Raw genomic sequence first — 57,910 nt, 5'->3', positions numbered from 1 at the left:
CCCCAAACTATGTATAGGTGTGTGAGTATGCATGATATATAGATAGCAGCTACAGGAAAATAGTCACGAAGACTCACAAAATACAATATGAATTTCAACTAAATTCTAGGTGAGTAGCCAGACCTTCCATCCATTTTAATCCATTTACTTCATTTCAATTACAAAAGTGAAATTTAAAAATTAATTGCTTTTAGCCAAATATATTTAGCACAGCATTTCATTTAAATTATACACAAAGCTGCAGCCTTTCAGCACTCAGGTGGCATTGCTGCCTGGAAAAGACCTTAAAACCATTTTGCTCCAATCCCAGTGAAATCTCAGATCACACGCTGCAATTCAGCCCTCATTTTTTCTAGTCGTATAGCCATATCTTTGTGCAATTTTAGCAGAACTGAACTGACAAATTCATAAAATGCCAACTCAAAACACTAAGCTACCAGCGCCTCCAGGACAACTTTTGCCAGAATAACGTACACACTTCTGCAGACAAACTCACAAGTTGAAAATAGTACCAACTATGCTGTCAAAGCTGGCAATAATATATCTTTGTTGAAAATGTTTCATGATTTTTTTTTTAATAAAGCTGTCAGTGTACGCTGAGCATTGCCTCGATTAACTTGTAACTACTTTCTATTCTTGAATTCTGTCATTTTTAACGAGTAAGAATCCAAATATTTGGTTTCCCATCAGAAACCTTCCTAATAGCTACTAAAACACGGAATACCTTAAATGAATCAAGATACTAGGATCCCATAAGGCTGCAAACTGTTTAAGTGGTATTGATTTGAACATGACACAAGTGCTCAGAGCAGAGCAGTTAACACAATTGCCTTTGACCAATAAGCTGTAACATTAGAGCAATATATTTGCAATACTGTCTCACGAAATTTCAGTTATGACCTCTTCTGGAGCTGTGCAATAATAAACAGTAAATCAGTTAGTGCCTGAGGGCTTACTCATTGACTTTCTCAACTTTTTGAAAACTCTGCTCAGGCTCCTCAGGGTTTGTACTTTTTGAGTTCCTTGAAATGTTTTATGTTTACTCTAAAAAATCTTAACCACACATGAGATAAGGACTTCACTTGGCAGGCCACAGTTCTCCCCGAGCCCCACATTGCATCTGAATGTTAAAGTCTCGTGTGGCAGGGGCTTCACTCCAGGAGCAGGGAATCCACTTTGAGGTAAGGCTAATTGGTTTAAAATGGAGCACTGTAACAAAAAATAATTTCCCCCAGGGATCAATAAAGTATTCTGAGTCTGATTCTGATTCTGATCAGGCTGACACTGGCGCCATCACATGGTGATGTTAGGAATGACATCGTAAAAAGTCTGTTGAAGCAACATACACTATAGCCTTCATCAACAGGATGAGGATATTATGCTAAATATTTTTTAACAAAGCATTTGAGTCCAGGGCACAGCTTTCTGATAAGACATTTAAGGCCGTTCATACATACTATTAATAAGTAATAAATCATTTCCTAATGTTTTCAGAAGTGTAACTTTATTATCTTTATGAGAGTAAACGAATGGACTGTTTAATCACGTGTGTAATAAGACAAATCCTGAAAAAACAGAGACTAATATCACTTAAAATGGGGCACTTTATGCTCTATAATAGTACAGCTCAAAGACAAAATTATATTCAATGTAAAAAAATTCTTTGCAAACATTTATTGCTTTAGGTTTGGAAGATTTTTATTAATTTTATGTTGAAATTCACTTAATTCAGATGTAGTGTTTTGATAGAAACATGCCTTTTTGATTGTACTGAGTGATGATACTGCTATTAAATCCACTAATGAATGGGGTTGTGCTTCTAAGTTTCTAATAATCCCTTAGCAGTGAGAATTTTGTTGTTGTACTGAACATATTAAAAAGCTCACTACAAAAACAAGGAGGATTTTCCATTGTAATAATGTTGGCATCAATAGGTTACAACTGAACTATAATGTAACAGTAAATTGTTTAACAACTAATAGCAAATACACCACCTTATAAACTCATTATAGACTGTGATTTGTTCAAATCTAGTATTATGATTGCATTTTCCCCCTACAAAAGAAGAAGCATGTGAAGGCTAGACAAACAGAGTATTAAAATTGATAATAAGCGGTGTATTTTACCAATGGAAACTAATGAGAAGACAATAAAACACCACATGTTGCTGTCAAGAGCCATAAAAGTGTTTGATGTGCCTGACCGTGTGATGATAAAAGATTGAGTAGTGAATTAATTTTTAAAAAGAATGGAGGCGGAAGAGGACAGTATAAATCCTTTATAAAAAAAAGAAATGTATTCTCTGATCTCTTCTTTGATAAATTATTATTATTTATTTTTAGCTTTTTTTCTACCTTTCAGCTTGTCAGAAAGCTGGAACACTACTGGAGGGATTTGTCGTAATCAAATATCTGTGGGACATAAGGTTTTTAACTGTCAGCACACAGCATTGTCATGGAAGAAGTGTTTTCAGATGTTGCTTCTAGTCATAGTTTGGTCTTAGAATGAAGGCCACAAGTAATGAATATTTCTTGGAGTGTTTTTCTCGGTCATGGAGAGCTTAAAAAACAGAGGCATAGTTGTTGGATTCTTTTTTCTTTTCTTTTTTTTTACTAAAATCTAAGAAAGACTTAAACACTTAAAGGACTGCAATCCATATGATTATGGACTGAAATACTTTATTTAATTGTTTTAATCCCAGAACACATTGTCACTTAGTGATGTGGAAAATTATTCAGATATTTATTCAGATTTCAGACAAATGCTGACTCGACCTCAGTAATGAAATGATCTGGGCAGGGCTACTGTGACCTTGCAGAACACATTTTTACTGGGAACTCAAGTATTAACACGCCAGTTATAGCAAAATTTCACACAGTTTCATGTGCCAGTTAAACTGTTCAAAAGAAAAGTTGTCTTGCATCAACGTGGCATATTTGTGTCCAAACAAACAAAACATCATTTTTTAACTGCTTATTAGCTAAAAATTGATTTGAAAGAGTCCTGCAAATCACATTTTCTTAATAAATGCCACTCTTTTTTAGAGGCATACAATTCTAAAAATGCAATATGCAACTTAATGGAAATCATAACTTTTGTTTAAAAAAATAATTTGGACAATATTTTGATTTACAACAAAACTGTAGTTAAATTAAATAGTTAATTATAACTACTACTGTGCCATTTACAGTTAATATCTGTGTGTATGTGTATTAAATATCTGTAAATTTATATGTTAATGGAGTTATACAACCAAATACATGTAACAAATTGTAAGAAAGGATTTATGATAGGGTGGGGCATGAACAAAAAGAAAAAGTGGGTATTATTTACTGAAGGAGCAGGGATTAAAAGAAAGTATAAATAAAAAATAAGTATTATATTTTCTATATATATTGTTGTATTATTTTAAAATGTTCAAAATAAAGTCATACACTATATTACAGTAATGTACAGTCTGGTAAAATTGTATTACGTATTTGTTTGTCTTATCAAATTTTTATACCTGAGGTCATTATTATCTTGTCAACTGTATTTGTCAGCAGCTCCCCTATGATACTATGCACTGGTTAAGCAAAGATTTAATCCCTGCATCATGGTCTATATATGAAATAATTTAATTTTAGTTTTTTTTTCCAAAGAAGTTAAATGGGTTTCTGCTCTTTATTTAAGAAGTTTGTAGTCTGACCGTACAAGAGTACTTCATGCATACACAGACTGGGTAAAGGTTGCACTTGGTTAAGAATTCACCGGGAAGAGATTGTGGAGACCATTATTCTGTATGGCAGTTTGGAGGATATAATGAAGTTTCACCGTGGGCTCTGTATTCATGCCTCATAGTCTAAGACACCTACTGACCGCCAATGTGCAAGACGTAGGAGGTTACCCTGAGGTTAGAACAGAACACAGTTCTATGGTTGTCTGCATCACAACATGTAGTCAGTAAATATTCCTCTAATAGCCAATGTTTCAAGACAGTAGAGGATGAAAGCACTTTTCTGTTCCTGGAATTTTGATGTGTCATCAATAATAGAGAAAAGATTGGTGCAGAAGTGAGAGGGCAATAAAAAGGGGTCAAGCTGCAGGAAGAAGTTCATGATGAGGGCAGGAGTGAGGGGAAGATTAGATGTTGTTTGAGCTCTGAATACAGATGGTTTCATTCTGTGGTGATTTTTGCACACTTCCACAATTTCGACAGCTAAATACAGAAACGCTGTCGCTCCACTGGAGTTACTGAATGCGTACTAGCAGAAGAAAAATGCTGTGAACCAGGGCTAAGTCAGTGGATATATTAATGGCTCATATTGTGAGCAATAATTTGCTTCACTAATTTTATTTACAGTAATACAATAAATACAGATTAGATGGCAGAGTGAAATGTCATTAGTTTAAACCTGTTAATCTTTTCAATCGACCAGAAACAAAACAAAAACACTTTTGCAAGTTCAATGCTTATGCTTAAGCTCAATGTTTTAAAGTGTTAATATCTTCATAGGAAAGACTATAAGTAATTAGTGCATTGCTCCTTCTCCATCACTCCAGGATCTACCACAATTTCTGTGCTGTGCTGATTATATTTGTTGGGAGTGCTGAGCTCAGGGTCTACATGCCAAACTCTAACTGCTGCAAAAAAAGAATGCACAATGTGATGTGAAACTGATTCACAAGGAAAAGCTGCTGAAAAGTCTACTGCCTATTAGAGAAAATTTCCTCAAGAAAATTAACATCGGAACAGCTGGGATCTAAAATAAAGCAAATACAGATGTTTTATTAGTTGCAGTCATATATTGAATACTTAATTCAGTTGTTTCATGATTGAATTAAGATTTAAAAGAAATCATGCCATCATGTTGACACTTCAAAATAGTTATTTCTCTGATAGAGGAAAATATCTGCAAAATATCTGGATACAGTACTTATGAATCAGAGGTAAGTTAATCTTTCTTGGAGGGAAACAATAATAGCATTTACAACAAGAGCCGAGCATTTCAGAGGTACTGTGTGCACTTTTGTACAAAACTGAAAATGGCTGTTTTATGGTAGAAAAAGATTGGTCACTAATAAGGATTTACTATAAATGCAAACCAGATGTATGTATCACCATATCAAGAACTGTAAAACATTGAAATGATTTCTCTTTAGAGTCAAATGTAAATAATATATTATAGATAATTCAGTATATTTTTTTCATAGGAATTACACAGTGTGGAATGATCATATCCCACTAGAAATAAAGAAATATGTACAGTTAGTTTCAACTCTCCAAAAATGCAAAAGTTTTCTGATTATCTGCTTCTGTCATCCAGCAGGCTGTGAAATGCCTACACCGAGTTCAAAGTTGTGACTAGTTTAAAGCAGAGGTGGGACCAAGTCATTGTTTTGCAAGACTCAAGTAAGTCTCAAGTCTTTATCCTCAAGTCTCAAGTCAAGTCTCAAGTAATGTCAGGCAAGTCAGAGTCGAGTCTCAAGTCACTGGTGTAAAAGTCCGAGTCAAGTCACAAGTCTGAAATTTTGAATTTCAAGTCCTTTCGAGTCTTTAAAAAAAACAAAAAACGAAAAAATAATGTTGCAGTTATGCTAAATGTAAATATTAGACCATGTAATTTTAAAATCTGTGTTTTTCTCAACACATGACAAAATAGTGAACTTAGAAAATATACACAAATTGTGAAATTGCACCTCTTTAAAATGCAGCTCAATTAAACCTAGCTCCAAGAATAATTTTCACCGACAGTTCTGAGATAAGCTGCATGTTATTCTTGGATGCGGTTGTAGGACCAGCTTTAAAATCGCATGACAAAAATATCATACATATTATTAAAAAAACTGTATCACCAACGTAGCCTGGACAACATTTGCTAGTTAGATGAAGTCAGCTATCTCATCTTAGCATATTTATATGCATATTTATAATCATACGGTTCTTGGAGTGAGTGCACACACTCATGAAGTTTAGTAACTTCAGGTCACTGCAACAAGCCCAGGTACAGTTTACCGACGGATGGGTACAGGACCTTGAAATGCACCGTGTAGAACGAAAGACCATCGTACGTATCATAAGTTTACCAGTCTCACAAATTGTCGTCATAAATACACATTCCTTAACCGTTTATTAATAGGACCTTTGAGCTCAACGGTAATTAATTAGTAGTGGAAATAATTTCTGGTAGCGTTACAGAAATGTAGCAGTGACAACAATATTGTATGCTGTAATCACCGCGCGGATAGGAGGCGGCTGGCTTGACCGCGGCTCACAAATGACGGCTCACTTTACCGCAGTCTGTAATCGCACTGGGCAATTAGTGATACAAAAAACCTGTTTTATCCTGTGAATAAAAGTATATGTTTTTGTCAATGTACCATAATAACAGAAGCGAAACGCAATATTGTGTCAGGACAATTTACTATTTATGCACAATAAACAAAGGAGCATAGCGTGACAATTTCTGTTCAGCGCCAGACTTGCTTGTAACCTATATCACTAATTATGTTATGAAAATGACGTATTAACTACTAAAAAACACTGACCTTCGTGTAAATGCTTGGAGCAGACTAACCTGTGAGCTGGAGAGTTCTGGGACGTTATATTTGGTCTTTGAATGGCTGCGATCCAGGCCATCCGTCGTGTCTTTGTTACTTCGGAAACATGGCTCGAACAATTTCTCTTCAACGACGTAATCCGATAACAACCGATCTCTTTACCCGTCGGCTTCCCGTGGCTGTCATGCGACCGGCTATTGCAGTTAATAATACAACGGCTTCTTGACATTTTTGTGTTTCTTTTTATCGCTGTATAACTGATTTTAATTGAAAGCCTGCGTGCGCTAGTACCGCTTGCCACGAGTTCCCAGAATCCTTTGCGGTTCTACCCGTGAATGACCTCACATTTTCAATCTCTATATAATATGCATGTTAAATTTTATATTTGGGGTAAAATATCAAGTCTTTTCAAGTAAACCGGTTCAAGTCCAATTCAAGTCCCAAGTCATTGGTGTAAAAGTCCAAGTCAAGTCACAAGTCTTAGAACATTTTTTCAAGTCAAGTCTAAAGTCATAAAATTAATGACTCGAGTCTGACTCAGTCCAAGTCATGTGACTCGAGTCCACACCTCTGGTTTAAAGGCAACAAAAGTTTTATCACCACAGCTAAAAAGAGGCCACGGGTGGTTCATGTAACAACAGGGAACCACACAAATAAATAAAGAGGGAGATTTTTCTTTCTCTTCAGTTACTGGCAGAGTGTTGGGCTGTCCAAGAAGCCTGAAAACCATTCTTTTTTTATCATTCACATTGTCATACATACATTTATACATACATATTACATAGGCTGCTTTTGGACCTCGTAGCTGTGTAGGGAGAAAAAGACATGGTTTGCCAGAAAACAGTCAAATATATGCAATTGGCAGCAGGGAAGGTGCACAGTATTTGTTTTTCAGGAAAAGGTGGTGATCTGCTACTGTCGGCAGTTTGGTGAGGTTACATATCTTTGGTCAGCAGTGGATGCGAAATAACTGACAACATGTGCGATTACATTAACTGCCATAAATCTGAGTTCTGCTGTGTAACCATATATGGTCCATGTTACACAGTCAGCTCGTGCTCTCCTCTTCATAAGTAATCCACAAGCGTCATTGTCGGTAAACAGTACCTGCAAACTGTTCCCACTGAAGCAAAGAAGAGGGATTCTTTGAATAAGACACAGATCAAATCCTTTAAGTGTTTTAGATTCTCCACTTTGATACTGATGCCTCTCACCACAGCTGACATCTGCAGTGAGTGGATTCTTGGCACACACCATTTTTCCCTCATAACAGCTGTCTTCAAATAAACCAACAAAAATGTCCCTTCTTCACTTTCCACAGTTGGCAAAAACAACAAGTGCCTATTTTAGGCAAGGTCCAGCCAGTCTATTCTTCCCAGCTGCCACAGGACCAGAGGGCCTCCAGGGGGTACTGACTCTGGACCACCATGGAGCGGAGTGACCCTGGTAGAGAGCGCTAGCTTTGTCGGCGATAGGTCGACTGTTTGTGGGCCACCCGGGAACATGAAGCACAGCATGTTGTCTTGTAGTAATCATACACGCAGAGGCGAGCCTGGACCACCACATTGCAGTTGAAGTATTTGTCTCTGCAGTTCTCATCTGAATACAAAATAAGAGTTGATAATATAATTCAATAAAGATATGGCAGTGGAGCCACAGAGTTTCAGGGAAACTGGGAGGACATTCCCTTTATTATGCTCACAATGTGTTGATGCTAAAAATCATCAATAAATATTCATTCAGGTCAATCGTATAAAACATTGACTGACCTATCAGAGGTATGCAGGGCTCTGGGTTGCAGTCCTCCTTCTCTTCTGGTTTCAACTGCACATCGCAGCCCTCTCTGGACAGCATGTCATCAGACAGACAGCGCACCTCTCTCACACGGAAACCTCCTTCGCATGTTTTGGAGCACTTGAAGAGCAAGAGTCAGTGACAGTAATCATTCTCATATGCTTGCCCTAAAGTCAGTGAGGATATCACAGCGAATATTCTAAACATTACGATCAAAATTTGATCAACTATTTCAATTAAATTTCTAATAGGGAAAATGGGATAATCTGGTTTTGAGGTGTCAGATGTAAAAAGGTGATGCTAGGCACCAATCCGAGTTTAGTGGGCTGCTTGGGTACTGTCAGTTAAATCTGACCAGTCAGAATCCTGAAAAGAAAGGTTCAAGGGAAATTGTACTATTGATGTCCTTTAATTAGTATTAATTAAACTTTACATTTATTTAATGTCAAAAACACCAGGACACATTTTAGAGGGTTTAAATAAAACTGTTACATATTAAACGGTAACAAAAATGGTACATAGCAAATAAAGATTTATAACCTACTTATTTATAAGTATTTATAAGTAGGTTATAAATCTTATTATAAAATAAGATACCTATAAATATAGGTTATAAATCTTATTTATAACCTATATTTATAACCTACTTATTACCTATTAATCAGGAGACTCATCAGCTAGCTCTCACAGATAGTTAGCTCTCGGAATGGGAAAGGGGCTAAAACCTGCAATCTTTTTAATGAACAGCAGGGAGCGACTCCTCTGCTTTAAAAAGACAGATAGTATAAAAGCCAAGAAAAAATCATTTATAATATATAATATATATAAACTCAAAATCCTGACGAGTTTGCAATCTCACGGGCAAGTTTCAAGAAATTTTAATAAGGCTTGACATTCATTACTATTTAGAGTAAAATAAATGACAAAAATAGGATTGGCTTTAGAGCAGGGCTATGTGTGATTGGCAAGTCGCTGCTATTGGCTATGAAGTCTCCACAGAGACAGATCTACCAGTTGTGATATGCAGTTAAAAAAGTACCTAAGGGTTCAAAACAAAGTGCCCACAAACCAATGAGTGACATCACTGTGCCTACACCACTTTTATGTACAACTCAAACAACCATCTACGATAGATTTAAAGTGATTTCTTATCAGTCGTTTTAAGCACTGTGAGGATTCTAAGCATCTAAACTGTGATAGAGGGTTTTATATCTTACTCACAGCACTCCAGTCAGTGTGGTACCACTTTGCTCCACAGGCCTTGAGGCTACAGCTCTGCTGCCTGAGAGGTTTGTCCAGGGATGAGCACTCATATGGTGGCATGACAGTGAATCCTTCATTTGACTTCATCAAACACACCACTGACCTCTGCTGGGTGCCGGTGCCACACTCTGCAGAGCACTATGTTCAGTTAAACACAAAATCAGGAAAGAAAAACCCATGTGACATATTAATGTAAAGTCCTACATATCTGACAACTTCCCCGTACGTACAATGTAACCTCCAGTTGTGTTCATACCTGGCTCCAGGGTCCTGTGAACCACTCAATTCGATTCTCACACGGACCGTTGTTGCAGACCTGAGAGTCTGCGGGCCGTTCGCTGCCACATCCTTCCAGAGGGAGACTGCTGATTTGGTTGGTCAGGCAGAGAACTCCCCGTGTCCGTACACCCATACCACATTCAGCTGAGCACTGTGGAGCAAAACGTATTAGAGTTTAGGTCAAATTTTTGCACAAAGTAGAAACATAGGGTGAAAAATACATTAAAGAGAACGCACACAAGTCAAATGTGTGCAAAGGTGGTATGAGTTTGTGAGGAGGAAATAGAGAACCTAACTGTGCCCACTTTGAAACTTCATATCTTAGCTGGCTTTGTAGTTCGTATGTTTCAAATCAAGAGGAATCTAGGCCATCCTGCAAAATTAAAGTCATTCACTTTCTTCTTTTAGTCCTATTGTATTGCCGTAAAGTTAAATGGTATCATCACTGTAAAACAAAAAACACGTGCTTCTGTTGGATTCTCATGTCATCCACCGAGGTCTTCCTTTCCCTGCAAGAACTTAATATTTGTTCATGGCTAATCTGTTCTGCTGCTTACAAAAGTCATGCAATGTAACCTGAAAGCAGGAACAGCCTAAAGCACAGCCTATGATCGCGTGGCAACCACTGTCTTTATTGATTTTATTTTCTCATAGTTTTCCTCATAGGCATGAAACTTTCTACCTGACCTTAGTTGTATGTTTCCCTGCCAAAATCATCAAAAGGTATCTATATCAGCTGGCCATCAAGAATAGCTACTTGAGTGATGAAGACAGACCTTCTGTATACAAAGACTAGCTCTGTTATTAGAAATGAATGAAAGTTACTGTGTCTCCTGCTGACACTTACCCTGTTGCCCCACTCAGTGTAGAACCAGCTCTTGGCACAAGCTCCCATATCACAGTTCTCCACATCATTGGGCCGCAGATTCATGTTGCACTCCTCATCAGGAACAAAGTCGCCCACATTGCTGACACAGTGTACCTCTCGTGACCTCTGACCCAGCCCACATGGCACAGAGCACTATGAAGATACATACTACATGGATAGTGTTGTACTATGGAGGTATGTATAGCTAAGGAGACTGTACCATTTTCTTTTCATGAGTGTGCTTATTTGCTCAATTTAGATATAAGATATAAGAGTAGAGAACAGGAGTACAGATTCAAGATAACTTTCATAACTTCAGGGTCAGTTCAGAAAAGTCTTGTAAGTTAAATTAAGTCTGACTGCTGCCACTCACAGAAGTCCACTCTGAGCGAATCTGCCACTCACTGCAGATCTTTAGCTGGCAGGTACTGGCAGTTTCAGGCCGCTCCAGGTGTCGACAGCGGCTCGTGTGGACATTGAGGGTGCGGTTGGCGTAAACCTGGCGACACAAGACCTGCCGATGCTGCATGCCCAGACCGCAGGTTTTGCTGCACTCTGACCATTCTCCAATATCCCAGCTATTAAATAAAATGAAAAGCATTAGTGTCCAAAATGCGACATTCATTTGTTGTATTTTCTGTGATTTGTTCCTTTAGGGACAGAAACTGTACAAAATTAAGAGGATGTAAAAAACTTGGTTCACCTGAAAATCATCAATTTCTATATTTTAAAACAACAGTTTAAAAAAAATTGTATGAATATTTCCACATGGATGGTAAAATTTAAAATACATTCTTCCTCGTCATCTCTCAGTGTGATCTGAAATGCCTGGATAGAAAATTTGCTTAAAGGATCGAACCTTGGGGTGATATTTACAGCTTATATTAAGGCTTCATTGCGTACATGCATACTATTAAGTCAACTTGCATGTAGAATAAAAAACACTTTTTAAATTTAGACGTCTGCAATTTGCACTCTAGAAACAGAGGATAAATTTCTCACAATGCTGGGCAGGGCTGCAAGTTGCAGGCCTCTTCCTGTGGACTTGGTCGGCTGCTGCTGTCACACAAAGAGTCCGATACCTGGACCTGAGTCAGCCGGTTGACACAGTGAAAGATGGAATATCTGAAACCTAAAAAGTAGAAATTTAGGCACTAACTCCTGAAACAAATTTTGATTGTTGTATATACCGCATGGGAAAATCTTTTGTGCAATTAAAAGTTCAGTAAAGTCATATTTTACTCAATGTCATAAAGACCAAATGATTAATGTTTTAGCAATGCAACTTTTGAGTTTTGACTTTAGGTATAGTTTAACATGCACATGGAGACACATAATTTTTACATAATTGATAACTGGATGTAACATAATTTTAATGCCATATAAATGCAGACTTGCATCACAAACAGATATATATACACATCAAAAAAAACCAACTGTAAAACCTCAAGCAAACTTTTTTCACCGTTTTGTTATTTTATTACTCTCTCTGTAACTAAAAAGAAAAAAAAAAAGCTCAACATAAACTTCTTTAACTGACCTTTACCACAGGAAGCACTGCACTCTGTAGCACCAGTCAGTTTCCAGTTGTATTCTCTCTCACGTCTGGGTGGCTGTACGGAGGGTACCTGGTTTTCAGTGGGAGGAGGCGAATATCTTCCACTGCCAGCTGGATTAAAGTTTTCCTGATGATTCTGCTGGTCGTATCCATCCTGTCCATTCACAGCATTCCCTAAGATGTGAAGTGTCATCAATTTGATATACTCTATGGATAGATATAGCTAGCTATATATAGGCCTGCAACGAACACGCACTTATTAATTTATCTAAAAGTTATTTTCTCCACTGGTTGTTTGCTTGGTCGTTTGTACACAGTAGGAGGGGCCAAAAGTGGGTCTTATTTACCTTCCGGCCTGCGGCTTGGTTGCTGAGGGCTCACGAGCTTCTCAGATTGGAGAATGTACTCATAGTGAACACCAGGATTTGGCTGCTGGAAGATCATCTGAGTGAAAGTAGATGAGACTTAGACAACAATTTCAAAACAGAACTGTAAGCCTTTCAACATTTGCACTTTCAAAATTTTACGCCGTTTCTCAGGTCAGCAAAAACAAAACAAACAAACAAAAAAAAACAAAACAAGGAGACCCACCACCGTAACTTTCTTGGGGTTCAAGCTGATTTTTTTACTCACATAAACGTCCAGAATCTCATTTGTGGGGCCTTCAGCGAGAAAGGATTCCCCAGCTGTGCTACTGATTTCATTGGGTCGGCGGTAGGTGAACATGGTCCCTGCACCCTCATACTTTCCTGGCCGGTCAATTGCCCAGTTTCCATTAATGATTGATCGCCCTGATCGGCTTCGCAAAGCTGGTAGACACAGAGAGACTGACAATCAAGACTGACAAACACATGAGAAAAACATGTAACCAAAAAGCTCTTCTATATAATTATTGTTTAATGTAAAACTATTTGGCATAATGGGATCTGTATTCTTTTTAAAAGTGGCTCAAACCCAAAAAGGTAATTACAGTAGCTAACTGAATAAAAGCTCTCACATGCACTTTCAGAGCAATGTCTTTTTCAAATGTGACAATCTGTTTGTGCTGGCAAATCTTTCATGCAAATCCTGTAACAAAATCTCCCAAGAGGTTTTTCCACTGATTTCATGGATTAAATACAAAAGGGCCATTAGAAAGACATTAGAAGTGTAACATTAGACAGGCTTGTAAAAGAGTGTTTGGACAACTAAAAGCACTATTAGAGATGCAGAGCGTAGAACAAAGGCCTATTGAAGGGAAAATCAGGGACGTGATGAGGATATAGTTGATGGCTCCTGCCTGATTCTAGTCTCGTTTGCATTTTAAAACATATGTTGCTCCCTGGAACTGTGTAATCTTTTTATAAATTCAATGCATAACACCTTCAGATCATTCCTCTTTATTTTACCTTTATAAATGTGCCACAGATTTTTAAACTGAAAACATATCCACTTAGAGAACACACGTTTTTTTTCTTGCTATGTGTGAATGAAGAATGAAGAGTTTGTAAATGCTGTATAAGGTGCAGCAAAGTTTTTCATATAAATACTAGTATTTTTTGTCTGTACATAACTCTGTGTACTTGTGTATATAAATGGTCAGTTCAAATTAAAGAAAGCTGAGCATACTTGGCATCTAAGCAGCTGGGGTTTGAAAGACAGCCACTGAATTCGTCGTCTTAATGTTTCCAGTTTTTTATTTTTTTTATTGGGTGGTGAAATTCCGCACTTTAATTAAAAAAGATTGTGAGTCCTGAAGGGTAAGATCCTCTGATGAAAGCATGTTTATGCACTTTCCTCAGGGAAAGCAGTTGCGGGTGGGTGGATGGGGGGTGGTGGGGTGGACTAGGACTGCTCTCCTCTTCCTCTAAACCCAATGCTGAGTCAGGGCAAGGTTCTCATTAAACAATGTCTGACATTCCAACAGCCATTTCTGAATAAATAAGCCTCTACTGTCCCACTGTTGCACCTCAGTAAAAAGTGTGGGTCACTCAAAGGCTCCACTAAACAACATTAAGACACAGTGGGTGGCGATATAGGCATAAGGCCAAAGAAATCCTAAAAAGCAAAATGCTGTTTAATAAAACAAATGTAACAAAACAGCTCCTACCTGCTCAGGCTTATTTAGTGCTAATGTAACAAACATTTCTCACATTCATCATTTAATGATTTCTTTTCATGACTTTCTTTTCACTGGTGTCATACATGTAACACTACGCATGGCAGATGGCGGTTTTCTGACGTATGTTCTGAGCTGCTGAAAGCAGAACTCTGCAGCAAACTGTGACTAATGAAACTGTAAACCAGGATGGAAACTAAAATGCTCTATTTGCTGCGAGACAGCTAAATTAGCAGTTACCAACGACAAGCACTCTTAGAGGCCTCTTATTTAAAGTATATGGCCAACATTCAAGCATTTCTATACTGTTCACACAGTTTTAGCAACTAATACCTAAAACCTCTTTTCTCAAGCAAACTAGCAGATGTCAAAATATTATTATAGTATGACTGATGTGCTGCTAAGAAACGATCTCTGTTATTTTTTTCCCAAACATAATTCATTTAGCTGTCACATATGCAATGAAATATAATGTGATGTGAACGGAAACATTTTTATATTTGGCATCTGCGTTTAAATAAAGAATATGCCCAGCACAGCATGGCAGAGAGTAAAGACTGAGTAGGAGTAAGCACTATGGAGGAAGGTGGGGCTTTTAGATTACAGGTCATTCAGGGCCACTGTAGTCAAAAGAACATTTAAATTACTGTAGAAAGAAATAACACTCTCTTTGGCTCTATTAGGAGAGCACACGTCTCCACAATTCCACAAAGCCACAGGAGGAGATACCAGCTGTAAGACTGTACAGAACATCAGGCTTCGGTGACAACAGGTATGGCCCCGAAAGAACATGAAAGGAAGATGGAGTCGAGGGGAGTTACAACGCGACTTCAGGCACAACTGTGGTCAGGCTAATGCAGCTTAAAACACAGAGTGTATTAGTTGATATAGAGCATAGCTGAGATCCACTGAAGATTATGACTGATCTTGACTGCCTGAACGAATGCTGAACTAATAAAGAGTAACAAAAAAGTGGGGAAAAGGGTGTAATTTTAATTTAGGTGCTTTAAATTACTTGTTAGTGCTCATAATCAAAACAGTGAAATGCTAAAGCAGTTCTGTTGGCTAAAATGCTAAACTTAACTTATACATTCACCCAGCTGCAATACAGCAGCTAGAATAAAATTAAGGAAACCAGCCATGAGCAAGAAGACAAAACTGCACTAACTGGCTATTCTTCGTCAGTACAGCCACAGCACAGTATCCTGTGAGTATGTTTACCACCCACCTAGGTAGTTTCTGCTCTTCACCATCTCAGTAACATTGATCTTGGTGGCTCCTTCTGGGATCTCCACTATCTTGTGATAGCCGATCTTGGATAAACTATGTTTGAACACTCCTGAAACCAGCCTACAGGTTGAGTTGTCACCTCCACACACGCCACACTTGTCCACCACCCTTCCTGATCCGAGATACTCATCGCATCCTAGACTCTGCGGGACAGAGAGAGAAGTAATGAGGTAATGAGATATAGTGATAATCTTTACTTAGTGAAAGAGCAGTAAAGTGTGCTAATCATAAAACATTTTTAGTGAAAAAAATAGGAATAACAGAAATTATGCAGAATAAACACAGATCATATAGATCAAAAAATCTGCTAAATAAACACAATGAAGTCATTTACTTAACTATAACATAAGAAAGGCTAATTAGCATGATCATCGTTACTTTCCAGAAGGCATCGTTTTGGAATGACAGCCTCTGAATTGATGGCAAATTTCCTCTCGACAGTATGAGGTTTCTTCATCACACTGGTGGCAATAAATTACAGGATACTTGGTCACAGTAAAAATAGAACAGTTAACATCAGCAATCCATAAATTGAGTCAAAGCAGCAGTAAAAGTCTGTCGCTGTTAAACAGGTGGCCCAGAAGTCAAAACTGGTTGCAGTGCGCTACCGTACAGTCAGACATGCTAAGCTTTAGCATGTCTGACAAGCTTAAGTCCAGTACAACCACATTTACCAACATAACGGTAGGGAAAGAAATTGTGACACGAAAGAGCCACCTTCAAAACTCTAAATCAGATTACAACTTTCACCAGGCGTTAATGTAAATTCACAGATGCAGCTGATGCATTCCACTTGGTGTAACCCCAGCATACTCCACTCAGCATAAAAAACTGTTAAATATAACCCTCAACGAAGAAGACCAATACTGGTCGATTTCACCATTTCACATATGTTCCTGTAGTGAAATGATCTAAACAAAAATAAAGGAAGTATATAAGAAAAAAATAGGATCATCCCCATGGATTTTGCAGAAATAGATCACCATAAATCAGTTGCAGAACAGTGAAAATACAGAAACACAGTGGAAAATGGAGAAACAGGTGGAGAAGGGTATAAGAAAGTGATGAAAAGAGAGAGAACGGAGAGGTGGAAGAAGAAATAGTGGCCATGGGTGGACTAAGGGAGTGAACTCAAAATGAAATTCTTGCTCTCTCCCACCCATAGCAGGCCAGTCAGCTCTTGGCCAAAGCATCAGCTGGGCCAAAGCAAACATGAAATGCCTTCTTCAACACAGGAAATAAGTGATGGGAGAAAAGAACAGCAAACTAAGAGTGCTGAAATTTTTTTAAATAAAACTCCCAAAAGCTTTGGTGGTCAGCATGGAATTATGTTGGAAACTCTGTATGAAAATCACTAAACATAACAGAATAACATTCAGAGAAGCACCGTTGCACTTTATGATCTCACTTTACAGATCGACGAATACAGAGCAATTCAAAAGCTACAATCTGGCTGTAACGAAATGCATAATATATGGTAAAACGCATCTGAGGACATTTAAACTGGCTACAGCACAGCATATCTACCATGGAAAACAAATTAAAATGGAGTCAAGTAGGGCTGTCTGTTTAAATGACTACCAATGAATGAATATCTCCTCTGCATCTCCATTTTCATCGTAAATCCCTTCAAACTAAAACAACACCATTATAGAAGCGAGGCAGCATTTGCCTGAAAAAGGGAAAAAAGTTCCTCTCATAAAACAGATGCTGACATGGTGAGAGGTTATCTGTGGACGTTTGGATGGGAAAATGTTTAAACCAAAACACGTTAATGTAGGAGTGGAGAATTTATTGACTTCAAATCTGAATAGTTAGTGTAATATATTGTGACTGTGGATGTAAAAACAACCAGGATTTTCATTCTTCTGATATGAGGAAGGGCCAAGAGATTCTACACTCTGTACACATATTAGAAAGGTAAGGAATTTCTCGATATCGATATCTCGATTAAAATCAAGGTTTTTTTGGTCTTGTAAGTTGTACAAAGCACTAACATTGCTCTGCATACTTTTCTGACAAACATGAGTCCATCAAAATGATGTGAAGACGGTGACATTTTAATACATCTTTAACATCTATATATCACTAGCTGCTACAAGTTAAACTCAAACAGAAATCTCAGTGTGGCTGTTAAAAAAAAAGAGACAACTTTTAAACCTCACCCTAGTTTCTGAGAACACGTCAATGTTTTTTTCGCCTTCTCTCTGTGGGTGGTTTGTGCCATCTGTTGAGGAAAACCACCCTGTTTTTAGTGGAACTGTAACAGGATTTTGAAAATGTCGCTAAAGCCCACCTTCATCTGGAAATGGTTACATGTGTCAGGACAGTGGAGTCGACCTTAAGTTAACTCATGAACACTGAAAACAGCATCATCTTAAAGCAGATCCTGATGATATTTTCCCACGCAATGCAGCTGGGTTAAAGTCATCACATTGCAGAGTTTTCTGTAACAAACTGAATTCTACACAGTTTTGCCAAAGGCACTTGTCAGACATTTAGAATTAGACACAGATCCTGAGAAGTGAGCCTGAGAAGTTAGTCTCTTTCTTATTGAACAGCAAGTCTATCCTTAGTGGCCTATATTTCAATGTACTTCTCGCTGCAGCTTTAATATTTGAATACTGAAAAACAGTAGAGCAGAGACCTCAGGACCCACTGCTTAGTATTGTGGTCATGACTGAAAATCCTAAAATGATTTAATATAAATAAATAATAAAACACTAATGACGTCATGTAAATGCAGAGACATTAACCTCTTGAACCCAATAATCTATTGTACTCCTTTGCTTTAATGCTTTATTGCATAGCCAATACATGTCTTCTTCTTACGGCCACTCATATATGACACTGTTTGTTCATTAAAAGTAGTATTATTGTTCATATTCCAGCTTTATAACTTTGCTGTCATCAGATGATTATTTATGTTTTTAATAGGTCAAGACAATATATATAATTCTATTTTAGATTTGTTATTAAGTCGATTTTGTAGTAGAAGTATGTAAAATAGAAACGTTACAGTGTGTAAAATCTCACCACTAGATGTCAGTAGACTGCAGATTGCAGTCACCTAAGTTCTGTTTTCCCCTCTCAATTAAAGTGCATAATCCTAGCTATGGTGGCGTCTGTAGAGCTCTGTTTATCTGTATTGAGGGAAGGCTTTCGATCTGCTGTCAGCTGTCAATGTGTGTTCACGTCTATTTACTTTGGACAGACGGTTCAAATTCTTTAAGGAGTCCAATGCTCTTCAATTACACCTTTACCTTTACCTAGAACGTTTCTACCTATCTAGTCACATACATAAAGAGCCATTAGGCAGAACAATTCAATTAAATTCAGTTTTAATTATATAGTGCCAAATTACAACAACAACTGCCCTGAGGCACTGTATACTGTAAGGTTAACACTCTATTAACAGGGAAAGCTCAGTAGGTAGGGTGGAAGCCCCATGATCAGAAGGTCGGTGGTCCGAATCCACTGAATGGCTACCCTGAGATACCCCTGAGCAAGGTACCGTCCCTACACATTGCTGCCCACTGCTTCACTGAGTGAATGGGTTAAATGCAGAGAGGAAGTATACCTTCTTTCTTTCTATAATAATACAACAGTGATGCCCATCTCAGGCACTGATGGTGGGCAACGTGGCACAAACCAGCACCCCTACCATTGTATTTTTAATGGATTCATTCCAAGTTAATGAGAATGGATCAATTAATGCATCATTTTGTTGGAAGCCATAATTAACAATGTACATTTATGAGTACAATATACTTTTTTATTAAACAAACCCAAAAATGGCTTCCTGTGACTTAAAGTATTTCTTAAACAATTTTTATATTAATTATCTTATAATTATTGACCTAAAAAATTATCAATTTTAAACATCAACCACGTGATAACAGTGACTGTAGACCACCATAATCAGCTGCTTTTTCTAATATTCCAGTTTATCTAAACTCCCGTCAGTATACAGTACTGTATAGAGAGTATACGAGGCCAACAAGGGAGTGTGTCCTGATCTATAGTTTAGAGCAGGACATTACTAGATATATATTATTTTTGGATCTTTTTTGTACACTGTTTTAATTAACCTAACAACCAGATGACTAAAAAACTGGTGACAGACTAGACTTAAAAAGGTATACATCTATGTCTGTAACTGACTAATCCATATATATTTGCAGAATTTGAGAACCAAAATGAACATTTTGTAAAAAAACAAAAAAACAACAAAAAAACAAAACAAAAAAACCCACAGAAGCCATTAGTGTAGATTAAAAATTCTCATTTTTGAACTACAGCAATAAAATTATTTTATGAAGTTAAATGTCAATTTAAAATAATTACAGATAGAACAAATGTCCTGCTATATCCGCCAGTAAGCTGCTAAACATTCTAGTCTACAATTTGGCACCACGGTGATAATTTGCAGTGGATTTATCACCACACAGTGCTGTATCTTTGTTTCAACAACAACTTCCTAGAAATTAGGATGATAACAAGAAAAGAAAACCAGTAAATGGATTTGAATTATCTACAGTTTTGGCACAGAAAACCAAAATACAAAGTGAGCAAATCTGTACACTGTACTGCAGAGACACGTTGTGCACTGTTAATGTAAAATAATGATTATTGAAGTTATAAAGTGTTTAAAAGAGTCAATATGCAAATCTGATGTCACATGTGCTCATATACACTACTCTTTATTGTTATTGTAACTAAAACCTTTATCAAAACATTGCAACTAAATTCTTATAAGTCTCTTAATGAGTTTAACATTATATTAAAAGGATATAAAGGGACAATACAGTAAATGATTAACACAGTGCCCATGATCAGTTTGTTGCAATTTTGCTCTTACAGAGGCCACGCAGCTGTAAGGGCAATACATGTTTAGAGGGAGCGAATGAATAAAATATCAGATTTGCGAAGAATGCAAAGAAATGATATTTTCTTCCTAATAGCAGCTGGCATAATTTTACAATTACCTTGCAATAATATCCATGCTGGAGGCCTGGTTTGTGGCTACACATTATGAATAAAAAGTTAATGCTCTGAATGATATCATCCTGAAATTAACAACAGTGCTAGATGTAGCTCATCTGTACTGTAGTAAATCAAGTTAGAAATGTCATGGGGGTGGGGGTGGGGGTGGGCACGTTTTACAGCATCCAGAGGATGGTCGGTGTACTCCAACCCACCTCTGGCGCTGGTGCCCTACCCTCAATTTTGTTTGTGTCCGTTTGTGTCCGCGTGCGCCTGTTCGTCTGTGTCTATATGTCAGGTTGGGTCTTAGACTCAACCTCTCTGGGTACATCTCAGGCCCTCTAAAGTACGAAGGCCTATCTCCCCTCACCACACTCCCTGCCGGTGGCTGATGCCCTCAGACGTTGGTGTGTTGGTGGTCTTTGTCGTCTGGGGCTGTACCGGCTCACTCCTGGTGGCCGATTGGCGGGGCCGGGCGCCTGTGGCCCGGCTGGGCTCCTTCCGGGGGGTGGGGTGCCCTCAGGCCTCTGGCCTCTGGGCCTGAAGCTCGGTCCTCTCTGGCACAGCTGGCTACCGGCAGAGCCCGCGGGCACGCCACTGCAACCCCCTCTGGTCTCTGCTCCGTAGCTGCGGGATGACCTCTCCTTTGGGGCTCTACTCAGCTCTTCCCAGGAGGGTGGCACGGTTTCCCCCCCCCCCCCCCCCCCCCCTTTGGTGGTCCTCCTCGGGTCCTTGTACTCTGGGGCCTCTGGATATCTGGGGCCTGGATCTCCTCCATACCTGCTTCATACCCTGGTGGACGGGGCTATGGCTCCCCACACTCCCTAGCAGATCGTTACATGGAGAAACCTTTGGAATACAAGCATGCTGATCCACACAGATGTGCACACAGGTGTACACACGGGTGTTCACTGATGCGGACTACACCTTTCTTGGCTGCTGCCTCAAAGCACATTGTGCGCTGTCTATCGTGCGTGCTGCACAATATCGTTTATTATTTAGTATCTACTGTTATCTACTGCTAGCTAGTTTATTGTGATGGTGCTGTTTTTTTTATTATGTTGCTCTTTGTTTGCTTTCTCTTCTGTTTTTTTTCTCCACACAGGTGATCCAGGTGTTTTGTTTGTTTGTGGGTTTTTTTTGGTTTCTTTCTTCCCCCCTTCTCACCGTCTCTTCTCCCCTTTGGTTTTCTTTCTCTCCCTCTCTTTCTTTCATTCTTTCTCCCTGTCCTATCCCCCAGTCATGTCTGTCCCGTTTGTAGCAACCGAAATTAAAATAAATTCATAATTATAATAAAGGTCAATAAAATGGACCAATATGGCAAGGCCATGATGATCCACTTGGTAAAATAAATCCGCTTGGCATCTTTCTTGGCCTTAAGACATCAATTCTGATGGCTAAAGATCCAAACGGGACACAAAAAAAAAGAAAAAAGAAAAAAGAAAAAGAAAAGAAATGTCATGGAAAACAGGCACTCCTTGGCAGAGGAACCTCTCAAAGCAGAAAAACACTGTAACTGCTGCAGAAACTAAATCTTTTGTGAGGTTTCGCCAGGCAGGGTTATTTGTGTTTTTGCACTTTGAAAGTTTGCCACATATTAACAGGGATAACAGCTCTTTGTGACACATGTCTGGAGCCTGACAACACATTTAAAGCAATTTAATCCTTGGTTGAAATGATGCTTACTTCTCAACATCATGATTTACTCACATGAAATAAATTCTTGACATTAACAGGCTTATAGAAGGCAGTGGCCTACATCTTATTTCTTACAAACTACCCGAACTACAAAGCTCCAAGCTTGGGAAAACAAAGGCACCAGTTTCTGCACATTGTCAGATGGTGTTTAGGGTGCTGAGACAGAATCATCTGCAGCTGACAGACACATCCAGTCCTGGGGTGACAGACTGACTTACAGCAGCACATGCTTGCGGCTAGACCACCGAGCTACACTGCAACGTAGCATCCAGATGTGGGCAGCTGCACTATACCAACTAGGATCTAGGAGACTACATGAGGTCCATTGATGTGTTTTCAGTTTTAGGCTCAACATAACACAGTGATTTACATGTTATGCATTGCCAATATAAATTTGCATATTTCAGCTTCAAAGACTTGTTTATTTGTTATGTCCAGATATAAGTAAATTCTGTCCAACTGTCTTACACAGATAGCATGGACACAGCTACTGCAAGTATGATATTTATGTCATTCCTATAGCTTTCTTCTTTCTGTTTAATGATATGAATGCAGTAAAGCATTTTGACTTCAACAGTACATAAAAGGGTCGGCAGAAAGCACAGACAGCTGGCAGCAAGTTATAAGAAAAGAAAGCGAAAAAACCTTAAAGTGAGTAAAACTGCAGTTCCTTGAAATAGCAGTTGAGACTGGTTTCAAAAGCTAGCATTAAAATAATGATATGACAAATAATTTGTCACACTGTGTAGTCAGGCGGTACAAGACCCCTGTGCTCTGTTTTAGTGAGTAAAATTCTAGTGTTTTATTTGTTTTATTTGTACGATACACACGCCTGTAGGACGCACCCACAGTTGATATATGTACTGTGTTATTGTTTTAAGCTATAGTGTTAGCTGATAACGGAGAACTCCACTTGAAAATATGCTTCCTCCAGGCTTGAAAAAAACCCCATAAAACAAATAAAAAGAAATCAGAGCATCAAACAATGACGGTCATAAGCCAGAGGGTGACATAGTGGCTGTATCACATTGTTCTGCGGTTGGTTTTTTTTTATGGCAATTTGAGTTTAAAATGACAACTCTCAGGTCTGACTTTCTTACCCTGAATAACTCACATCTTGCTGGGCCAAACTCTGCAGAGAAAAAAAAATGTAATGGAGGCGGTTATGAATAAAAGGAAGTTTTCTCAGTCTGGAGAGGCTGCGGTGGTTAAGCCCCCCCAAGTCTTAATCCACATGAATCCACACTGGATCCCCACCATAACCTTTTAACCTGTGTTTTGGCAGTTTTTCCCTCAGAAAAGCAAAATAACAATACTGTGAGCCATGAACTGCTGTCTCCTTTTCTCTATTTTCATTATACCAAATATACCAAAGCAATATTACTAACACTTGTGTAAACAAAACTGACACAAAAGTGGAGGTTTTAACTCTTTAACTGACAATGAATTAGACATCGTGCTTTCCACCAAGACGCTTCTCACAATAAAACTACTCTTACATAAAACTGCATCCTGTGATGGAATTAGTCCAGTACTGTAAAACATATTTATGAGCATAAGGTTAAAGGAGCCTGTTTGGTGCACATGTTGGGCATTTCTACAGATTCACACATAGAAAGGTTGTAAAATTCTTTGGAAAATGGCCAATGAAGTGATCATGACTTGGTCAGCTGTGACGCTCAAGTTCATCTGGAAATTCAATACAGCCCCGACTTGGCTTCCAGGTTGAGAATACAGAGGCAGTATCATCCCAACGACAAAGAATTTACAGTGGAAGTAATTTCAAGACGTGATGTTGTGTCTGGAAATGACATTATGGATATTGTACAAACATTTCTAGGACCAAAAAACAAAAAATCTGTAAAGATTGATATCAAATATGGTTGGAGGTTTGGTTTGGATTTAAATAAAATACACAAAGCGCACATCAGACCATAGTAGCATCTGTCCCCCACATGTTAAGATGCTATGGAACTTTAATTGGCTTTAATGAGGAAAGGCCTGCGACACTGCTTTTATCTCAGTCAGCACTTCAAACACATCTGTATCTGTGGAGTTAACATTACTATTGAGCTCTCGCATGACAATCTTAAACATAAACTGACATGACCGAATGATTTAGTCTTTCCTGTGTAAACAATTTAGTTTAACAACAGAGAAAGAAAATCCTCCTTCACTGTTTTGCAGATCACATTAACCTTTATGCTAATTTCTATATTTAATAATAGACTTTTCTGGAAGTAAATCAACAATATGACCAAAACTTGCAGATTTATTTTAGTTTTGGAAATCTGGTTTATAAAAAAAGAGATGACTTTTCTCTAAGCCAGTCCTCTAAACAATGTTTGCCTTGTTTTTATTTTTGAGTTTGTCCACATGTCTGTGTCCTTGGGGTTGTAGTATTTCAGACAAGAATTTAAAGAGACTGAAGGATAGTCTTTTCTGTGTCCTTTAAAACCCCAAAACAAAAAGCTGTTATTGTTCAGCTTATTACCAGCAGAGCCTTAGTTAAGGAGGACAAGGAATATTAATTGCATTAAAATATAAAGCAGCAAGTTACAGTTTAAAAAAAAAGACCCACTCTGATACCTCATACACTGTTTACTATTTCTCCCTGCGGTGACAGCTAGTGCTGGATGATAGCATATTCATTAAATACCAAAGTTACAAAAGGCTGCGTAAACAGACTTCCAGCAAACACTCTTTATCACACAGCTTTGCACAAAAACAAAAACCTGCAAAGGTCACCTTATAAGGGAAAGCTAGAGTCTTTTAACACAATATAATGTGTCCAGCTATCAAGCTTATGCAGTATTTAAGAGTTCGTTTACAAGTTTCTCCTTTAAAAAAAACAAAAAACACGTCTTTAAGCTTAATTAAACATTAAGTGTACATGGTAGAAAAGAAACAAACTGAGATTGTCCACTGACTCTAACCCTAATTATTTCAAGATAACAATGATATTCAGTTCTGTTCAATTCAATTATATTTATATAAGCACCAAAACACAACAGTTGCCTCAAGGTATTTTATATTGTAAGGTAAAGACCCTACAGAGAAAACTCCAACAATTAGCCCCTAAGAGCAAACACTTGGCAACAGTGGGAAGGAAAAACTCCTTTTTAACAGGAAGAAACCAGGCTCAGGGAGAGGCAGCCATCTGCCATGACAAGTTGGGGTTGACGACTCGTGCAATCAATGTGTTTTCATTATAGTTACACCAGTCACCTAGAAAGTGCATGTTCTTAGCAATTGGTCAGTTGCCACTATATATACACACACACACACCGCAGGTAATTTCAGCTACATTTATACTTTTAATTTAGCCAAGCACATTTTGGCTAAATATATAGCTAAATGATTTAAATCTGCCATCACAAATGAAACATATTGTAATGACCTGGCTGGGGTTGTTAGCCAGGTGCATTCTGGGTATTGTGTTGTCTCTGTGTTTTCTATTGTTCTGCTAGTTCATATGTGTTGATTTGCATGTTGTGTTAGTGTTATGTTAATGTAAGCCACAGTGAAGTTGATGTGTGTTCGGTGGAGGGGGGTGAATTGGTATAGTTGGCTGACACCGCGACTCTATGTGGTGGGAGCGTGATAGGGGTTCGGTGTCAGCAGTGTTACGTTGTGTAAAAGAATACGGCAAATAAATGACTGGTGTGAACCACTACTGCCTCCTGCTGGATCATTGGGGATTATCAGTCTGCTGCTGAGACGCTCGGGGTCGTGCGGTGTATGAGGCACGAGCGCTCTCCACTCGCTGTGAAGTGTAGCGATAGCCGCTAGCGCCCCGCTAGCCGTTTTAGCTAGTGAGCAGTTTAGCCAGTTTAGCTCCACTAACCCACGGTCGTTACAATTGGTGTCAGAAGTGGGATGCATGAGTGTCTAGCAGACACTATGGAGCCGACCATAGGCGAATTAGAGCGCGTAATCCGAGACAACAGCTCGCTTCTGGAAAGCATGGCTGCCGAGACCCAGCGGAGAAGACCCGAGCTGGGGCGGCCAGAGGGCCACAGCGCGCCCCGGAACAGCCACCCCCTGCTCTCCCTGCGACGGGAGGGGATTCCTGGGGCCGCACCACAGCTTCCTGGCAGGACGGCTGCTAAGCTACAGCACTACACTGGGGCGACGCAGCTGGAGCCGTATCTGGCCCAAGTCACGCTGGCTGCCACTCACAACGGGTGGGGCCAAGAAGAGACTGCCACCCACCTGGCGCTTGCACTGGAGGGCCCAGCGCTCCAGGTTCTGCTGGACCTGCCCCCAGAGGAGCAGCGCGACCTCCGGGCCTTGACCACGGCGCTCGGCAGACGGTTTGGACAGAGACCACCAGCCGAACAGAGCAGGGAGGAGCTGGCTTGCCGACGCCGACGCGAGGGAGAGAGCCTGGGGTCCTTTGCTGCGGATGTCCGCCTCTATGCCCGACGGGGCTACCCGACATTCCCAGGAGCGGCACGAGAGGAGCTGGGTCTCCACGCCTTCCTGAGGGGCCTCACACCGGAGAGGCTGCGACAGCATGTCCGGCTGTCATCCCCCCGAGACCTGGAGGAGGCACTGAGGGAGGCTGAGCGGGCTGAGGAGGTGCTGCGGGGCGAGCCAGGGACCCGACGATCGGCCAGGATGGTCGAGCGAGAGATGAACGCGTCCCAATCGGATGAGGAGGAGGAGGCCAGACGAGCCCAATCAGAGGCAGTTCCACGTCGGAGGCGCCGGACGGACTGCTGTTATCGGTGCGGGGAACCTGGTCACCTCGCCCGGAACTGTCCCGCACCTAGTCCTCGGAGCCGAGTGACATCACCGACGGGAAACGGCCACGGGGTGGGACAGTGAGGGAACCCCCACCCCAATCGTTAAACCCTCTCCATGACACTCATCCCGTGGTGGGCCGCTGTGGGTCCACCCGTGGACTGTACCTGGACTGCATAGTTGATGGACGGTCTTGCCGGGCCCTGGTAGACACGGGGTCCACCATCTGCTTGCTGCGAAGGGGGGTGCTCCCGGAGACGGGTGGCTCATTGCCAAAAGACTGGACCCCTACTCACACAGCGTTGTACACTGTCACAGGAGAAAAGACCGTGATGCCGGGGAAAAAGACTCTGCAGGTGGTGGTGGGAACGAACAGTGTGAACCATGAGTTCTGGCTTGCCGACATAACAGACGAGTGCATTGTTGGACTGGACTTGCTGGCCCACTGGGGGGCACGGGTCGATGTACCGGGAGTTGCCATCCACCTTGGTGCTGAGACCGTGCAGCTTCAAGTGGGCCGCGGTAGCCAGGGACAGACCCCCACCCCACCAGCACCCCCAAAGCCCTTACGCCCCGCAGCTCCATGCCACAGCCAGGGGCCGAGGGCGGCAAGGGTGCGGAAGAGGACCCAGGGGGTGGACGTAAGCAGGGCCAACATCCCGCAGCCAGAGTCGCCGCCTAGCTCGGCAGTCTCCCCGTCACCTGAGACTGTCGCGGCAGTAGAGGAGCTTGGGCGGCGAAGTGGGGTGCACCTCAGTGCGACACAGCAGCAGCAGTTGCAGAGCCTCTTGGCAGAGTTTATGGACACTTTCGCCGCCAGGGAAGAGGACTGCACAAGGACGGGCCTGGTGCAACACACTATAGACACTGGAGCAGCTGCTCCAATCCGGCTGCGGCCCCACCGCCTGCCCCTCGCCAAACGCCAAGCTGCCGAGGGACTGATAAAAGAGATGGCAGCTAATGGCGTCATTGAACCCTCGGATAGTCCATGGGCCGCACCTATGGTTATGGTGCGGAAGAAAACAGGGGGGTGGCGCCCTTGTGTGGACTACAGGCGTCTGAACGCGGTCACCCGCAAGGACTCTTACCCGTTACCTCGCATCGATGACGCACTGGATTACATCGCTGGGTCCAGTTGGTTCAGCTCGCTAGACCTCCGCAGTGGGTACTGGCAGGTGGAGCTCGCTGCCGAGGCGCGGCCCAAGACTGCATTCACCATAGGGCAAGGACTGTGGCAGTTTAAGGTGATGCCTTTTGGACTATGCAATGCACCAGCCACGTTCGAAAGGTTAATGGAAAGGGTCCTCAAAGACATTCCCCGTGCCCGCTGCGTGGTCTATTTGGATGACTTGCTGACTCATGCTAAGGACTTTGAACAGGCCGTGGCCAACCTACGAGAGGTTCTGACTGCTATCCGCGGGGCCGGACTAAAGCTGAACCCGGCCAAGTGCAACCTTCTTGCTCGCCAGGTGAAGTTCCTGGGACATGTGGTGAGCGAACAGGGGGTGGCTACTGACCCCGAGAAGGTGGTTGCTGTGGGGGACTGGCCTACCCCATCGAACGTCGCCGAGCTACGAAGCTTCCTGGGGCTGGCCTCCTATTACAGGAGGTTTGTAAAAGACTTTGCCACCGTCGCTAGCCCCTTGCATCAGTTGACAAACAAGGGTCAGCGGTTTGGTTGGACGGAGGGCTGTGCAACGGCTTTCGAGCAGCTGAAAACTGCCCTTGTGAGTGCCCTGGTCTTGGCGTATCCTGACCCCAGCCAGCCTTTCATTTTGGACACCGACGCCAGCAACGTGGGGGTCGGAGCGGTGCTCTCCCAGAGGGGAGAGGCTGAGGAGCGAGTGGTGGCATACTACAGCTGCAGCCTCAGCCGGGCCGAGAGGAATTACTGTGTTACCCGGCGTGAGCTGTTGGCTGTGGTCCTGGCGGTTCGTCACTTCCGACCTTACCTCCTGGGCACTAAGTTCCTGCTCAGGACAGACCACGCCAGCCTAACCTGGATGCTGAACTTTCGCCAGCCAGAGGGTCAGGTGGCCCGGTGGCTGGAAATACTACAAGAGTATGACTTTGAGGCCCAGCACCGACCAGGGCGGCAACACGCCAACGCTGACGCCCTGTCCAGGCGCCCCTGTTCTGCGGATGAGTGCCGGTACTGCAGGCGCATGGAGGAGCTGGACCGGGGTCCGACATCGGCAGCAGCAGAACCTGAGGGTGTGGGTGAAGGGCAGGAACCTTTCACCGCGGCGGAGCTACAGCAGCACCAGGTGACCGATCCAGCGCTGGAGATGGTGAGGGACTGGATGGAGGCAGGGACACGGCCAGACTGGTCCGCCGTGTCTTCCCAAGGGCCCGAGACAAAGTCGCTGTACTCCCAGTGGAACAGCCTGGAGCTCCATGGCGGTGTAATCTACCGGCGGTGGCGAGCGCCAGACGGGGGAGGCGATATACTCCAGCTCCTGGTTCCCCGGGCCTTGCGGCCTGAGGTCCTCCGCTGGGTCCATGGGGCTGCAGGTACTGGCCATTTTGGGAATGGCAAGACGTTGCGACGGCTGAGACGGCGGTTCTACTGGCCGGGGTGTCGTCAGGACGTGGAGATCCACGTCCACTGCTGTGACGACTGCACGGCGCAGAAAGGTCCCAGCCAGCGCTCCCATGCCCCATTGCAGCAATACCTAGTTGGGGCGCCAATGGAGCGGATTGGAGTGGATATCCTGGGTCCATTCCCTGTGACTGATGCCGGCAACCGGTATGTCCTGGTCGCGATGGATTATTTCTCAAAGTGGCCAGAGGCGTACGCGGTGCCGGACCAGAGTGCGGTGACGACGGCGCGGACTCTGGTGGATGAGATGTTCACGCGGTTTGGTGTACCGGAGGAGCTCCATAGCGACCAAGGGAGGAACTTTGAGAGCCAGGTGCTGGGAGAAGTGTGTCGGAGGCTGGGGGTGAGAAAAACGAGGACCACCCCCCTTCATCCTCAGAGCGATGGTCTGGTTGAGCGGTTCAACCGCACGTTGGCCACCCAGCTGGCCATCCTGACCAGCCAACATCAGAGGGACTGGGACCAACACCTGCCCCTTGTTTTGTGGGCATATCGAACAGCAGTGCAGGAGTCAAGTCAGTGTACTCCTGCGGCGTTGATGTTCGGAAGGGAGCTCCGGACCCCGGTGGACTTGGTGTTCGGAGCGCCCCCTGAGCCGGAGATTGCTGGTGGACCAGAGATGGACTACTTCCGGCGGCTCAGGGAGCGGTTGCACACGGTGCATCAACTGGCAAGACGGACATTGGAGGGAGCCGGGGCCCGCCAGAAACGGGCGTATGATACCCGTGCGCACGGTCCTATGCTGGGGGCCGGAGATCGGGTCTGGGTGTTCTGCCCCCAGAGGAAGCGGGGGCTGACCCCCAAGCTCATGAGCCACTGGCAAGGCCCGGGCGAAATCCTGGAGCAGCTGTCGGAGGTGGTCTTCAGAGTCCGGATGCCGGGGCGGGGAAGGCGGGTGGTGCTACACAAGGACCGGCTGGCGCCATACCATCCGCTTGCCCCCAACCCGCAGGCTGGTGTGCAGCCTGGGGACTCCTCGCCCCCTGCGCCCGGCCCGGAGGGGGGCGCCATGGATTCCCAGTCGAGGCCGAAGCGTACTCGACGCCGGCCCGGACATTTGCTGGACTACATTGTGGACAGTTAAGGTTGTGGGGACACTAAACCTTTTTGGGAGGGGGCTGTGTAATGACCTGGCTGGGGTTGTTAGCCAGGTGCATTCTGGGTATTGTGTTGTCTCTGTGTTTTCTATTGTTCTGCTAGTTCATATGTGTTGATTTGCATGTTGTGTTAGTGTTATGTTAATGTAAGCCACAGTGAAGTTGATGTGTGTTCGGTGGAGGGGGGTGAATTGGTATAGTTGGCTGACACCGCGACTCTATGTGGTGGGAGCGTGATAGGGGTTCGGTGTCAGCAGTGTTACGTTGTGTAAAAGAATACGGCAAATAAATGACTGGTGTGAACCACTACTGCCTCCTGCTGGATCATTGGGGATTATCAGTCTGCTGCTGAGACGCTCGGGGTCGTGCGGTGTATGAGGCACGAGCGCTCTCCACTCGCTGTGAAGTGTAGCGATAGCCGCTAGCGCCCCGCTAGCCGTTTTAGCTAGTGAGCAGTTTAGCCAGTTTAGCTCCACTAACCCACGGTCGTTACAATATTATGAGAAAAAGAATGATGCCAAAATAGCTTAGAGTCTGTTTATGAATGTATACATGAAAATGTCACTTCATCAATATCTCAATACTTGCAGATTTGATCAGTTTAGAACTTTTTCTCAGATTTTGCTTCTATCTCGAATATGCTGGTTTGAAGCCATAAATAGAAACCAAAGCTCTAGTGGGTTTTTTTTTTATGATAATCACTCAGCCTTCCACTCTCCAAAACACAGCATGTTTTGAAATCAATAGCAAAAAAGTTCAACCAAAATGGGCTGACAAGCTGGAATTAAAGTATTTACTGTAACATTGGATAAGCAGTAAGGACAAAACACCTGTGGTTTAAAAAAATACAAATTGCATTGCATTTCTGTTTCTGCCGATAAAATAAACAAATAAGCAACTTACCAAAATGTTATTTTTGAATTTACAAGGTTCCACACTTGATTTCAGGCTACTGCATGAAAGCACATCTGTAACCTTTTATGTACAGAGAGAGTGGCAAGATGTTTGATCCCAACAGTAAAAAAGAAGCCTCATCCAAACCACAAAATGCCCTCACAGACTATAGAGCAAAGGGCACAGTTACTTCACTAAAGGCATCCATGCTTGTAAAACACTCAGAAATAGAAGTGTGATCAATCTACAGCCATTAAAACGTATAGAGTTTCTCCTGACTTCACAGCCCTGATTTAGAAGAACTGCTTTGGAAAGAGAATCACAGACTCTGAACAGCTCCTGCTGAGAACATCCACAAAAAGACAGAGACTAATCACAGGGGCTGAACAAACTAAATACTGCCAGAATTTTGCAGTGTGTGCCAGTAAAACGTATGTGATATAAACCACAATACTGCTGTAACCATAATATTCTGTTTGGGGGCCTCTGAGACTTCAGGTGGCCTTTAAGAACTCAAAAACTGAATATGAGCTGATTGCTCTGTTGTCTCCATCTGTCAATTACTGTCCCAGTTTTAACAAAAATCAGCCTCAAAACATTCATTACGCATTATATATGCTTCACAGTGGGTGCTTAATGTAGCCAGTATATTTGGGGGTTTCCTCAGCAATACATTTATCAGCCAGTTTTATCAGGATGAAACTGACAATTGTTTTGCAATTATCTGTGAATGGCTTTGTGGCAAGTAAAATCATTGTATTCTACTGTTTTGTCAACATATCTGGTTTACAAAAAAGTCAAAATAAAACTATCTAAAGGAAAACTAAATATATGAATTGAGTTGATTTTAAATGTTGTGTTTGCAAGTAGAGCAGTGGGGTCAGTCTAATATCATATAGATATTCACAGAAAATACAGGCAAATAGTAGATATAACAGAGTTATTCCTGCACGAGGCAGTGTCAGCTGTCTTTATCCTGTAGTTATTGAGAATGTAAATTAACATCAAAGGGGTTTTCATCAATTCAGCCACGTCTTACCAACTGTTTATGTACTGATATATTATAATGTTTATTTAAGCTTGATAGGCATGTAGTTTAAAGTCATATAAAATTTGGAAAGACATCCTCATCAAGCCTGTTGGCACATCATGAGTTTACATTAACACCCGCAGGCATCTCACACTGGCCTCATTAATTCCAGGCAAATACAGGTGATGTAAAACCAGATGAGCTGATGCACAAGTGGTGACAGGCTAATGCAGGATGACAGTCTATCCTTAATAGAGCTTTAAGTACATCTTTATAGTCCCAAGACAGGCCTGACTCACTGAGTCTTCCACTAGGAGGGAAATCTAACTCCACAAGCAGCCAGTGAATGTGCTGTGGAAAAATAAACAGCCCAGAGAGCAAGCAGAGCCACAGTGAGAACAGCAATACTGTAAATACTTCCACTCAGTAGTTGGACCACAAGATCATGGGGCTATAATGACAGTTCAAGTTATGGAGTGACACTGCCCAGTACTAATTGCAACCACAGGACACTAGATGGAAAGAAGTACCAGGCTTACTTGCAACTAACTCTATAGATTTGGATGTTTTACTCAGACCTCTAATCAATAAAGTAAATAGCATTTCTCATGGTGACAGGCATGAAGCCACATATCAGCAACATATCAGCAACTGTAAAGAGTACAAAACAAACTGAAAAAGATGAAGAAATCCCCCTTCTGTCATGGCCAGAGTATTGGTATCAATGAAAATCGCCCCTCTCTACCAGGTTCCCCCAGGACTCAGAGGTGAGGCAGATCCTACCTGTGACCGCAGCTTCCCCTGCACACGCATGTGGAGGCAGACGAGCAGCAGAAGAGCCAGTCCTGACAGCATTCTCTCATGTGGGCACGGAAATGTTCAAGCGGTCACTGAGGCGTCCACACGGGTCCAGTGGCTGCTCCCGTCAGCCTCTTCTATACCGCTGTAGCTCAGAGAATGCCAAAAGAACCCTCTCACTATTGAACTGATCTCTATGAGCTCCCCTTGTAAACTGAGCTGGGGGAGGTGCAGCTGGGGGAGGTAAGGGGGACCAGGTTTTTTTTGTTTTTTTTTTAGAGGAGGGAGGGTGAGCGGTAGAGAATGAACTGGAGGGAGAGAGAAAAGAGATGAAAAGCAGGCAGAGTGTAAGAGTGTGGCAGCTACAACTACAGTAAATTGGAAGTTAGAGAGGAAGTTTTGAAGACTTTTTTTCAGTTTGGCAAAAAGAGAGGAAGGAAATTCTTGAGGGTCTAAAATGAAAGTGTAAGATAACCCGCAGGGTTATGTGCTACGACAGGTAGGCATGCAATCTTCAAAAGATGCCAAAAAAAGTCAATTACAGAATTACACACTTAAGTAGAAGTTCACCTTCATGCTTGTTGCTAATACTACAATGACACAATGCAGAAAAAACTTCACCTACAAGTGAAAAAGACCCCATATGAAAAACACATTTTGTTCGCGAACAACAACTCAAAAACAATAAGATTCTTGTGTCCTATTGGAGCCACATTGCAGCGCTGGAAGGATAACTGCTGCAGCCAAGAAGACCTGACTCATCATATGGTTTTCCTATATTGCACCACCATTGTTTCCACAACATTAAATCCTAATTCACCAGGACATTTTGAGGTAAGGAAGACACTCTTCATCATACTATGTGACAGTTGGTTTTCACATAATATAATATACACAGCACAAGCACATTGGGGCCGTTGTGGCTGGACCTATCGGAGCACAAAGAGACCCTTGCAAACACAGGCCAGAAATAAGCTTAAGATAATTGAAAACTTTTCTATTTTGAAAAGGCACATGGAAACCATGGAAACATGCTGCTGCAAATGGCTTATTGACTATAAGGTTATACCTCTGATGAGCAAACAAAGGTCAGACATTCTGTTTAATAACAGAAAGAAAAACTAAACTGATAAAGCCCTTAAATCTTGTGCCCAAAGTTCAGCAAGTTATTTCAAGACTTTATGTTTTAATATCTAACATATTGTTATTTATGTTGTATTGTGAAAGTGTGTGGAGACTGTAGGTATGAGTTGTAATTACTACAAACGACCAGTCACTCACTGATTCTTTGTTTTCAAAGATTTTGACAGTGATGTGTATTTGTGAGCCTTGTGATGAATACCATGTGACTACTTTGAAAACATGATATGTTTGCAAGAAACGGAATCAGACATTTATTCAAACAATCGTATCATTGTGTAACACAGCATTTTTTTCCTCAATAGAAAAAAAATTGAATTTAGTTCACAGTAAGGTATCACGCACATACCAACATTCAAAATTACATTATGACTGCTGCACATGACTTGTATTTTGTCCACTCACATCAAATGTTTAACTGCACAACAATTAAAACTACAGACTCTGCAATTTATGCCACTCCTTTTTGGGAAAAACCATGACACCTTAAGCTGAGGTGCGATTCTGCCTCACAACTGTTTAGTGTAAGGTGGTCATATTCAGATTCAGTCACAGCTGACTTAAGGCAGTTTCTGTCTCTTTTTTTGTTTCCGAAAATGGTTAGAATTACTTTAACGGGGGGGAGGGGGGGGGGGGGGGGGTGGCTATGTAAATAGTAAAACTCAGTGACGTGAACATTTTCAACAGCCATTAGGTGTGCGCTTTCCATTCTGTCAGCCAGTTTCTTGTCCACATTATGCCGTGTGTTCTTTTTCTTTTGGTTTTCAGAACAAAGCACTCCAACATGCAGCTGTAGCCAAAAGCCACTTCTCCTTCTGCTCCACTGTACAACAGTTTTGCTTCCTGTAAATTTCCACCAGGGGCAAGAAGAGAAAGAGCATTGTAATATGTTTAGTTATTCTCTACACTGATCACTTGGACTAGTGACATGCTTTCCTCAGAAGTGAAAGTCTTTTAAAAGCCTTTCAGTGCTTGATAGGAAAGAAATTTAACCAAATACATATATGTAACTTGTTTTAAAAGACTACTACAATCTCAGGAAATAGGAACAGGATAAAAAAAAACTACACAGGTTTACACAGAAGAACTGAAAATGTTTATTTAATAAACTGAATAACCGGACACCAAGACTCGCTTTGTCTTGATACAACTAACTGCAAATTTGAAATGCTTTCAACAGCAGCTCATGCCTAATCTGCTTCCAGTAAAACTATTAGCTACTATGAAGCTTGGAACCTAAAATTTATGTGTGCAGTCACATGTTTTAAGTGAGCTGAACAGCGTGCCAAATATTTGCTTGGTAATGATATGTATTTTGGCAGTATTCTTAATAAATCACACCTTTCCACCACCTTCTTTTTAATATGCTGTTAAACTGTTTCACAGAGCTAGGCACTGAGTGCAAGGAGGACCAAGAAACAAATATCTGCACACCTGCATCTGGCTTCGATTGTGTTGGAAGTATGTCAGCAAACACACACATGCACAAACACACACACACACACATACACGCACACAAAGTATTGTATTGAACCACTCTAACTGTAAACACAGCTACTACTTCCCTAACCTTCCCCTTTAGTTAAAACTTATCTTCTCCTTAAAACTGATCGATTTCCAGATTTGCTTTTTTTCACCATGGGCCACACACATACAGTACATACCATGAACCAGCATGTACATCTTGCACAGTAAGCAACCAAGTGACAATAATCTCTCCAGTCAAGCACGGCTGCAGACACATAGGATGGGAATGGCCCCTTTCAGCAGCACATCTGTCATGATGAACATACAGACATCATCTTCTTCTCCCTTGATGTTTCTCTTTCATTACGGAGGCATAGCCCAGAGGTTGGACAGAGCCAGACTGATTCTCCAGTATATCCCAGGATCCTTCCCTCTACAAGTGGGTCAGCTCTGAAGCAAGCTTGGCTTAAGGCGACTGATTCCTCCAGTTTCCAGCCCACACACGCCAGAGTCATGCTCTACTGCAGGTGGGCTCAACATTACTGTATACTGTCAGAGTCCAACAGACACATGCTCATATAACCCTGTATTCAGCTTCTGTTCTTATTCTCTGTCATGTTTTTAATTTCTTGCCATTTGCTGTTTGGGTGGTATTTAAATCTAAAGTTAAGTCGCCAAAACTTGACAGCAAACATTTTTAGCAAGTGTGTCGTCAGGGACTGTCTACCTGACAGCTGTAATATCTTTGTTACTACTCTTTTACACTTACATCATTCTTTCCTTGTGTTACTTTAGAGTAGAAAGAAGAATACCTGCAGAAATTCAACCCCTCCAATGATCTTTATAGACCTCTTGTAAACACTTTACACTGATTTTAATTTGGTCAGTAAAAGTCAAGAAAAGGCAGAAAGTAGGAAGGAGAGAAAACATCATCATTTTGGTGCATCTGGGATACATATTAGTCAGCAAGGCCAGACATGTAGGTCCCATGATTGTTCCCTTCAAGCAATGTGTTTGACTGAAGAAGGCAGGTTTGGAGTGGAGGAAGGCAAGTTAATGAATAAAGCAGGCTGAGAAGGGAGTTAGGATGGGAGGGGCAAGGTGTGGCTGAAGTAAGCTGCTGCTTCTATTTGTCCTTGGCCTGTGATGGACAGACTCTGCAGCTGAAGTTATATTCCTGCCACGAGCTGTGCAAAGCCAAGTGTAAAAGTCTTCACTAAACACTATAGCAGCCATTGTCAAACATTAGTCCCTCATCGTTGCCTGTGCTGTTTGAATTAGCATAATGGACTACGTGTCCTCCTACGTGGCTATCACTGTAGCTTGATGCTATACTGTACATCTACTGTAAATGTCAGAGGTAGTACCTGCATTCATGTTATAGGTTCATCTTCTTTTGACTTGCTCAACTCCACCCACTTTTATAGTTTATAGTTATAGTTTATTTATTTATATAGCACATTTTATTACAACAGGAGCGTTGACCAAAGTGCTGTACAAAAATACAACACACCTAATAAAATAACTGTACAAGAATACAACACACCTAATAAAATAACTTAGAGTATTGAGATAGCAAAACACCAAATATGAATTAACAAATAACTCTCATGCTGTAATAAAAGCCAGTAAGTACAAATGTGTTTTAAGATAAGATTTAAAAAGATTGACAGTAGGAGCCTGTCTGATGTGTAGGGGTAAATTATTCCACAGCTTAGGCGCTATGACTGCAAATGCTTTTGTGTAATGAAATAAGATTTGATGTGATAGAGTCAAAGTTTACTTTGATTCTTATAGGACTAACCTAATGACATGTTGCCATACTAGATGACAATATCAAATTGTAGTAAATAATATTTCTGCAGATATATAATAATTTGAATTCAGTGGGTCAGTAAAGTCAGTAGGGGGGTGGGGTGGGGGTTGGTTCCCTGTATTTTCTTATGGAGCAATGGGAAGCCTCTGCATGAGCAATCACATTCCAAACAAATACCTTTTTGCTTTGATAATATCAATACCTTTATCTGAGACAGATGAAGATAAAACAGAAGCTGCAGACGGAGGAATGTAATGTGGGAATGATGTATTTTCATAGTTCTTAATTAGACCCTCCCTGTTTACATCATTCAAATGCAACAGCCCAAAGTCTCTAACGAAGGATTCCGTAAACAAACTTCACAACGATATCATTTTTTAAACCAGACTTTAAAATACAAAGCCTGAGGAGATATTAAATCAAAGCTCTTCACAATATGTTCACATAAACTACCTTTCTAAGGGCTCCCACACACTGTGAGATTTCATGCAACATCGATGATTTAATGCATGCTTAGTGTACTATAATAATACCTAGTGAATCACACACTACAATAACAGTGACAGTTTGTCTTCCTGCTGTGTTCTCATCAGTACAGTCACGACAACAGCTGCTGTCAAACATAAAAACAAAGTTCTGCTGCCGCAACTACACTAGACTTCTTTACTTCTTTACTTTAATGGCAAACATGTTTTTTTTTTCATATTTTGTTTGTTGTGGGTTTTTTGCTTTTCACAATTGAATTGATTGTTCAGTCTTTCACATGAGTATCTTCATTTTTTGGCTCTGTCATAATTTTTTCCCAGATAATCTTTGGTGTCAGTGTCTTTAAACAACTTTGAACCTCTCTCACTAACCTGGTGATTATGATGTACCATGTATGATGGACCACAGTTGTGAAACCACAGCCAAAGATATTACTATAATTCTTTTATTGTCTTGTCTTTTGTATGAGGCAGCTCAAAACTGCACAGTGTTTATCCTGCTTAAGTGATAAGTGAAGAAAGCGTATAAGAGTTTTTGATAGCTAATGTCAAAGTCAAATGAGTTTATACATCTGCTGGCGGTGTTTAATTAATAAAGCTGTTAGAATTAGACGTCATCAGATAAAATCGTATTCACGGTGGAGTTTGACCCTGAACAGCAAGAACCTGGAAGAGAGCACAGAAAACCCATACATACCTATTCACACCTGCAGTTCTTAACTTATTTTAAAATAAGTCCTCCTGACCACATATTGAGTGCTTGAGATCACTGACATTCCAAACAAACCGATGAGGCATTAAATGTCCTCAACTGTCTCTTCATTTGACAGCCACCCAGACAGCAGCAAATTACTGTCAACAGCCGTCTCTCTGAAGAAGACCTCTGTGACTCCTGAGTGCTAAAAATACAGTTTTGTATCCATATAGTATAGCCTCATAAACCTGTATGGGAGACCGGGAGATATTAGGAGTCATTGCTCCATTTGTAGTTCAACAGGTTGTTTATCATCCATCTAATGTACCATACATTAGCTAAAGCCCACTCATTGCTGTTAATCTGTTGTATCAGCCAATTATCCCCCTACCTCCAACAGCCTTGTTTTCCAGCTATTCCATTCCTATACAGAAACTCCAAAACTATTCAAAGCTATTTAGAAACGTTAGTTTCTATCTGGTGTCCTCCTTAACCAAACATGTTGAGCCCACAGCTTAGTTAGTGGAAGGCAAAGTGCCAAACTGTGAAAAAAAAAAGCATCACAGGCTGAAAAATGAGACCAATATTAAATCTACAGCTCAGTAGATACAGAGAAACAATGTGGTTCTATAAAACCAATTATGTAAGTATTTAGTATATAAATGATAATTTCCTCATAAAAGTCAACGTTTTCCTTAGTTTTTGGTTGCTTATCATGTAAAGTTATTTATCTACCAATATCTAGGGAAGGTATTTTAAGAGGAAAAGTGCTTGTACAAATAGTTTATTTCTGCTGACACCCATATTTAATGTGCCAGCCCAGATGTTGTTTAGCTGAGCTGTGAGAATATGATCAGGAAATGGAAGTTCAAACACTTTTGCTCTTCCTGTGGTCATATAGCCCCATGTGGAGGCTAAAGACTCAGACAACACAGCAACAAAAGTCTACAGCTAGTCCAGCAGCTCTTACAGTAACCTTATAGCAACTAGTAACATAGTAACTGATGGTTACTATGTTCAGCTACTCAGTTTAATGTGTTAATATGCCAACTTCTCTTAATTTGAAGTAAACAAAAAGCCCTCGATTAGCATTCATTTACATTTGATCATGAACTAATGGACAAATTGAAATGTCCTGTAAAAGTTAAGGAAACCTATTATATAATAAAATTGCCCACAGTGGGCATTAATGAGTATACCAAATTTAATGCCAATCAAAGCAACAGTTGTCTGAATATGATGGCAAAACATAAAAGAATCACAAACCACAAAATTATTAGTCACTCTAGGTATCAGCCATGTAATTAATGTAATTCAATAACTGCCAAGACATTTTCTTATTTAAAAACCAAACAAACCTGACCCCACAAATGGAAAACCAAGCTAAGGTTATCAAGATTCTATCTGAAAATGTCATTGCAACTCCTCACTTAACCAAAAGTAAAATACAGGAAATACATCAAATGGAGATCCCATCAAATGCAGACACTTTTCTTTCTCACAGCTTGATTGAGGCCCAAGGTTAAATACCCCCAATCTCCTGAGGAAAGACTTTATGAGCTGTAGCAGAAACCAGCAGAGACCAGGAGAGACGTGATGGAGCAGAACAAGTGTCTGACCCCGAACCTGAAGTGCTGAAGCCTGCTGAAGCTCCACAGGTCACACAGAGGCAGTAACCAGGCCGATGTGGGCCAGTTAGAGCCGGTGGGGGACAGCAGGGGCCCATTAAGATCCAGGAAGCTGAGGCCTGACATTAATCTGTCATCTCCCTCACATCTTTATATTCATTTGTCTTAACTGTCATCCAACTGGAATTTCTATATCCAAGACCCCTGACAGCGACAAGTGCCATAACAAGTGTCTCAGTAACTCTGGTAGGTCCAGTGCTGTGGCTGTATACATGAACCTGACGTTCCATTCCCTGTATAATAGAGCAAGAACCTGTGTCTCAGGAATTTTGTAAGAAATTTGTGTCTTGTTTTCTGTACATTTTATGCTACATTTTGTTTAAAAAATTGAAAATGCAGAGTTAAAAATGGAATTACAAGCACATTTCAAGAGCTTTGTGTCTGTGTTAGGAGAGACACCTAATATAAAGCCTTGACAACAAAGGCAAGATGGACCACTATACACCATAACGAACTGAAATACACAAAGAAGTAAACGCAGGCCCAACCACACCAAAGAACCAAACAAAACAAAAAAAACATGGATACAAAAACTCAGAACTGGTTCAAAGTCCCAGGAACTTGACAGAAGCATCAAAAAGCAACACACCATGCCACAATCTAAAGAAACAGCTGACAAGCATAATTCACACCTATCAGTCTGCAAAGGGTTTGGGACTCCAGTGAACTACACTGAGAGCCATTATCTACACATGGTTAAAACTTCAACAATGGTGAATCTTCCCAGCAGTGGCCGACCTATCAGAATGATTCCAAGAGCACATCAGCGACTCATCTATGAGGTCACAATAGAACCCAGAACAACATCTAAACAACTGGAGGCCTCTCAGCTCTCAGTTAAGGTCATTAAGGTAATTCTGTTTTCTACCAGAAAATCCTGGATGATAGTGTCCAGCCATGGGTTCATGCCCTGAAGCTCAAGCAGTGATTATAAAGACACTAGGAAGTCCACTACTGAATGAAAGAAAATTCAGGGTCCAAGTGATTGTCCATAATCATATCCAATTGTGATGCTTTGAAAAGACATTTAAAAACTTAATGTGCTTTTTTTCAAGTTTTATATTAAACACTTTAACCTCCATGCCAGGTCATACACCATGCTGAAGTATCAGAAGAGCTAAAAGTAAGAATTTCATATCATATCTTTTGACGTATGTCTATTAGCTGAAGACAGGCTCTGTAACCATGCAGTGAGTGATGACGGGGAACACCCTATGAGTGTGCAGCTGGGGCTTGTACTGACAGAGATGGGATTGAGGTATCTCTGCCAGTCTGTGCCAGGTTGGCAGCATTGCAGAGCTCTCATCCCCTTTTTAACAAGTCTGTCTGTCCACTACAGTTGGGGATGCATAAAACAGATGCAGCTGTCAGAGTAAAGAAGTGAGGAGTGGCCTTGGCTGTTGTTTGATGAGTTTTGGCCTGAGCCATGCTCTGGGATCTGGATGCTGGGAAACATGCCAGTCAGGGAGGAAGGCCATTGCTAAGACCTCACCATTGCACCGGGTTGGATATCCCATAATTCTGTCATCTTCATTAGGAAAGAACAATTCATCAAAACCTGTACTGGAATCTGCCTGGTCAACCTTTCAGTTCTTATCAGCAAACATTAATCCTAAGAGAGACCAAATCAAAAATATTTTAAAGACCAATACGAGACATAATCAATTTATTGTCCACACAGATCAAGAAAATTTAAACTTCAGCTTTCAGAACTGGATTTCCTGATTTAGATGGTTCCTGCCTAACTGTGTTGAACGGCAGGGAGTAGTGCAAATCCACTACTGCCTCTGTAATAGTTTAGAAAAGATAGATTTTCTTTCCTCAGGTGGGCCCACCACCATCAGAAGAAAAGTGTGTGGTCAGTGATCGCCCTTTAAAAATATACACACCCTTCTCAAATGCACTTCCTCAGTATAAAAAGGAGAGAACTCACAGCTGCACTGAATTCTCAACATAAAGGGATCTTTCTTTCACTGTTCATCTGAAATGAGTAACTACATTCATAGGACCTGGACTTTCCCATGTGCACATGGCACATACAGCTCATTGGAAATATTAAATGTTTCGGCTTTTAAAAGATAAAGGTGATCGTACAAAAACTTATCAGTCAGGATATTAAATGTCCTTAACAAGTCAAAAATTCTGATCATAGAGACATAGTCTTATAATTTTACCAAAATTGTTAACCAGTTTCTTAAACTATTATATATGTCACATGTAAAGTGTTAAACAGTCTAACCTAATCCCTATGGAACCAAAAGAACCTTTTGATTACATGTCCATAGCCATTTATGTGTTAATGTCCTGAACAATGACTAACTGTTTAGCTTGACTTTTCTGTGTGGAGTTAGCATGTTCTCCTCATGCATGAGGACTCCTGGAGCCCAGCTTCCTCCCACAGTCTAAAGACACGCACGTTAGGTTCACTGGTGAACCTGAACTAGCTGTAGGAGTCAATGAGAGCATGAATGGTGGTCTGTGTTTCTCATTTATCTTCTCTTTCCCATCGTTTGTATTTTGTCCTTTTTCTTTAATGGTCTCATTTTTTTTCTCCTTCTCTTACCCCTCACCCCAGAGTGATCACAGTAGATAGCTGACGCATCATCCAATTTAAAAGAGGTTATTTCTCACTACTGTCACCTGATGCTCGATCATACGTTATCATCTGATTGTTGGGGTTTTCTTACTAATATTGTGGGGGGCTCTAGGAATGTTGACCTATCCAGGATGAATGAGACGAGAACTGGAACTTAGGCTAAGTAAATTGCTGGATGGATACTGTAAAAACAAATGGAAAGCAAGGGCAAGAACAAGAAAGTAATCCTGAAATCTGCCAAGCACTTTACCATACAGAACAAATGATCCATGTGAAGCCACCAACCAAAGGGTCCAATCTCTGGGGCATGTTACCCACAATAATAGACTGACCACTAAACCCACGAGCGGCATGCGTTAAGCCTGTAACCAAGCACATTTCCAAAATGTTATGCCATTTTAAGTGCACATGCAGCAAGAAATTTCAATATAGTCAGTGAATTGAGAATAAAATACCATAAATTTGTCCAATCAGAAGAAAATAAATCATAATCAATTAGGTGTTTGTCCATCAGGTTAAAAAAATATGTGACCAAGTCCAAAGGTCAGAGGAAGAGAAAGAACAGAGGAGGGCAGTTATATGCATAATATCAAAGATGTCATGGACCACAGTAACTATGAACTGTGTGGTAAAAGGCCATGTTTTCTCTGTAATCAGTAACAGATCATCACCACAGCAAGCGCATAACTTTTATGGTTTGAATATGGAGAGATAAAATAATAAACTCATTGAGAGACATTTCCTCCTAACCCAAAAATATAGTCCAAATGTTATGAATTAATTTTTCATTATTATGATTAAGTGTCAAAAATTTGCTTGTGGTCACGGTTGCAAACCACAATGAGACCAATATGAATTCCACAGCTAAAATTACGTCCAGACACTAGTGCAAAGGTTTGTGGGGTTTGTTTTTAAAAAAAAGAAGAAGAAGAAAAAAAAGAAAAACAGCTCAAGATTTAAAGAGATATTAAAGAACTGTGAGGTAGTGGTTGTAACATGGGACTGTAACAATGATTTAAACTCATGACTTTGTTCCCTTGCTCTTCCTGACCGCTCATCTCTGTTGTTACATGTCAGGGGTGGGCAGCCTTTTCCTCCTGCCGGCCACGAGGACTTAGATAAAGCAAAAAAGCAATAAACTGGATGAATCAAAATGTAGGTAAAGGTTACACTGAAACTGTTATTAACGTTACAATAACCCAAATGCTATTTTGACAGTTAAATTGCCCTACATCTTGCCAACTATCTCATGCACTACTGAACAGGTCACATATAAAACACATTGCACTGGAATCAAACTACCAGCAGCAGAGTCGCTGCAGTAATCTCCCTAGAGATTGCTCAGTATAATGTTGCCTTGAGCATAATGCTAGGGGTTATTTTGATCCTTTTTCAGTATGTGTGAGATGGTCTAGTTCCAGCACAATGATGCACACATATTCACACACAGCTTAAAAAGAGAATTTCCAACAGAGGGAAGGTTCACTCAGTCAGAAAATAGACTATAAGCCTAATAATAATTAATTTTAAAAAAATCACCTGAGGCAATAATTTGCGCTCCTCATTCTACAAAACGAAGAGCTTGATGTATAAAACACCATGTATCATTTGAGAAATGTTATATTAATTTATCTTGTCAGGTGTAAGAGAACGTGTTGGGGTAGTCAATCAATACTGTAAAAAAAAAATAAAACTGCCCAAGTTATCCAGTAACAATCCATATACAACAACGTATGCAAGTACTTTTAATCAAGCATCATATTTAATTAAATGTGTTCTTCTTATCAAGCTTTATTCTATTAGAATTTAAAGGAAAATAATGTACTTAGTAGGGCATGACAATTATCTAACAGCTCCAGTTACAAGTACAATTATTTATACAATAAAAGTAAGAAAAATTCATAAAATGTAATGATTGGATATAAATTAAACAACTACATGAGTTAAACTAAAAATAATTAATCTATTAGTTATCTGAAAAAAATGGGATAACTGTTTGAGCCCTTGTTTAAAGGAAAACATAGTTTTAGATTTGTCACTTTTCATATTTAGTTTAATTTTTAAAAAAGTAAAAAAATTGATACATTATCTAAAAGATCCATAAAAATGATCCTACAGTCCTGTATGAAACATTTGCTCCAACTCAACTAAATACAACAACAATATTCGGCTTTCACTTTATCTCACGATTAACAATAATTTATTGATCTAATCATTGGTGTAATATGCATGAACCTTGGACTTTTAGTGATATTTACCGATGCCTCCCCCTTAATGAACCCATTTTTAATGCAGGACTTGAGAGTATTTATAGTGCTTCAGGAAACACTCTGAACCCCTCTCTCATCTGTGGTATCATTTGCTAAAATGATGAATGCTTTAAATATTTACTTTGGAAACATGATACACAAACACTAACTATAAACAGCAAACGTTACACATAACAATTTTTTCCTTCTCGAGAATAGCACACAGTTGGACAAATACCTTTTTTCTCTGGTAATGTGCTTTGGACGTGTTGAAAAATGTACAACAGTAGTATGTGCTATGTACAGACGGGCTCTGACCTGCTGGATCGACTAAGTTTGAATAACTGGTGAAAAATTATTGTATGATTTGGCTCTCATCCAAATACAGAAGCATCAGAGTCTCTGGCAGAGCTCTAGGAGTATATCCGTAACACTTCTCTGTGCCTTGGGGACAGTTTAACAGTTTGTGCAGTAGCTTTGTGTGAGATATCTTCTGATTAATTTGGTGTCAGAGTCTTTTTCTTCACAGAAATGTAATAAGTATTAAGTTTACTTTATATTAATTTAGTCTAGTCTAGCAAATAGCCAACGAAAACTGTTTGAGACAAAAGAAAGTACGCAGATTTTGATGAGACAAAGAGAACACGGAAAACTGCAATTAAAGAAACACAGAGCTTTAAGTGGTGCTATAACAACCATCCAAACACAGACCAAACTCAATTTGTTAGAGCCAACATTTCCCATATGAGCTAAAAAATAATAATAATATCCATCTTGGCCTGCCATTGTTGTTGTCTTTTTGGCCTTCCCATATGGAAAAGAAATAGAAATGACTTATGCCAAACATTTGGTTTTTTTTTATGTCTTATAACATTTACTTGTCTCTTTCAAAAATTTCTAATGTAATTATCAGAATTAAGTATTTAAAAAAAAGGTTTGTGTTTTTCTATTCCATGTGGATTACCATGGAGAAGCAACTGAAAACAGCAATGAATGTATGAAACATGTCGTAAAATACAATCTGGTATTTAACTCTAAAGCGCTCCTGTTGTAACTTTCAATCATGCAGCTTCAATCTCCAAAAAAACTCAGCAAAGTGGCAATAATGTTATGTATTTCAGAGGTAACACATTACCCACTATCACACCAGCACGATTGACATTTCCTCTCCAATAAAATGCCAGAAATAGTATACATTATAATGCGTTTTAACAGGAAACAATGCATGGATATCCAAAATAGATATAGAGTGAATGGCAATAAAAATATCATTATTATCATCACCAATCTGGGTTTTAGGCCAGTTACTGGTCAGGTATGGAAATGTTACTTCCATACTTGACCTGACCTTGCAGTACTCTCTGCTCATCTATAGAGCATAGTAGTTGGTTGGCTCCTGGGTCCAACTGGGCTTTTAAAAGCAGAGCAGCAGCAGAGCAAACTAAATCACTGAGTAATTTGGTATTTTGATCTGTTGCTCGCGTTAAAAAATAGATGAGTAGAAAGTTTTAAAATTTTATGTTGAGTGGGACTTAATATCCTGAGCAAACCACTGAATATCAATAGCTATGATACGTGACTCTAGAAGACAAGGATCAAGTTAGAGGATCACATTTATGTCAGCAGGACTAATCCTGTGGGGATCAATACAATCTCCATCAGAAAAAGTCTTATAATTGAAATACTTGACACCACTAATACATTTGACTTCACAAACATTGTGCTACTGATTTGATTTTTAATGTATTCTACTTAGGGCGACCGTGGCTCAGGGGGTTGGGAATCGCATCTGTAACCGGAAGGTCGCCGGTTCGATCCGTGGACTCTCTGTCCTGGTCATTGTGTCCTTGGGCAAGACACTTTACCCTACTTGCCTACTGGTGTTAGCCAGAGGGGCCGATGGCGTGATATGGCAGCCTCACTTCTGTCAGTCTGCCCCAGGGCAGCTGTGGCTACAACTGTAGCTGCCTCCACCAGTGTATGAATGTGAGAGTGAATGAATAGTGGTATTGTAAAGCGCTTTGGGTACCTAGAAAAGCGCTATATAAATCCAATCCATTATTATTAAAGGTTTTTAGGTTAGTTTTTTTTTTTTTTATCAATTAGTTATTGCAGCATTTTGACAAGCTACAGGGTATCATGTGGGTCAAGCAGAGTGCATCAAACCAGCTGACTATCAGCTGATCCAAAGAGGTACCAATGATGACTGACACTTCAAACAGTCTGTTCAAGCAGCCAACTTCCCCGCGATTCCTTCCTGCTCCATGCTGTTGCTGTTGCTACTTATGATTGGATCTGCTGCTTTTCCCCTCTACCTGCCCTGCCTCTTTCTACTGTGGTCTTTTTTTATCAATATAGTTGCAATGATATCTCTTGTTTCAGAGATTATGTATATTCCATATGTCAGGTATATATCTTCAAGGTCCTGTAACCTCCAGGAGGGGAGGGAAAACCTTCAGCGTCAACTGCAAACATTTATAAATTCCCACAATAATATGAAATTCCAATCATGACTCTGATTAAATTAAATTATCCAGATGTTTTCACATTATATCTTGGCTTGTAGCTGGGGGGATGTCCTGTTCAGAAGCCTGGACCAGCTGAGAAAATCTCAGTGGAGAAAGAGATGCAGAACAAAATCTCCTTTTCCGAAAAAACTTCTTATGAGTTTCAGTTTTTAAATAATAAGCCAGAACATGAGAAACTGGAACATAAATGGGCATTTGCAGATTAATCATTTTTTGATTCATACACGCAAAACAATTTATTTTTGATGATTCAACAGTACCCATGTGAAGGATAACAATGCCGATGAATAGTGTGCGTTAGCAGTGAAATGTGAGATCAGAAGGCTTTCTGTCTTGATTAAATCTTAATGTCGCAAAGACTGTTGCTGGATTACAGTTCATGGGAAAGACACTGGGTTAAAAGAGTAAGGTCAGCACAACCAATTGCAATTGAGCCGTGTTTTAAACACATTTCTTGGAGTTAAACCCTGATCAAACAACAGTCACAGTGAATCCAGCACAATGAATACATACCTAACTATAAGCCCACACAGCAACAGCGTCCTGTTTCCAGTAGGGTAATTTTTTTATTTTTGCTGCTTTGCGTCACAGATACTGTACAGTCATGATTCTTATGCTGTGCTGCCCTCTGGTGCTCAAAGCCATCTTTACACCAGTGCTACCGCCTAAGTGTGTAAAGGTTTACTTATATTATAAATGTTTTACACTCCATCTGTACATTTGAATCACTGCTGCTTTACCCAAAAAAGAGGTCATGAAGAGAAAGTGAAGCTCCACTCTAAGGTCATGAAGGATGCAGCAGAAATGCAGCATGAAAACATACAGAGCTTGATGATGACATATTATGTTTGATACAAGTGAGAACAGTTAGAACAAAATGTTGCCCATCTCAGCAAAGCCCTGCAGGATCTTGTAAATAGATGTAATCATGTAGCATGTAGCATTACAATAAATAATACAAAATCCTTCTCTTTTCTACAGTATGTCAGAAAAAGGGTCAGTGGGTGGCCTACCGTACACTTTCCTGCCACACAGAGAGAAGTTTCATTCTGTCCACATGGCGTCCCGTCGATCACCCTTTCTGACTGTCGCACGTAGAACCTGAACCCTATGGCCCGGCAGTTGAGTTCACACTGCTGCTCAATAGGAACTGTAAACAGATTTAGGTATCATGATATAAAGACATATTTCAAGATATGAAAATATGCTGGTTTCACAATACACACAAACAAAAGTAAATTTAAAAAAAACATCAACACATCACTGATGAATGTGCTGACATCCATCTTTAAATATGTGTAAAAAGTTTTGACACTCTCATTGTGTGAATGAAATAAACGTAGATTTTACCATTAAATTTATTATTTTGTAACTACATGAAATCCAGCTGGATTTAAAGACTGAATCCACATTGAAATAAATTGCATATGCATATATGATACATGGGGAGTAACTGTACTTTGATCATATATTTAAATTTGCTAATCTTTTCAAGCACATATCCTTTTGGACACTTTCCAGGCACCATCCTGACCAGGCATATTAAACTACTGTTTTTGCCTTTTATGGTCATATTCACCAAGTTTTTTTAAATCATAAGAGTTGTTATGGTCATTACAATATAATGTTTAAGCGCATAATTTACCAAAACATTAGAGTTCTGTGAAAAAAACAAGTGTTACAGTTTTACCCTGTGGCTGTATTCTGAAAAGAACTAAAACAGCACTGGACTGGCCTTGGCTGCTGTTTTAAAACTAAAAGGACAAATTCTCTCTCTTTAAAATGTTAAACATGTTCTACAAAAAAAGATCTTTAATATTGACAAAGGATTATGTTTGATGCAATAAAAGCTGCAAAGTCTAACCTCTGCTTTCCTTTATTCGTGTGCTTTACCAATTAGATATGCTACAAGCCCAAAAGCCAGGCATTTCTTAAACAGATGTACAAGAGTATGTTTAAGCACTGCTCAAGATGGGTGTCAAATGACCCAGACTTAACCTCGTATGTGTACCTGAGGTTATTTAATCTTTATATCTGTCTTATCCATCAGTTAAGGCCACAGCACACAGACAAGATCTCACAATACACATCTGTTTGACAGGATATTAACTCTGGAGGCTGGTATTTCCATTAGCTCAGACAAATGACAGATAGTCAGTTGTTTTGACTGTTGCCTGGATACTTCAGGTGAGTACGTTAAATGAGTTCGTACGTATGAACATTCATCAGTAAGCCTACGGACAGGTGGCATACCGTAGTCCTTACATCAAGCTACACATCAGTTTAAATACGTCATGGGTCAGGGAGCTGAAGGTGTAACACAGTGTGAACATGCAGTTAACTGTGAAATGTGTGACCTCAGGGTTAGGTGAAGCTACTGACTTTGAGCGGCATTTATTACTTCTTCAACAACACTTTACAGGTATTTAGTCATCTCTGTGTTTTAAACTGAGGTTTAGGTTTGCTTTTTTTTCTTTTTTTTTGCCTGTCCCGTTTGGATCTTTAGCCATCAGAATTGTTGTCTGAAGGCCAAGAAAGATGCCAAGCGGCTTTACTTTACCATTTGGATCATCATGGCCTTGCCATATTGGTCCATATGATTGACCTTTATTGTAATTATGTATTTATTTGATTAGATTTTTGGTTGTTACAGACGGGACAGACATGACTGGCGGATAGGACAGGGAGAAAAAAATGAAAGAAAGAGAGGGAGAGAAAAAAAATAGAGGGGAGAAGAAATGGTGAGAAAGGGGGGGAAGAAAAGAAATGGCCAGCACCTCCTCCCAGCCCCTCAGCCCTGACGGTTCACAGAACAGGGGTGAGTGGAGACCCCAAACCTCCCTCCGCCCGCTCATATGTAGTGTTGCTGGGTGTTGTTCTAAAGTGCATTTAAAACACAGGAGGGCATGGTGCTTCCTGCCAGAGAGCAGCAGGCTCCTCCCGAAAACCCTCAGTGCATTTAAAATTGAGGGTAGGGCACCAGCACCAGAGGTGGGTTTGAATACACAGACCATCCTGTGGATGCTGTATAACGTGTCCACCCCCAAGGCCCTATATGTATGTGTTATGAGAGTATGAGTAATGCAGATGTCTAGGTTGTGGATGGTGTAACACAGTGTGAACATGCAGTTAACTGTGAAATGTATGACCTCAGGGGGTTAGGTGAAGCTACTGACTTTGAGCAGCATTTATTACTTCTTCAACAACACTTTACAGGTATTCAGTCATTTGTGTATGTGACATACATACACAAAAGAAGCAAAAAATAATCCTAATATTGACAGCGCTAAACCCCTGCTTTAGTTTTTACGGGGCTTAATTGAGTACTGTCAGTCTCAAAGTCTGAAACGTTTGTCTCTGTCAAGAGATTTCATGGCTCAAGCCTTTTGACTTAATCATGTCGCCCTCAGGATGAACTGTTAGCGGCCTCTCAGCTTTTCATCAAGTGGCATCATTAACTCAAAATTTTTAATAGTAAAAAGTCAGACTTAGGATTAGAATATTTTTTATCTACCTGCAAATTAGGAGAGTGCAAGGGCAAGACCATTACAGTGACGGTAGCCCAAATCAATACTGACTGCAAAATTGACATATGTGAGGAAATTTTTCCCTTTTTGCTCAGTTAAAGACAGTAGAGACACAGTGTCCTTGTTATATGCTATCTGTTATTCTGGGGTAAATATGCATTTAATTCTAAAATAAAGTTAGTATTAATTAAATTTTTGTAGCTCTGGCTCTATATACCACTACAATAGATTTTAAAATCAAATCAGTTATATGACAATGAAGCCATGAGCTTTGAGCTTTATTTCAAGGGGTTTAACAAAAACTCTGCATTAACTGTTTAAGAATTTTATACACATTTTCAGAGGCTAAAAAACTAACTGGACAGGTGACTAACAAACAGTTTCGTGGCCAGGTGAGGCTTTTTTCATTTTATTTTATCGCAAATGTAGGAAACATAATGTCTGACATTGATCCAAAGTTTTCAATTAGTGTTTTATAGGATTCCACTGTAATTTTAAATATGAGGCCCACACAGATGCCAGTGCAAGTGAAGGTGCCATCATGAGATTGAAAGAGCAAAATAAGCCTCAGAGAGAGAACAAAAAACTGTAGGACTAGCCAGATCAAAAATCTGGTATATTGTTAAAAAGAAGGAGTGCTTTGGCCAACTCAGTACTAAAGAACACAATGACCATTATTTTCATGGTTAAGAAAAATTATTTTACAACTAGTCAATTAGTCGATACTGCAAGAGTTTCTCAAGGTAAATAAATGGGATCAGTCACCTGATCTCAATCTAACAGAGTATGCTTTTCAGTTATGAAATATAAAAAAGTAGCAACTGAGGGCAGCTGCAGAAAAGGCCTGGCAAAGAATCTCCAGAAGGGAAACACAGCATTTCATGATGTCCATGGGCTCTAGACCTCAGGTGGTCACTGACTAAAAAGGATTTTCATCCAAGTATTAAAAACAATATATACAATCCTTACAGACAGTCATCTCGTTCTCGTCTCTAACAAAAACTAATATGTCAGGATGTACAATCCTAACATATTAGTTTCCTGCTTATATGTTTTGCATTTTAAAGAGAAAAAAAGTCATACTGCTTGTATATACAATCCTTACAGGTAATACAAAGTTATATGACAACTCTGAATTAAAGCAGAAACTCTACATTTTGATCATATATCGACTGTCTGATTGACTGTCAACTATGGTGGTGTACAGAGGCAAAACTACAAGAAATTTTGTCTTTGTCCCGCAGATTATGAACCTAACCATATATACAGTTTATGTATGCTCACACTGCTCATAAATGTAACCTACCCTCATTAAAAGGTTCCCACTCGTACAGTCTGCCCATGAAAGGCTGGTTGTTGTAAGATGAACACTGGACAGCCCGGATGTGCCTGCTGGATGGGGGACAGGCCTGTGGAAGGACCAGTGAAATACAAACATGCATTTATTTTCCATGAAAACACCAAGTCCGACAGGTAAATCCCTTTGTAACTACAACCGCGTCTCACTGTCACGCTCTGTAGCCACTGATTTACTGATTGCTACAGTGAGCCTTCACTGTTTTAACTGTTTCCACTCCTCCACTTGTAGCGCTGTCTTTTTAACAAAAGCACTTAGATTCCAAGCATATATGAAGGCTCCAGAGTGAAACCCAACCTCCTTTAAGTCTCCATACATTATATCATTTGTCTAAACAAGACTGGTCTGCTTTACTTTACTTGAATATCTGTCATCACACAACATAGAGATAATGTGCAGAACCAGAGGTTGTTTCAATTCATTTTAATGCACAGAATCAATTCAATAACCTAGAAGATTATCCACATACTCATGCATTTAAGCTGGTGTTAAACTCGTGAAGGTGCTGTATGAGTTATTAAGATTATGGGTTTTTCCCTAGTAATTTAAATAAGGTTTAATGTTTGATTCAAACACACAGACAAGTGCAGCTCTCTGGTGAGCTCTGCTATAAAACATCCACTCATAAGTTCAGTATCTCAATCAAAAACTTTACAAAAATAGATTCTGAGATGGTTTTGAAGATTGGTTTCAAGTTTGAGCGGTGGCCATGTGGCTCTGGAAAAGTATAAACTATTCACACCCAAAGCTAATGAGTCCACTACAGTGCAATAAATAGCATAGGCTTTCTAGTTTCTAATTAATATTAGGTGTTCTTGTTCAATTCTTCAACTCAGTCATTGACAATTTGACTAATAAACTCTAAACACATTTGAACCAGGTCTAATTATCCAAATTAAACTGTTATGGTAGTAGAGGACACATCTACTACATGTCTAAACAGTATAGGGCTTCAAAGTTAAAACTAATGGTTTATAATTTGAATGCTAGCTTTTCCTTTGCACACACAAACAAAAGGAGCATTAAAAATAATGAAATCCAGATTACTAACAAACCAGTCTGAGAATACAAACAAAACGCAGACTTGCATACATTACTGTTGCAGATCCTGTAGCGAGCATGCTCCCCAGCACAGAAGGAAGAAGGCAGAGGGTTGTAAGGTCTCACTTGATGCTGCTTAGGATTGGACATGTGGCTGCCTGTATGGTGCTCCTGTTGGACCTCAGCCTTGTTGGCTGAACTAGGCTGGTAAAGGGGAGCCCAGACTTGGTTATTTCTGGGATGCTGTGTCCTGGCATTAATGTCAGGTCTGCTGTAGAGATGGAGATTGCTGGAAGCATTAGGGTTGTTTAACCTGTGGCTACCATGGCCTCTAGCTGTGGGGTGGTGGGAATTAGCTGCAGCAGAGCGTCTGTGTCTGTGTGGGCGAGGGATCTTAGAGCCCTGGCCTGTATCCGTCTGCAGTGAAGTAACATAGGGCGCCCTTCCATAGCCATACTTCCCTGGGATAATGTTTGTTACCCTCCTGAAAACACAAACATATTAACACTTAGTGTGCAAGTGTAGTTATCACTTCATCTCTAGGCTACACATGTCCCTATCGAATACCACAGAACTGAATCCAGTCTGCTACCGTATTTCTACCGACAATGTTTTAAACTTGAATCAATATCTTTTTTTATTGGAAAGGTTTAGGTTTAGCGAAATGCCATCTTTTATTGAAGAAAATGTCAAGGCCCGTCTTCTGAACTACAACTTTTGTGATGCACCAGGATCTCATGGGCAGAATTCTGGGAGCTTTTGTTGTTATTTGGCTCCTTCGATTCCAACTCAAACAACCCCCCATTACTCAGCTGTCAGTGCTATTTGTTTAAAGGCAACCACAACAGGAAGGAGGTCACAAAGCTGCCAAGCACAAGCCGGGCTTTTGATTCCAACCATAAAAGACTAGTTTCCACTGCAGGGCAGTCAGATGTGCCCACAATGATGGCTCCAAACAGTCACTTTTAGGCTGCGCTGCTCAGCATGCAGCACAGCCATACATGACTCACTAAATAAGCACAGAAGCTGAAATACTTTTATTTAAAAAAGGCTCATTGTGCCTTATAACACATCAACATAGTCGCATAAAATGCATAGATATAGAAATATGAATTGCAATATTTGTTCAAATGTTAAACATTTTGTAATTTTCAGATAAAAAGTTTAGTAGTTTAAGTAGTCGCAGGGTCATGAATTCTGACAGTAACCTGGTCATAAGTCATAGCAGACTGCCCTTTTAACTAGTGTGTGGTTGTGGAAAAGGGGGTAGGGGAGGTTGTATACAGAAGACACAGAGGGGAAAGGATGATGTTCATTTCGTATAATGGTCTTGACCGATAACGTTGCCAAACAGTTATGAGTTGACTGAAATTAAGTAAAACATCCTCATTCACTCCAACATATTTACATAGTGTGTCTAACCATCAGTGTCACAGAGTATGTCACAGTCAAGCAAGATGAAATATGGAAAATAATTTTTGACATTGTACTTTTTGTCAGGATAGCTCAACCTGTGCCAGATGCTACATTAGTCATCTTCCACCATGACACGCTATATGGACTAAAAGCAGTAATTGCTGGGCCCAACTTCTTTTCATTTGCAATGCCCCTGTCTGTTGGGTCAGATTGCTATTGTGCTGGCAATCCTACAATTAATCCCATGTCTCTGTGCAGAATAATATCTGCTAAAAGTGTGTACCTGCGCCCACCAGGCCTGTTCTCCTTCTCTTTTCTCAGCTCTCCACGGCTGCTGCTGTTGTAGGGTCTGACTGTGCTGCGGTGCAGAGGAACTGTAGGCCGAAGAGCTGAAACTATATGGCCTGGTTGATGAGGCTGAACACCAGCCCCTCTGGAGGGGTACTGAGATGGAGCGTACACGGGTAGGCACGGCCTAGTCTGTTCTTGTACTCCTTTTCCACAGGTCCGGGAGCAAGCTGACCAGGGACCCCAGACACCCCAAGATCCCTGAATTTCTCCATGCTCTGCCCTAACTTCCTCGTGGTGCTCTGCCCTCTGAGGAACCTGCATGGAAATGAAACATCAATTAAGGGCATCACAAAGTGCAAAGAAGTGGAAAAGTGCTGCAAGATCTGAATGTCAAAGATTTGTGGAAAGCCTCAGCAAGACTTTAATCTTTAAAGATAATGGCTTTGAATAAAAGCTTACATTGGGGACCTCATCACATCACCACAACTATCCTGCCTCTCTGCCCCCCACCAGTGCTCATGAAATAGACCTCTGTTCATGGGAATAAAGGCCTGATTTGGCTGATTAGTGGGTGTCTGTTTGTGGTCTATCCCCTATTGGCTACCTGTGCTTCTCACTATTGACTGTGTCGCTGTGCCAGGGACATATTAGCAGCGATCACTCTCTGCTCTCTGTTTGAGGAATTTGCCAGCAGGAGTCCTTTTCCAAGCTGCCTTTATCCGCAAAGTTGCGTGGAAATCCTGTCTTTAAGGAGTGCTTTGTCGCCTTTCACAACAACCTCTCTGGGCAAACACATGGCTGTAGTAAAAGCTCAGCTGCCTTTGACTTTTAGTGGATGGAAAGAGAATACAAAAGCAGTAGGGAGAGTTGGCAGGGAGCTTCTTCTGCTGTCAGTCAGCCTGTGCAGCTATTCAGGGAAGCCCTGGACCACCCCTCCGCCTCTTCTGCAGCTTCGGCTTTTGTAACCCAAAGCCACTGTCATCTCTGGGTCACCCAAAGGTCACACAGCTGGACCCCCAGTAGAAACACACGGAGGCAATTCACACACACACCCTTCTTTCTGACAGTTCTGTTGGTCAGCCATCTTCCATTACTTGTGTCTCTGCGGGGGTCAAGAGGTGGATTGCTGACAACTAAAATCAGCCCTCTTTGTTTGGCTAAGGCCGACAGATGTTTTCACTTTCCGTCTCTACAAGTACAGATTATCACCGTGGTCAGGTTACCCCTGGGAATACTCTTATTCACTGTTTTGGGTGGCATTTGGCTGTGCTGGTGAGAAACAATCATGCATGCCATCTTTGGAGATGAGCATTCCTGTCTCTTTTTCCAACCAAGCAATTAGACTAAAAGATAAAACACCAAAAAGAAAAATTCCAGGAAACATTTGATGGAGGTCTACCATCATGAGAATTAGGACATCAAGAAAATCACACATGTTAGAACACTGACATATTTTTTCTAGTAGCTCCATCTCCCATGCTCACCTTTCTGTGGTCTGTTGTGTGCTGGCTGCCCAGGGGATCTGACCAAAGTAACAATAGCAGCATAGACAGTCTGTAGGAACCAGAGAGAAGTAATTACTGGTCATATTTACAGCTTTACTCCAACTGGTTTATTGGCTTACAATATAAATTATGATTTGCTGATACTACTATTGAAATATTGCTGAAATACTGACATACTGTTATTCAGCTTCTATTAAGGATAATCAGAGAATGAGTCAGTCTCACAAAAAATGGGAACACAGACATAAATCTGAGGTTAACCACAACTGAATGCACCCGATATTAATTTACCTGACAGTCCAGACACAGCCTCCTTTCATACTTCCTGGTTTCTTAAAGCTGTACACTTAAATGTAAAAAGAGAAGTTGACATTAGCATGCACCTGAGTGGTGGTGACATTTTCAGCTCTGATGTGAGGCTACAGTCCAGAAGTTTCAGAGAGTTGGATTCTGTCTAATCACGGTCCATCTACAGAACAGACTCAGTTTACCTTTTTAGCTTGGCATATATTCAAAGGAAACGTTGATTCTATCAAAACTGGTACCTTTTTTTTCCTACCACTTCA

At 40.7% G+C, this 57,910-nt stretch overlaps 1 protein-coding gene across 1 annotated transcript; it reads right to left on the bottom strand.

Moving 5' to 3' along the window:
- Positions 1–5,908: 5,908 nt before the first annotated feature.
- Positions 5,909–57,688, bottom strand: thsd4 (thrombospondin type 1 domain containing 4). The gene is made up of 17 exons (XM_085445357.1): positions 57,636–57,688; positions 57,324–57,393; positions 55,832–56,154; positions 54,184–54,616; positions 53,041–53,143; positions 49,221–49,357; positions 15,629–15,833; positions 12,936–13,111; positions 12,650–12,746; positions 12,285–12,476; positions 11,747–11,876; positions 11,118–11,322; positions 10,724–10,897; positions 9,854–10,027; positions 9,556–9,735; positions 8,310–8,454; positions 5,909–8,139 (listed from the first exon to the last, which is right to left on the bottom strand). Exons 1-17 carry the CDS (start codon positions 57,662–57,664, stop codon positions 7,997–7,999), a joined length of 2,916 nt encoding a protein of 971 aa, XP_085301483.1. The 5' UTR covers positions 57,665–57,688; the 3' UTR covers positions 5,909–7,996.
- Positions 57,689–57,910: the final 222 nt, after the last annotated feature.

This window comes from Copadichromis virginalis, linkage group LG1, assembly GCF_057382275.1.
Source record: "Copadichromis virginalis isolate Kocher_CV1m ecotype Utaka linkage group LG1, C_Virginalis_male_GT1.1, whole genome shotgun sequence".
Taxonomy (NCBI): Eukaryota; Metazoa; Chordata; class Actinopteri; order Cichliformes; family Cichlidae; genus Copadichromis; species Copadichromis virginalis.
Note: the sequence above shows the minus strand (reverse complement) of the source record. Positions and strands in the feature narration are given on the sequence as shown.

Coding starts and splice junctions, on each gene's coding strand:
- thsd4 (XM_085445357.1), bottom strand. CDS start 57,664: ATGAAAGGAGGCTGTGTCTGGACTGTCAG. Junction 49,358..53,040: donor GTGGGAACCTTTTAATGAGG/GTAGGTTACATT, acceptor ATCTGTTTACAG/TTCCTATTGAGCAGCAGTGT. Junction 9,736..9,853: donor TCACAGGACCCTGGAGCCAG/GTATGAACACAA, acceptor AACTGAACATAG/TGCTCTGCAGAGTGTGGCAC.